This window comes from Hemibagrus wyckioides, linkage group LG17 (genome assembly GCF_019097595.1).
Source record: "Hemibagrus wyckioides isolate EC202008001 linkage group LG17, SWU_Hwy_1.0, whole genome shotgun sequence".
Lineage (NCBI taxonomy): Eukaryota > Metazoa > Chordata > Actinopteri > Siluriformes > Bagridae > Hemibagrus > Hemibagrus wyckioides.
The window spans coordinates 12,153,390-12,218,530 of record NC_080726.1 but is presented as its reverse complement, the minus strand read 5'-3'; the positions used below and the strand labels follow the sequence as shown (position 1 = coordinate 12,218,530).

General features: G+C 38.9%; 3 protein-coding genes and 1 pseudogene across 3 annotated transcripts; all 4 read right to left on the bottom strand.

The window, feature by feature from the left end:
* Positions 1-5,734: 5,734 nt before the first annotated feature.
* Positions 5,735-6,679, bottom strand: LOC131368331 (olfactory receptor 52K2-like). Its single transcript, XM_058414380.1, has one exon. It carries the CDS (start codon positions 6,677-6,679, stop codon positions 5,735-5,737), a length of 945 nt encoding a protein of 314 aa, XP_058270363.1.
* A 5,607-nt stretch (positions 6,680-12,286) lies between these two features.
* LOC131368349 (olfactory receptor 52K2-like) lies at positions 12,287-13,231 on the bottom strand. Its single transcript, XM_058414415.1, has one exon. The coding sequence runs from the start codon at positions 13,229-13,231 to the stop codon at positions 12,287-12,289; it is 945 nt and encodes a 314-aa protein (XP_058270398.1).
* Positions 13,232-28,644: 15,413 nt separating this feature from the next.
* Positions 28,645-29,570, bottom strand: LOC131368370 (olfactory receptor 52K2-like; annotated as a pseudogene).
* A 7,736-nt stretch (positions 29,571-37,306) lies between these two features.
* On the bottom strand, positions 37,307-38,251 carry LOC131368248 (olfactory receptor 52K2-like). The gene has a single exon (XM_058414250.1). The coding sequence runs from the start codon at positions 38,249-38,251 to the stop codon at positions 37,307-37,309; it is 945 nt and encodes a 314-aa protein (XP_058270233.1).
* Between the last annotated feature and the right edge of the window lie 26,890 nt (positions 38,252-65,141).

Genomic DNA, 65,141 nt, shown 5'->3' with positions numbered 1-65,141 from the left:
AGACCATGCTGATGTAAATGGTCTGATGTGAAACTTGGGTGCCTCTCACCTACCGTAAATGTGCCTGGACTTGTGTGGCATTCATCATCCAGTTCTGCAGGGCACTGTTTGCAATGAAGCGGTCATCAACGTGGGATGTGGCCAAAGGACGTCCACTTCTATGCCTTTCTGTGACTCTTCCAGTCTCTCTGTATCTCTGTTGCAACCTGCTGATGACACTCTGTGACACTCTAAGCTCAGTGGCCACTTCCTTCTGAGAACATCCTGTTTGAAGCCTCGCAATGGCAAGGTACTGTTGATCAATTGTTAGGTGTTGTCTTGGTCTCATGATGTCAAAATGTGAACAGCATGATGAAGAGGACTGTTTAAATACTAATTCTAATTGAACCAGAAAATTTATTGGTCGATTCATGGATCAAACACCAGTTGTGAATTTTGCCGTTAAGCACCTTGTTAGAGAACAGCAAGTTATGCAAAAAGTACTGAAACACTGAACAGTTGGACATGTGCATTCAAAAGTGTAGAGAAGGTCAAATTAAGTTCACCTCTAAAGGTTATAGTGCATTTTAGGTGCATCCTGAAATTTCACCCAAAAGCCAAATATCCTTAACTTTTTGTGAGTAGTGTATATGCTGTATGTATGTATATCTGTGCTCCATGTCTTTCATAAATAATATATTATTAAGCTCCGTCATGAAATCTTAAACATGTATGAATTATAGTTTTCTGACAGGGCCTACACTTTTCTCAGTTTCCATTCTAAGAATAATTCATCAAAACAATCAGGTGGTTCATGATGTCCTTCTAATAAGGTCTAGACACCTATCAGGATGTCTTTTTCAGCAGTGAAACTACTCTTTAAATCAATGAAATCAGATGTGTGTAGCAAAAAGTCATTACAAAAATGTTGCACAAACCACTGCTAAATTTCACACAGAAATCACAAAGTCACCTGAGTAAAAAAAAAAAAGAGTTTCAGAGATGATTTCTCTTTCAAGGAAATGCAATCTAATTCAACTCTAATAAGAAAAAGGGCTCATTATTAAAATAACTCTAATACATAATAGTTAAATATCTAAGTAATGAAACGCCAATAATTCCTGAATTATATGTGTTATCTAAAGTTTATATGTTTTAATATAGCCCTCGTTTTTCACCCTAACCTCTCCCACATCTGCAAGAAGCATCAAGCTCTGTGTCAAATGGTTCCTTGGGTTCGGGCAATTCGAGGACCAAAGCACAATTGAGCTAAAGTTTTAGACTCTAATCTCTTTACCAGTCTAAAGGAACGTGGAGCAAATTCTTACCTGGGTCTAATATCTTACCAGCAGCCCACTGGAGATGAAAAATCAAGAAAAACACCATGTAGTCATGGAACTCAGAATTCTCTAGTTTGTTGTACACGTGATTCCCCAACAACAACTGGAGAATTACCACTTATTACTGACTTATTGTCAGACTTATTTCTATGTTCCTCCATAGTTGCCCATTCAGGAGAAGATGGTAGAGGCAATCCCAGAACAAGGTTGATAGTGCTATCATATGGTCTGTGAGCGGCAAGACCTGGGCCTTTCTTTCACTGAAGACCAACAGGAAGTACTAAAAAGGACCCTTGAGAGATCCAGATGAGATTGAGGTCCAAGTGAACATACACCTGGTATGGAGCATTGACCCCTCAAGCATATCCACTCATAATTTGAGTGGACCTGAAGGGCATGAAAGACCTATTTTGCTTCAACACCTAGTTGGGTGATTAAACCATTAAGTGTCATTGAACTGCACAGGTTCAGGGCCATTGGTGTCAAACCATGCCCCCCTGATGTAGTGAGACAGGGGAGGGGATTGGGGTATGTTCTGAGAATCCAAGGCCCAGTGTCTCTCCTATTCCATAAGACAATTGTTGACCCAGGTCATAGAGGGCCTCTATGGTGGATGGTGGGTAGTGAGCTCAGAATTTCAGCCATTTTTGATAGCCTAGTTGTAGCTGGTTGCTGGTTTGCTGTACCACTACTAGAGAATAATGTATAATGAAGTTAGTCTGTGCAGTGCCTGACCTTCTAACTGGGAAAACTGGCTCAGTCTGCTGCTTGAAGTGCCCATTAATGCCTCATTCTCCTCATGTAACACTTCCATCACTTGACTTTAATCTGATAAATGCTGTACGACCCTTCTCTAATGGGTAACCCGAATAAAACTTTAAATGTTTTGCCAAACCTGTGAAAATCTCTTATCTCATGATTAAGTGTTCATCAATGGGAACATATTTTATGTTATTTAATATTTTAACTTGTATTGGTAGAATCATTAAGTAGTGTGTCTTCTCATATTGAACAATATGCATATTGTTCTAAGTGCTACTGTTTTGAATACAAGCCAAAATTCTTGAGACTACTCAAGACTTATTACTGCTAGTAAGGTTTCTGTTTTTTCCCCTAGCAACTTGTGCGTATTTGTTGTTTTTATCTATTTGGAGCCTTGATTATCTAAATATACAGAACAGATTCCTATCTGATATGTGACCGGAGGTCATTTTATGTCAGGGACTGCTTGGACATTTTCCCGTCTGACCACCAGAGGGCCACCTGGCGGACAGGTTTTATATCATGGTTTTGTGCTTGTTTTGTCATGTGCTTTTGTTCTATCTTCACCTCTGGTGGTGTCATCGTGACACTTTATGACTTTATTCTCTTGTCATGCTCTCTAATATATTCAGGAGATTCTTTCCACCATCACTAACATTATGTATACATTAACTATTTTTTATGGTTGTGACATTAATGTAATTATTATATCCTACAAAAATAGGTTGAAGTAGTGTAATGGAAAATTTTAAAGGAAGAAGTTTGGACCATCAGTGTTTCTGACTAGGTGTTTGTGAGAGCTGATAGAGGGTCAGAATTCTCCGGAGACGTGGTGGCAAGACTCAAGGCCTGAACCGTCTAGCCAGTGAGTGACTATGTTTTTCTTGCTTTGCCTGTGTTTGAATTATGTTCATAAAAACTCGGTGTAACAAATGATCAGGGCTCTTCCTCTTTGAGATTTTCTGGAGAGTGTTGGGTTCTATTGCGCAGCAGTACCATAAATTGTAAACTTTCTTATTCTTGCCCATGCCTACCAGTGTGCTATTTCCTCCAGACTTCCACTACAGTAGATTATTGCTATTCCAACAAACAGGATGACACAATTTCCTTGATTTAATTTCACAATTCATTCACAATTTCATTGATTTTCATTAAATTATTAATGAATAAAATTCACAATTATATTATATATTAATTATATTAATAGAATGAGACAATTCAAAGTGTGGATTAAGGAAATGAGTGAAAAAATATCTAGAAAATAGTCTTAATAAATCTCTTATATATAATAAAAAAAAATAGTTTTGGAATAAAGTCAGTAATAAAGTTCATTTTGTAATAATTGAAATTTTTACTTGCCAAGTTCTAATAATAACACTGCTTTACTGCCTTCTGATCTTGCTCAAATTAACAAGTCTAAAAAATGAAGTAAATCTGATCATATTTCATTAGACGGGACATTTATCAGTTGAATAGTATCTCGATTTGGAAGACATTGCTGTTTTGAAACATTGCTTGCTTACAGTTTCATTTGATAGAAGGTAGAAAGTTTGGTGAATTAGATTCTTTTTATTAGGCACCTCTGGTTCCAGACAATCCATCTTAGGAGTTTCCTAATAACTCGAAGAGGTCCATGCTATTTCTTTGAAAAGGGACTGTGATTAATGGCAAAGGATGCAGTTGCTCTTGAGGTGCCTGGAACATTCACCAGCTGTTATTTGTGGCATGTACACACCACCTGTGTATATTGCAACAAATGCCTGGACAATGCAAATGAGCCATTACATGATTTAATGTTTTGTCTTGTCCTAAATGGCCAGAGATTTGATGACGATGAGCTGTGTAAAGTTGCTATTTGGCATGATTTTGGTGTTTCCTTCTTTTAAGCAAAATTAAAGTCAGGTTAGTGTGATTTTTGACTTCAGACATCTTTTGCTTGGCAAACGTGGTTCTAAAAGACATATCACACATCTGATCTAAGAGGAAATCACCACTCTGGCATGAAAAGATTTTGTGGCATTGCGGTGATCATTGTGAATAAATCACTGTTTTTGAACAAACCTTTTAAATGAACTAATTGTTCTCATTCACTTCCAAGAACTGATAAATGTTGATATTTTCTTTCACTTAATGTAAATGTGAAACATCCATATAAAGCACATGACTGCTTTGGCAGATTTTTCTTGCATTTTAAAGACTGCATTATAGTGTGTACTGTGATGGAGCATGTTAATCCAAACCTTGAGATATGTTGATATTATTATTCCTAATAATTAAGCAGTATAGTTGATTAATTGCAATTGATTTTATTTATATTAAATTATATTAATTATATTTTAATCATTGTATTAAAATAAGCCAGACTATTCATATAAATGAATTATTATTAAATTAATTTTATGAATCTGCTTACTTAAAGAAATGTATGGCTATCACCATTAGGTGGCTACACAGGGCTGCTGAAAGCTCAGTACACTTCACAGACCAAACACAAGAATGTGTTGAGGCTGAGACAGAAAAAAAACGCTTTATTTAAAAACAAATTTTAAATGTTAAGCAAGATTGTGGTCACAAAACAAGCAGATAACATGGTGTAAGGCAGAAAATCAAATGACAAAAAAAAGCAAGAATACAGTGCTAGTGATATTTATAAACCTTTATCAACCTGGAACTATAAGTTGGATGTCCAACAACCTAGTTAAAAATATATTGACCAGCTACCAGCTACAGACAATTTCCTTTATTTACAATTGACTTCAGTTTCATGCATTTGGTCAACAACACCATAACCATAGCATGCTATCTAAAGATTGGAAGCTCAAGAAAATTTTACAGAAATACATTAACACAGTACCTCCACAGGAATTTGCCTTCTCTTTCCTGCATGATAAAAGTTTCTGAGTAGATGATAAAATATGCTTAAGTACATTTGATTGGTTAAAGAAGCAATGTCCTTCTTATTGGTCTGGGAAGTTGACCTCTCCTGATGAGTGAATACATGTTATTTTTTCCCCACTCAGGCAGAGCAAAACAGAGGAAAAAGCTCAGTGTTTTGCATTTTAAGAGTCCTGCATGTGAATATCAGCACATCTTCAGATCTCAGGCCCTTCAACAACCAGCAATCAATAATCCACATCTGGATGCAGTAATGGTTTCATTGATAATTCTGCTAAGCAAGAACAGAGGATAGAGCGTTCCCCTTTTGTTGGGACCGCACAAGCTTATCAAAATGCCACAAATATCTGTGCCCAGCAGTCCATGGATCATAATTAGAACACCATTAGCCAGGTGTTGGCATTTGTGAACTTTTTCCAGCATTAGTTGCCCTCTGATGATGCATAAGCAACAGTGTGAAAAGATGCACTGCACATTAGCTTTTGCCCCTACCTGTTGTCCAATGCCATAGAAACTGCAGCACAAGTTCTCAAACTTTTTTCAGTGTTTCAATCAATCCACATACAACAACCACTGCATGAAATTGCATTCACTGTCATTTGTAAGCATTTTCTTTTGTTTAGTTATTTATTCACAATTTAATTTAACCCTTTAAAATTACAACCCACTTCTATAAAAAACAAGACTGATGTTTTATCATAAAGTAACTTGGTTGTTTTAAAGGGTATTTAACACATGATACTAAATACATTATACGATTACCTTGGAAAAACTTTCAAATGGTTCAAGAATTTCAGAAACTGTTCTCTTATTTCTTTGGTTCTTACTCCATAAATAATTGGATTAAAACAGCTTGGAAAAAGCAAGTACATTGTACTCAGGAAGACACGGATGGAGGGAGAGATGTTGTTTCTTATTCTGTATGACATAAAGGCAATTAAAGCAAAAGCCAGACTAACTGTCATGACAATTATATGAGTAATGCAGGTGTTAACAGCCTTTAAACAGGCCTTGCCAGATCTCAGGATAGAAGAAAGTATTATTATATATGATATTGTAATTAAAATAAAATCAGCAGTTATTGTAAGAAAAATAGCCAAAAGCCCTAATGCATTATTAATGGAGATATCTCCACATCCCAGCTGAACTAATGCCATGTGTTCACAAAAACAGTGATCCATCTCATTTGTTGCACAAAAGGTCAATTTTCCAGCCCAAGAAACCATTGTGGTAATAAAAAACAAATTTCGGATAACTGGAAAAATAATGAACTTTAGAAAATTTGCCATTTCCATGTATTTGTGGTAATAGAGAGGTCTACATATAGCAAAAAAACGATCCAGTGCCATCCACAACAGTATAGTAGATTGAAACGTACCAACAAAATAAATGCAAAACATTTGCACCAAACAGCCCTCTAGTGAAATTCCTTTCCAGTTAAATAAGAAGCTGAGCAGCATATGTGGAACACAAAATATCGGCATAGAGAGATCCACAACTGCCATAAGACCAATTAATATACACATAGGAGAGTGAAGAGCCTTCTGAGATGTAATTAAATATATGATTGTGAGATTTGCAGTAGTAGACAATAAAAACATAACAAGATAGGGAATGGTTAGGATGGGCCGCCATTCCCCCAAATCATGAAAACCATTAAGTGTAAAAGCTGTGAATGAAACATTTTGTACAGGAGTCAACATTATCTTAAGACTGCAAATAAAAAATTTTTTATATCAGCCACCACATATGTAAATATATGAACAATCTGGAATTCATAAAAGTTGAAAATTGTCTTATGAATTAATTCTTCAAAATTCTAATTTGTCATCATTACAGTTCTATGAATTTTGTATTAAATTTCTTGTCAGAAATACTTTGCATGCTACACACTGCCTTCAGGGTTCACCAGTATCATAAAATATTCTGTTTTCCAAGTGATAAATAATTACATAATAATTGCAGTGTCTGGCCAAAACTATTAATATATTAATCTAGAATTATAATCTCATGCTATTTAAACAGTGCTATTTGAAAGATAATTGAGTTGTTTATAGAAAGCTTTTGCATGTTAAGTATTGCTAGGTAACAATTCTCTTAATCATTTTCAGAGAAAAATGTTACCTATATATTTAGACAGATCATGTGCTCTAAACTGTGGTAACAAGACAATCTGGCATAGATTCCTTTCTGTAGCACTGATGCATAGATGTGTCTGGTTTTATAATTGCTGATGACGTGTCCTGTTTTGCTTCTGGACACTGCAAAACAACTTTGCCTTGGTCTCTGTACACCAATGTTCTCAGTCCCGTGTGGTTCTATATTTTATTTTGAATCTTGTAAGGAACTATGATGGACAAGCCCTGTTAATCCATTCTTGCCCTTTGATCCATATATATGCTGTATGTATGTATGTCTGTGCTCCATGTCTTTCATAAATAATACATTATTAAGCTCTGGCATGAAATCTTAAACATGTATGAATTATAGTTTTCTGACAAGGCCTACACTTTTCTCAGTTTCCATTCTAAGGATAATTCATCAAAACAATTAGGTGGTTCATGATGTCCTTCTAATAAGGTCTAGACACCTATCAGGATGTCTTTTTCAGCAGTGAAACTACTCTTTAAATCAATGAAATCAGATGTGTGTAGCAAACAGTCATTACAAACATTTTGCACAAACCACTGCTAAATTTCACACAGAAATCACAGTCATCTGAGTAAAAAAAAATAAATAATAGATGAGAGATGACTTCTCTTTCAAGGAAGTGCAATCTAATTCAACTCTAATAAGAAAAAGGGCTCATTATTAAAATAACTCTAATACATAATAGTTAAATATCTAAGTAATGAAACGCCAATAATTCCTGAATTATGTGTGTTATCTAAAGTTTATATGTTTTAATATACCCCCCCTTTTCACCCCAATCTCTCCCATATCTGCAAGAAGCATCAAGCTCTATGTCAAATGGTTCCTTAGGTTCGGGCAGTTCGAGGACCAAAGCACATTTGAGCTGAAGTTTTAGAAGTTTTAGAATCTCTTTACCAGTCTGAGGGATGTGGAGCAAATTCTGATCTTACCTGGGTCCAATATCTTACCAGCAGCCTGTTGGAGATGGAAAAACCAAGAAAAACACCATGTAGTCATGGAACTCAGAATTCTCTAGTTTGTTGTACACGTGATTCCCCAACAACAACTGGAGAATTACCACTTATTACTGACTTATTGTCAGACTTATTTCTATGTTCCTCCATAGTTGCCCATTCAGGAGAAGATGGTAGAGGCAATCCCAGGACATGGTTGATAGTGCTATCATATGGTCTGTGAGGGGCAAGACGTGGGCCTTTCTTTCACTGAAGACCAACAGGAAGTACTAAAAAGGACCCTTGAGAGATCCAGAGGAGATGGAGGTCCAAGCGAACATACACCTGGTATGGAGCATTGACCCCTCAAGCATATCCACTCATATTTTGAGCGGACCTGAAGGGCATGAAAGACCTGTTTTGCTTCAACACCTAGTTGGGTGATCAAACCATTAAGTGTCATTGAACTGCACAGGTTCAGGGCCATTGGTGTCAAACCATGCCCCCCTGATGTAGTGAGACAGCGGAGGGGATTGGGGTATGTTCTGAGAATCCAAGGCCCAGTGTCTCTCCTATTCCATAAGACAATTGTTGACCCAGGTCATAGAGGGCCTCTATGGTGGGTGGTGGGTAGTGAGCTCAGAATTTCAGCCTAGTTGTAGCTGGTTGCTGGTTTGCTGTACCACTTCTAGAGAATAATGTATAATGAAGATAGTCTGTGCAGTGCCTGACCTTCTAACTGGGGAAAACTGGCTCAGTCTGTTGCTTGAAGTGCCCATTAATGCCTCATTCTCCTCATGTGACATTTCCATCACTTGTCTTTAAACTGATAAATGCTGTAGGACCCTTCTCTAATGGGTAACCCAAATAAAACTTTAAATGTTTTGCCAAACCTGTGAAAATCTCTTATCTCATGATTAAGTGGTCATCTCCTGCAATGGGAACATATTTCATTTAACTAACTTGTATTGGTAGAATTATTAACTAGTATGTCTTCTCATACATTGGTTTTATGTAGTTACCTCAGTACCTATGCATATGTTTATGGATGCATAAGTGCTATTGTTTTGAATACAAGCCAAAATTCTTGACACTACTCAAGACTTATTACTACTAGTAAGGTTTCTGTTTTTTCGCCTAGCAACGTGTGCATATTAGGTGTTTTTATCTATTTGGTTTTTACCTATTTTTTATCTAATGTATTCAGGAGATTCTTTCCACTGTCACTAACATTATGTATACATTAAAACTACTTTTTATGATTGTGACATTAATGTAATTATTACATCATAAAAAAATAGGTTGAAGTAGTGTAATGGAAAATTTTAAAGGAAGAAGTTTGGACCATCAGTGTTTCTGACTAGTTGTTTGTGAGAGCTGATAGAGGGTCAGAATGCTCCGGAGATGTGGTGGCAAGACTCAAGGCCTGAACCATCTAGCCAGTGAGTGACAATGTTTTTCTTGCTTTGTCTGTCTTTGAATTATGTTCATAAAAACTCGGTGTAACAAATGATCAGGGCTCTTCCTCTTTGAGATTTTCTGGAGAGTGTTGGGTTCTACTGCACAGCAGTACAATAAATTGTAAACTTTTTTATTCTTGCCCATGCCTACCAGTGTGCTATTTCCTCCAGACTTCCACTACAGTAGATTATTGCTATTCCAACAAACAGGATGACACAATTTCCTTGATTTAATTTCAAAATTCATTCACAATTTCATTGATTTTTATTAAATTATCAATGAATAAAATTAACAGTTATATTCTGTATTTATTATATTAATATAATAAGACAAGTGTGGATTAAGGAAATGAGTGAAAAAATAACTAGAAATAGTCTTAATAAATCTCTTATTTATAATTAAAAAATAGTCTTGGAATAAAGTCAGTAATAAAGTTCATTTTGTAATAATTGAAATTTTTACTTGCCAAGTTCTAATAATAACACTGCTTTACTGCCTTCTGATCTTACTCGAATTAACAAGTCTAAAAAATTAAGTAAATCTGATCAGATTTTATTCGACGGACATTTATCAGTTGAACAGTATCTTGAAATAAAATAAAATAGAATTTGAATTTGATTTGGAAGACATTGCTGTTTTGAAACATTGCTTGTTTACAGTTTCATTTGATAGAAGGTAGAAAGTTTGGTGAATTGGATTATTTTTATTAGGCACCTCTGGTTCCAGACAATCCATCTTAGGAGTATCCTAATAGCTCGAAGAGGTCCATGCTATTTCTTTGAAAAGGGACTGTGATTAATGGCAAAGGATGCAGTTGCTCTTGAGGTGCCTGGACCACTCACCAGCTGTTATTTGTGGCATGTACACACCACCTGTGTATATTTCAACAAATGCCTGGACAATGCAATCGAGCCATTACATGGTTTAGTGTTTTGTCTTGTTTTAAATGGCCAGAGATTTGATGACAATGAGCTGTGTAAAGTTGCTATTTGGCATGATTTTGGTGTTTCCTGCTTTTAAGCAAAATTAAAGTCAGGTAAACGTGGTTCTAAAAGACATATCAGACATCTGATCTAAGAGGAAATCGCTACTCTGGCACGAAAAGATTTTGTGGCATTGCGGTGATCATTGTGAATAAATCAGTGTTTTTGAACAAACCTTTTAATTGAACTAATTGTTCTCATTCACTTCTAAGTACTGATAAATGTTGATATTTTCTTTCACTAAATGTAAATGTGAACATCCATATAAAGCACATGACTGCTTTGGCAGATTTTTCTTGCATTTTAAAGACTGCATTATAGTGTGTACTGTGATGGAGCATGTTAATCCAAACCTTGAGATATGTTGATATTATTATTCTTAATAATTAAGCAGTATAGTTGATTAATTGCAATTGATTTGGTTTAAAAAATAAAAAGAATTTTATTTAGATTTTATTTATATAAAATTATATTAATTATATTAATTATATTTTAATGATTGTATTAAAATGAGCCTGACTATTAATATAAATTATTATTAAATTAATTTTATGAGTCTGCTTACTTAAAGAAATGTATAGTTATCACCAAACACAAGAATGTGTTGAGGCCAGAGAAAGAAGACAGAAAAAAATGCTTTATTTAAAAACAAACTTTAAATGTTAAGCAAGATTGTGGTCATAAAACAAGCAGATAACATGGTGTAAGGCATAAAAATCAAATGACAAAAAAAAGCAAGAATACAGTGCTAGTGATATTTATAAACCTTTATCAAAATGGAACTATAAGTTGGATGTCTAACCTAGTTAAAAATATATTGACCAGCTACAGACAATTTCGTTTATTTAAAATTGACTTCAGTTTTATGCATTTGGTCAACAACACCATAACCATAGCATGCTATCTAAAGATTGGAAGCTCAAGAAAATTTTACAGAAATACATTAACACAGTACCTCCACAGGAATTTGCCTTCTCTTTCTTGCATGATAAAAGTTTCAGAGTAGATGATAAAATATGTTTAAGTACATTTGATTGGTTAAAGAAGCAATGTCCTTCTTATTGGTCTGGGAAGTTGACCTCTCCTGATGAGTGAATACATGTGATTTTTTTCCCCACTCAGGCAGAGCAAAACAGAGGAAAAAGCTCAGTGTTTTGCATTTTAAGAGTCCTGCATGTGAACATCAGCACATCTTCAGATCTCAAGCCCTTCAACAACCAGCAATCAATAATCCACATCTGGATGCAGTAATGGTTTCACTGATACTTTTGCTAAGCAAGAACAGAGGATAGAGCGTTCCCCTTTTGTTGGGAGTGCACAATCTTTAACCATCAAAATGCCACAAATATCTGTGCCCAGCAGTCCATCTTAATTAGAACACCATTAGCCAGGTGTTGGCATTTGTGAACTGTATATTTACAGAAAAGAGCATCTTTTTCCAGCATCAGTCGTCCTCTGATGATGCATAAGCAACAGTGTGAAAAGATGCACTGCACATTAGCTTTTGCCCCTACCTGTTGTCCAGTGCCATAGAAACTGCAGCACAAGTTCTCAAACTTTTTTCAGTGTTTCAATCAATCCACATACAACAACCACTTCATGAAATTACATTTACTGTCATTTGTAAGCATTTTCATTTGTTTAGTTATTTATTCACAATTTAATTTAACCCTTTAAAATTACAACCCACTTCTATAAAAGACAAGACTGATGTTTTATCATAAAGTAACTTGGTTGTTTTAAAGGGTATTTAACATATGATACTATATACATTATATGATTACCTTGGAAAAACTTTCAAATGGTTCAAGAATTTCAGAAACTGTTCTCTTATTTCTTTGGTTCTTACTCCATAAATAATTGGATTAAAACAGCTTGGAAAAAGCAAGTACATTGTACTCAGGAAGACACGGATGGAGGGAGAGAAGTTGTTTCTTATTCTGTATGACATAAAGGCAATTAAAGCAAAAGCCAGACTAACTGTCATGACAATTATATGAGTAATGCAGGTGTTAACAGCCTTTAAACAGGCCTTGCCAGATCTCAGGATAGAAGAAAGTATTATTATATATGATATTGTAATTAAAATAAAATCAGCAGTTATTGTAAGAAAAACACCCAAAAGCCCTAATGCATTATTAATGGAGATATCTCCACATCCCAGCTGAACTAATGCCATGTGTTCACAAAAACAGTGATCTATCTCATTTGTTGCACAAAAGGTCAATTTTCCAGCCCAATAAACCATTGTGGTAATAAAAAACAAATTTCGGATAACTGGAAAAATAATGAACTTTAGAAAATTTGCCATTTCCATGTATTTGTGGTAATAGAGAGGTCTACATATAGCAAAAAAACGATCCAGTGCCATCCACAGCAGTATAGTAGATTGCAACGCACCAACAAAATAAATGCAAAACATTTGCACCAAACAGCCCACTAGTGAAATTCCTTTCCAGTTAAATATGAGGCTGAGCAGCATATGTGGAATACAAAATATCGGCATAAAGAGATCCACAACTGCCGTAAGACCAATTAATATACACATAGGAGAGTGAAGAGCCTTCTGAGATGTAATTAAATATATGATTGTGAGATTTGCAGTAGTAGACAATAAAAACATAACAAGATAGGGAATGGTTAGGATGGGCCGCCATTCCCCCAAATCATGAAAACCATTAAGTGTAAAAGCTGTGAATGAAACATTTTGTACAGGAGTCAACATTATCTTGAGACAAAAACTTTTGCAAATTTAAAAAAAAAAAAATTATATCAGCCACCACATATGTAAATATATGAACAATCTGGAATTCATAATAGTTGATTATTGTCTTATGAATTAATTCTACGAAATTCTAATTTGTCATCATTACAGTTCTATGAATTTTGTACTAAATTTCTTGTCAGAAATACTTTGCATGCTACACACTGCCTTCAGGGTTCACCAGTATCATAAAATATTTTGTTTTCCAAGTGATAAATAATTACATAATAACTGCAGTGTCTGGTCAAAACTATTAATATATTAATCTAGAATTATAATCTCATGCTATTTAAACAGTGCTATTTGAAAGATAATTGAGTTGTTTATAGAACGCTTTTGCATGTTAAGTATTGCTAGGTAACAATTTTCAGAGAAAAATGTTACCTATATATTTAGACAGATCATGTGCTCTAAACTGTGGTAACAAGACAATCTGGCATAGATTCCTTTCTGTAGCACTGATGCATAGATGTGTCTGGTTTTATAATTGCTTATGATGTGTCCTGTTTTGCTTCTGGACACTGCAAAACAACTTTGCCTTGGTCTCTGTACACCAATGTTCTCAGTCCCATGTGGTTCTATATTTTATTTTGAATCTTGTAAGGAACTATGATGGACAAGCCCTGTTAATCCATTCTTGCCCTTTGATCCATATATATGCTGTATGTATGTATGTCTGTGCTCCATGTCTTTCATAAATAATACATTATTAAGCTCTGGCATGAAATCTTAAACATGAGTGAAACGTGTGAATTATAGTTTTCTGACAAGGCCTACACTTTTCTCAGTTTCCATTCTAAGGATAATTCATCAAAACAATCAGGTGGTTCATGATGTCCTTCTAATAATGTTTCGGAACACACACACTGGAGGAGGCAGAGAGTTCGCGACAACAGAACTTTACTAATGCAGATAAGGAAAATCAGGCAGGCAGATAATGAAAATCAGGCAGGCAGAATTAACTCAGGCAGTCATAGAAGCAAGGCATATTATGGAGATAATGGCAGGTACACTATATTGCCAAAAGTATTCGCTCACCTGCCTTGACTTGCATATGAACTTAAGTGACATCCCATTCCTAATCCATAGGGTTCAATATGATGTCGGTCCACCCTTTGCAGCTATAACAGCTTCAATTCTTCTGGGAAGGCTGTCCACAAGGTTTAGGAGTGTGTTTATGGGAATTTTTGACCATTCTTCCAGAAGCGCATTTGTGAGGTCACACACTGATGTAGGACGAGAAGGCCTGGCTCTCAGTCTCTGCTCTAATTCAACCCAAAGGTGTTCTATCGGGTTGAGGAGAGGACTCTGTGCAGGCCAGTCAAGTTCATCCACACCAGACTCTGTCATCCATGTCTTTATGGACCTTGCTTTGTGCACTGGTGCACAGTCATGTTGGAAGAGGAAGGGGCCAGCTCCAAACTGTTCCCACAAAGTTCTGCTCACTGTTCTTGAGCTAATCTGAAGGCCACATGAAGTTTGGAGGTCTGTAGCGATTGACTCTGCAGAAAGTTGGCAACCTCTTCGCACTATGTGCCTCAGCATCTGCTGACCCCGCTCCGTCAGTTTACGTGGCCTACCACTTCGTGCCTGAGTTGCTGTCATTCCCAAACACTTCCACGTTCTTATAATACAGCTGACAGTTGACTGTGGAATATTTAGGAGCGAGGAAATTTCACGACTGGATTTGTTGCACAGGTGGCATCCTATCACAGTTCCACGCTGGAATTCACTGAGCTCCTGAGAGCGACCCATTCTTTCACAAATGTTTGTAAAAACATTCTGCATGCCTAGGTGCTTGATTTTATACACCTGTGGCCATGGAAGTGATTGGAACACCTGATTCTGATTATTTGGATGGGTGAGCGAATACTTTTGGCAATATAGTGTATATCCACAGCAATCAGTCTCAATACTCGCCGCTGCCACTGGCAAGTGAAAGTCTTAAATAGGCGCTGGAGAATTAGGTGCAGGTGGCTCAATTAGTGTTCCGGTGACAGAGAGCGGGGAAGTGTTGTAGTGGCTGGCATGTCCGTGACAGTACCCCCCCCCCTCGGGCGTCTCCAGACGTCCAGGAAAGGCGACGAGGACGACCGATGACCGCGGCCCCTAGGAGCGGGACGATCAGGATGGCGCTGGTGAAACTCGCAGTGACAGGTTGAGAATGTCTGCTTGATCCACCCATGACCTTTCCTCCAGTCCGTACCCTTCCCAGTCAACCAGATACTGCAGATGGCCGCCCCGACGCCTGGAGTTCATGATGTCCCGGACCTGGTAGACGGCATCGTCCACGTCGATCTCTCACTCCCAAACCCTCTCACTCTCTCTGAACCAGTGGTCTACTGATAGTATCTCGGAAGGCTCACGCATTGGAACGGCGTGAGTCCGGTAGCTTCCTGGCGGAGCGAGTTTTGTGCGTACTCGGCCCAAGGGAGGTATTGGCTCCAGTCATGTTGGCGATCGTGGCAGTATGCTCTGAGGTAACGTGTGATTTCCTGAATTTTGCGCTCTGTTTGTCCGTTGGACTGTGGATGGTAACCTGAGGATAGACTCACTGATACTCCCAGCTGTTTGAAGAAGCCGTGCCACACTCTGGTGGTGAACTGGGGTCCTCTATCGGACACGATGTCTTCGGGGATGCCGAAGTGCTGAAAAACGTGATGAAAGAGCATCTCCACTATTTTCAGAGCAGTGGGCAGGCCCCTGAGAGGTATCAGCTTGCACGCTTTGTAGAATCGATCCACCATGACGAGTACGGTGGTGAAGCTGTCAGACGGGGGTAAGTCTGTGGCGAAATCGATTCCCTGGTGGGACCAGGGCCGATGAGGGATCGGAAGTGGCACGAGTTTACCCTTTGGCAGTCGGCGCAGTGTGGAAATCACAGCACAGACTGGGCATCCTTTTACGAACCGCGCGACATCCTGTGACATGATGGGCCACCAATACCTGCCTTGGAGGAGTGAGAGGGTTCGTTGTCTGCCTGGGTGTCCAGAGCCCGGAGTGGAGTGCACAGAGTCCATAAGGTATACACGGAGGGAGGTTGGGACGTATGACTTTCCCTCCAGACCTCCTGGCAGAGCGGGTTCCTGTGTAGTGGCAGCACGAATTTCTTCGTCGATGGCCCATAGAAGAGGGCAGATGAACAAGTCAGGAGGGAGTATGGGCGCGTCCTTTTCTGGTTGAGGCTCGGAGGAATGGATCCGGGACAGTGGATCGGCTTTTTTATTCTTGTGACCAGGACAATACGTGACCGTGATATGAAACCTAGTAAAAAACAGTGTCCATCGCGCTTGCTGTGGGTTCAAGCATTATGCTTCCTTGAGGTATTGGAGATTTTTATGGTCGGTAATTACCTCAAAAGGATGGTTAGCTCCCTCCAACCAGTGTTGCCACTCCTCTAGGGCCAGCTTAATCGCGAGTAGCTTGCCATTACCAATGTCATAATTACGCTCCGCCGGGGATATCTTCCTGGAGAAAAAGGCACATGGGCGGAGTACAGGGGGCTTGCCTCCTTGTTGTGATAGTGCCGCTCCTACTCCGGAGGCTGACGCGTCCACTTCCACCACGAAGGGTCGACTAGGGTCTGGGTGCACCAGGATAGGTGCAGAACAGAAGGCAGCTTTCAGCTTTTTAAAGGCTTCAACAGCGGAGGTCGTCCAGCGGAATGACCTAGGTTCATTACATAACAGGGAGGTAAGAGGCGCGGTGTGCTCACTGAAGTTGGCGATGAACTGATGGTAGAAGTTCGCAAACCCCAGGAAGCGCTGAAGATCCTTAATAGTATGCGGCTGCGGCCAGCTTCTCACCACTTCCACCTTGGATTGATCCATCTGAATGCCCTCTGCGGAGATGACATAGCCCAGGAACTGGATGATGGGTTGGTGGAACTCACACTTTTCGAGTTTTAAGTAGAGACGGTGACGGCGGAGACAGTCGAGCACCTGTTGGACATGGCGGATGTGCTCCGACCGGTTGGACGAATAGATGAGAATATTGTCAATGTATACAATCACAAACCGGTGGAGCATCTCTCAGAAGATCTCATTCATGAAATTCTGAAACACCGTGGTGGCATTGGAGAGACCATACGGCATGACGCGATATTCATAGTGCCCAGAAGGTGTAATAAACGCTGTCTTCCACTCGTCTCTGCGTCGGATGTGTATCAGGTTGTAGGTGCTCCACAGGTCGAGTTTCATGAAAAGGCGAGCTCCACGGAGTTCCTCGAGCGCCGCCAGGACCAGAGGCAGGGGGTAGGCGAACTTTACTGTCTGAGCGTTGAGGTTTCTGTAATCGATGCATGGCCGTAGACCTCCATCTGTTTTGGCTACAAAAAAGAAGCCAGAAGCCGCTGGGGAAGTGGACTGGCGTATAAAGCCTTGGCATAGTGCCTCCTGAACATACTCTTCCATGGCCTTTTGTTCCGGGATGGACAGAGGATAGATATGCCCCTTGGGCATTTTGGCTTCAGGCAGAAGGGTTATGGCGCAGTCCCAGGGCCGATGTGGTGGTACTTTCGTTGCGGCGGCTTTACTGAAAACATCCCGGTAGTCCCAGTATTCAGTAGGAAGGTCCACCATGACTTCCTGTTGAGGGCTCTCGATGCTGGTTGCCCCGAGTATGGCCGTCTCGGAAATGGGTTTTGGGAGTACTCGCAGGCAGGACTGGAAAGAGTGATCGCTCCACTGGTCGATTCTCCCGGTGCTCCACCGGATTTAGGGCTGGTGGAGCGCTAACCAGGGGTGTCCCAGGATGATATCTACCCGGGCCTCTTCCAGTACCAGGAGAGGGAGCGTCTCCTCATGTAGACACCCAATACGAAGGGTTAATCCACTGCACCAGCCTGCAACCTAGCGATTTTCCCTGAATGGTCGTTATTTGGTATCGTGCCAGGCTTCGAAGATGAGGAATGTGGTTGGCGGAGAGAATGTGGGAGGAGATGAAGTTCCCAAATGCGCCCGAGTCGAATAGCACAGTGACCAGGAGGGATTGAGAACCATAAATTAGGGTGGCATCATGATACCGCGGATTGGTTATGATAGAACCGAGTTGGAGGGTGCTCACTGCTGGGCATGGAGGACGGGCTGGGCAGTGAGGAGGGAGTGGTCTGGCTCTCCGCAATACAGGCAGAGCCCACGCTGGAGACGGTGCTAACATTCTCCAGTGGACAGATGGTATTCATCTGTCTGCATTGCTTCCGGCACAGAGGAATCCACGCAGGGTGAGGTATCGGCTCGGTCGCTTTCCTCCACAGTGACCGCAGCGAGATGTTGCGACACGCACTGCGCCTTGAGCATGAAGGACTCCAGATCGGCAGAATCATTGTATATTGCCATCTGTCATCGGATCTCGGGCCGTAGACCCCACCGGTATGCTGCGAGTAGTGCTGTCTTGTTCCAGCCGCTAGAGACTGCTAGCATGCGGAAACGAAGCATATACTCATGGACGGTGCGTCCGGCTTGCCGTAGGGTTAACAGCTCTTCATGCAAAGAAAGGGCAGAAGTGCTCGTGCCGAAGACTGCCATGAAGTGAGCCAAGAAGCCATCCAAGGAGGTGAGTGCTGGGCTCTGGGATGTCCATAGGGCCTCTGCCCAGCGTCGAGCTTCACCAGACAGCAACGACAGGATAAAGGCGATCTTCGCGTGGTCATTAGAGAACTGTTGGGGAACAACATCGAAATCCACCTGACCCTGCATGATGAATCCCGGACATTCCGATACCTCACCCGAGTATGTCCCTGGTTTAGCCACCGGACAAGCCAGGGCAGTAGCCCCAGTAGCGACAGTACCGCTTTCCGCAACGAGGCAGTCAGTTCCGCAATCGGATCTGTTGGTGGAGGCGCGACGCCTTGCATCTGTGGTGGATCCGATGTGGGGGGCGCGCCGGCTTGCGGGGCTTGCATCGCTCAGGTACTGTCACTTTACTATAGGGCAAGTATTCTGTTTCGGGACACGCACACTGGAGGAGGCAGAGAGTTCACAACAACAGAACTTTACTGATGCTGGCAGGCAGATAAGGAAAATCAGGCAGGCAGAATTAACTCAGGCAGTCATAGAACCAAGGCATATTACGGAGATAATGGCAGGTATATGCACAGCAATCAGTCTCAATACTCGCCGCTGCCACTGACGAGTGAAAGTCTTAAATAGGCACTGAAGAATTAAGTGCAGGTGGCGCAATTAATGTTCCGGTGACAGAGAGCAGGGAAGTGTTGTAGTGGTTGGCATGTCCGTGACAAATAAGGTCTAGACACCTATCAGGATGTCTTTTTCAGCAGTGAAACTACTCTTTAAATCAGTGAAATCAGATGTGTGTACAAAAAGTCATTACAAATATTTTGCACAAACCACTGCTAAATTTCACACAGAAATCACAGTCACCTGAGTAAAAAAAAAAAAAAAGACAGTTTCAGAGATGATTTCCCTTTCAAGGAAGTGAATCTAATTCAACTCTAATAAGAAAAAGGGCTCATTATTAAAATAACTCTAATACATAGTAATTGTGTGTTATCTAAAGTTTATATGTTTTAATATAGCCCTCCTTTTTCACCCCAACCTCTTCCACATCTGCAAGAAGCATCAAGCTCTATGTCAAATGGTTCCTTGGGTTCGGGCAATTCAAGGACCAAAGCACAATTGAGCTGAAGTTTTAGACTCTAATCTCTTTACCAGTCTGAGGGACTTGGAGAAAATTCTGATCTTAGCTGGGTCCAATATCTTAACAGCAGCCCGTTGGAGATGAAAAACCAAGAAAAACACCATGTAGTCATGGAACTCAGAATTCTCTAGCTTGTTGTACACGTGATTCCCCAACAACAACTGGAGAATTACCACTTATTACTGACTTATTGTCAGACTTATTTCTGTGTTCCTCCATAGTTGCCCATTCAGGAGAAGATGGTAGAGGCAATCCCAGGACATGGTTGACAGTGCTATCATATGGTCTGTGAGGGGCAAGACCTGGGCCTTTCTTTCACTTAAGACCAACTAGAAGTTGGACTAAAAAGGACCCTTGAGAGATCCAGAGGAGATGGAGTCCAAGCAAACATACACCTGGTATGGAGCATTGACCCCTCAAGCATATCCACTCATATTTTGAGTTGGCCTGAAGGGTATGAAAGACCTGTTTTGCTTCAACACCTAGTTGGGTGATCAAACCATTAAGTTTCATTAAACTGCATAGGTTCAGGGCCATTGGTGCCAAACCATGCCCCCCCTGATGTAGTGAGACAGGGGAGGGGATTGGGGTATGTTCTGAGAATCCAAGGCCCAGTGTCTCTCCTATTCCATAAGACAATTGTTGACCCAGGTCATAGAGGGCCTCTATGGTGGGTGGTGGGTAGTGAGATCAGAATTTCAGCCATTTTTGATAGCCTAGTTGTAGCTGGTTGTTGGTTTGCTATACCACTACTAGAGAATAATGTATAATGATGTTTTGCTAAACCTGTGAAAATCTCTTGTCTCATGATTAAGTGCTCACCTGCTGCAATGGGAACATATTTTATTTAACTAACTTGTATTGGTAGAATCATTAAGTAGTGTGTCTTCTCATACACTATATTGCCAAAAGTATTCGCTCACCTGCCTTGACTCCCATATGAACTTAAGTGACATCCCATTCCTAATCCATAGGGTTCAATATGACGTCGGTCCACCCTTTGCAGCTATAACAGCTTCAACTCTTCTGGGAAGGCTGTCCACAAGGTTTAGGAGTGTGTTTATGGGAATTTTTGACCATTCTTCCAGAAGCGCATTTGTGAGGTCACACACTGATGTTGGACGAGAAGGCCTGGCTCTCAGTATCCGCTCTAATTCATCCCAAAGGTGTTCTATCGGGTTGAGGTCAGGACTCTGTGCAGGCCAGTCAAGTTCATCCACACCAGACTCTGTCATCCATGTCTTTATGGACCTTGCTTTGTGCACTGGTGCACAGTCATGTTGGAAGAGGAAGGGGCCAGCTCCAAACTGTTCCCACAAAGTTGGGAGCATGGAATTGTCCAAAATGTCTTGGTATGCTGAAGCATTCAGAGTTCCTTTCACTGGAAGCTCCTGAAAAACAACCCCACACCATAATCCCCCCTCCACCAAACTTTACACTTGGCACAATGCAGTAAGACAAGTACCGTTCTCCTGGCAACCGCCAAACCCAGACTCGTCCATCAGATTGCCAGATGGAGAAGCGCGATTCGTCACTCCAGAGAACGCGTCTCCACTGCTCTAGAGTCCAGTGGCGGCGTGCTTTACACCACTGCATCCGACGCTTTGCATTGCACTTGGTGATGTATGGCTTGGATGCAGCTGCTTGGCCATGGAAACCCATTCCATGAAGCTCTCTGCGCACTGTTCTTGAGCTAATCTGAAGGCCACATGAAGTTTGGAGGTCTGTAGCGATTGACACTGCAGAAAGTTGGCGACCTCTTCGCACTATGCGCCTCAGCAGCCGCTGACCCCGCTCCGTCAGTTTACGTGGCCTACCACTTCATGGCTGAGTTGCTGTCGTTCCCAAACACTTCCACGTTCTTATAATACAGCTGACAGTTGACTGTGGAATATTTAGGAGCGAGGAAATTTCACGACTGGATTTGTTGCACAGGTGGCATCCTATCACAGTTCCACGCTGGAATTCACTGAGCTCCTGAGAGCGACCCATTCTTTCACAAATGTTTGTAAAAACAGTCTGCATGCCTAGGTGCTTGATTTTATACACCTGTGGCCATGGAAGTGATTGGAACACCTGATTCTGATTATTTGGATGGGTGAGCGAATACTTTTGGCAATAGTGTACATTGGTTTTATGTAGTTACTTCAGTACCTATGCATATGTTTATGTATGCATATTGTTCTAAGTGCTATTGTTTTGAATACAAGCCAAAATTCTTGAGACTACTCAAGACTTATTACTGCTAGTAAGGTTTCTGTTTTTTCCCCTAGCAACTTGTGTGTATTTGTTGTTTTTATCTATTTGGAGCCTTGATTATCTAAACATACAGAACAGGACATCTGATATGTGACCGGTGGTCATTTTATGTCAGGGACTGCTTGGACATTTTTCCATCTGACCACCAGAGGGCCACCTGGCGGACAGGTTTTATGTCATGTTTTTTTGCTTGTTTTGTCATGTGCTTTTGTTCTATCTTCACCTCTGGTGGTGTCATCGTGACACTTTATGACTTTATTCTCTTGTCATGCTCTCTAATATATTCAGGAGATTCTTTCCACCATCACTAACATTATGTATACATTAACTATTTTTTATGATTGTGACATTAAAGTAATTATTATATCATACAAAAATAGGATGAAGTAGTGTAATGGAAAATTTTAAAGGAAGAAGTTTGGACCATCAGTGTTTCTGACTAGGTGTTTGTGAGAGCTGATAGAGGGTCAGAATGCTCCGGAGACGTGGTGGCAAGACTCAAGGCCTGAACCGTCTAGCCAGTGAGTGACAATGTTTTTCTTGCTTTGTCTGTGTTTGAATTATGTTTATAAAAACTCTGATTTTCTGGAGAGTGTTGGGTTCTATTGCGCAGCAGTATAATAAATTATAATATTAATTATATTAATAGAATAAGTGTGGATTAAGGAAATGAGTGAAAAATATATAGAAATAGTCTTAATAAATCTAATGTAGTCATGGGGTCACAATCCAGTGACTTCTGTGCCAGTCCCAAGCCCAGATAAATAGAAAGCATCAGGTTACATCAGGAAGGGCATCCGGAATAAAACATTGCCAAATTTAACCATGCGAATCGTCAGTACTCTGAATTTCATACCGGATCGGTCGAGGCCCGGGTTAACAATGACCGTCATCTGCACTGTTGACCTACAGGGCGCTGGAGGAAATTGGGCTACTGTTGGTCGAAGAAGTAGAGGAGGGAGGAGAGTGTGTAGACAGAAAGAGAGGAGGAAAGGTAAGGGTGTAGGACTGAGAATAGGAACTCTGAATGTTGGTACTATGGCAGGGAAAGGTAGAGAGCTGGATGATATGATGGAGAGAAGGAAGGTGGATATATTGTGTGTACAGGATACCAGGCGGAAGGGTAGCAAGGCTTGTAGGAGCAGGATTATAGGAGCAGGATTCACGCTGTTTTATTATGGTGTGGATAGTAAGAGAAATGGGGTAGGTGTGGTCCTGAAGGAGGAGTTTGTGAGGAATGTTCTGGAGGTGAAGGACAGGGTGAAGAGTCTGAAGTTAGAGGTTGAAGGGGTGATGTTGAATGTTGTTAGTGGTTATGCCCCACAGGTAGGTTGTGAGTTAGAGGAGAGAGAGAGATTCTGGAGTGAATTAGATGAGGTGGCAGAGAGTATTCCCACAGGTGAGAGAGTGGTGATAGGAGCAGATTTTAATGGACATGTTGGTGAGGGGAACACAAGTGATGAGGAGGTGATGGGCAAGTTTGGAGTTAAGGAAAGGAACCTCGAAGGGCAGATGCTAGTGGACTTTGCTAAGAGGATTGACATGGCTGTGGTTAACACTTATTTTCAGAAGAGGGAGGAGCATAGAGTGACTTACAAGAGTGGAGGTAGGAGCACACAGGTAGACTACATCCTATGTAGAAGAGGCAATCTGAAAGAGATTAGTGACTGTAAAGTGGTAGTGGAAGAGAGTGTAGCCAGACAGCATAGGATGGTGGTGTGTAGGATGACTTTGATGGTCTGTAAGCAGAGGTCAAAGATAGAGATAGAGAAGAAAACCAAGTGGTGGAATCTGAAAAAGGAGGAATGTTGTGAGGAATTTAGACAGAAGTTGAGGCAGGCTCTGGGTGGGTAGGTAGTGCTGCCAGATGACTGGGAAACTACAGCAGAAGTGATCAGAGAGACAGGAAGAAAGGTGCTTGGTGTGTCATCTGGAAGGAGGAAAGAAGATAAGGAGACTTGGTGGTGGGATGAGGAAGTTCAGGATAGTATTCAGAGGAAGAGGTTAGCCAAGAAGAAGTGGGACATGGACAGGACTGAAGAGAATAGACAGGAATACAAGGAGTTACAGCGCAGAGTGAAGAGGGAGGTGTCTAAGGCCAAGCGAGTTGTACACTAGGTTAGACACTAGAGATGGAGAGAAGGACTTGTACAGGTTAGCTAGGCAGAAGGATTGAAATAGGAAGGATGTGCAGCAGGTTAGAGTTATTAAGGATAGAGATGGAAAGGTGCTCACAAGTGAGGAGAGTGTACAGAGGAGATGGAAGGAGTACTTTGAAGAGCTGATGAATGAGGAAATGAGAAGGAAAAAAGAGTAGAAGGGGTGAACTCTGTGGAACAGAAAGTAGATAAGATTAGAAAGGATGAAGATGCCTGAGGAATGGAGAAGAAGTGTATTAGTGCCGATCTTTAAGAATAAGGGTGACGTGCAGAGTTGCAGCAACTATAGGGGGATAAAGTTGATGAGCCATACAATGAAGCTATGGGAAAGAGTAGTGGAAGCTAGGTTAAGGAAGGTAGTGGACATTTGTGAGCAGCACTATGGCTTCATGCCCAGAAAGAGCACAACAGATGCAATTTTTGCTCTGAGAATGTTGAAAGAGAAGTATAGGGATGGTCAGAGAGAGTTGTGTTTGTAGACTTGGAGAAAGCGTATGACAGGGTGCCAAGAGAAGAGCTGTGGTACTGTATAAGGAAGTCAGGAGTAGCAGAGAAGTATGTCAGAGTGGTGCAGGACATGTATGAGAGGAGCAGGACAGTGGTGAGGTGTGCTGTAGGGCAGACAGAGGAGTTCAGAGTGGAGGTGGGACTGCATCAGGGATCGGCTCTGAGCCCCTTCCTGTTTGCTATGGTTATGGACCAGTTGTCAGAGGAGGTCAGACAGGAGTCTCCTTGGACAATGATGTTTGCAAATGACATTGTGATCTGTAGTGAGAGTAGGGAGCAGGTGGAGGAAAACTTGGAGAGGTGGAGATTTGCGCTGGAGAGAAGAGTAATGAAAGTCAGTTGTAGTAAGACTGAGTACATGTGTGAGAATGAAAGAGAGGGAAGTGGAACAGTAAGATTACAGGGTGAAGAGGTGAAGAAGGTACAGGAGTTTAAGTACTTGGGGTCAACAGTCCAGAGTAATGGAGAGTGTGGGAAAGAGGTAAAGAAGCGAGTGCAGGCAGGTTAGAATGGGTGGAGAAAGATGTCGGGAGTTCTGTGTATAGAAAAATTTTAGCAAGAATCAAGGGGAAGGTGTACAAGACAGTGGTGAGACCGGCCATGCTGTATGGTTTAGAGGCAGTGTCACTGAGGAAGAGACAGGAGTCAGAGCTGGAGGTAGCAGAGCTGAAGGTGTTGAGGTTCTCTTTGGGAGTGACAAGGTTGGACAGGATTAGGAACGAGTATATCATAGGGACAGCTAATGTTGAACGTTTGGGGGACAAAGTTAGAGAGGCCAGGTTAAGATGGTTTGGACATGTTCAGAGGAGGGAGAGTGAGTATACTGGTAGGAGAATGTTGGACATGGAGTTGCCAGGAAGGAGGCAAAGAGGAAGGCCAAAGAGGAGGTATACAGATGTAGTAAATGAGGATATGAAGCTAGTGGGTGCAAGTGTTGAGGATGCAGAAGATAGGGATAGGTGGAGAGAGATGATTTGCTGTGGTGACCCCTGAAGGGAAAAGCTGAAAGAAGAAGAAGAAGAAGAGTCTTAATAAATCTCTTATTTATAATTAAAAAATAGTTTTGGAATAAAGTCAGTAATAAAGTTCATTTTGTAATAATTGAAATTTTTACTTGCCAAGTTCTAATAATAACACTGCTTTACTGCCTTCTGATCGTACTTGAATTAATAAGTCTAAAAAATTAAGTAAATCTGATCAGATTTTATTAGATGGACATTTATCAGTTGAACAGTATCTTGAAATAAAATAAAATAGAACTTGAATTTGATTTGGAAGACACTGCTGTTTTGAAACATTGCTTGTTTACAGTTTCATTTGATAGACGGTAGAAAGTTTGGTGAATTGGATTCTTTTTATTAGGCACCTCTGGTTCCAGACAATCCATATTAGGAGTATCCTAGTAACTCAAAGAGGTCCATGCTATTTCTTTGAAAAGGGACCGTGATTAATAGCAAAGGATGCAGTTGTTCTGGAGGTGCCTGGAGCATTCACCAGCTGTTATTTGTGACATGTACATACCACCTGTGTATATTGCAACAAATGCCTGGAAAATGCAAATGGGCCATTAATTGGTTTAGTGTTTTGTCTTGTTTTAAATGGCCAGAGATTTGATGACGATGAGCTGTGTAAAGTTGCTATTTGGCATGATTTTGGTGTTTCCTTCTTTTAAGCAATATTAAAGTCAGGTTAGTGTGATTTCTGACTTCAGACATCTTTTGCTTGGCAAACGTGGTTCTAAAAGACATATCACACATCTAAGAGGAAATCACCACTCTGGCATGAAAAGATTTTGTGGCATTGCAGTGATCATTGTGAATAAATCAGTGTTTTTCAACAAACCTTTTAATTGAACTAATTGTTCTCATTCACTTCCAAGAACTGATAAATTTTGATATTTTCTTTCACTTAATGTAAATGTGAACATCCATATAAAGCACATGACTGCTTTGGCAGATTTTTCTTGCATTTTAAAGACTGCATTATAGTGTGTACTGTGATGGAGCATGTTAATCCAAACCTTGAGATATGTTGATATTATTATTCTTAATAATTACGCAGTATAGTTGATTAACTGCAATTGTTTTGTTTTTAAAAATAAAAAGAATTTTATTTAGATTTTATTTATATTAAATTATATTAATTATATTTTAATCATTGTATTAAAATGAGCCTGACTATGAATTAATTATTATTAATTAAGAGTCTGCTTACTTAAAGAAATGTATGGCTATCACCATTACTGTAACGGGCGGATTGTAGCTGAATGACAGGCATGAACAGAAGTAGATAAACCCCCAGAGAGGTACGTTTATTAAGGAACATACAACAAAGGAAGGAGAGGGGAGAGCGGAGTGACGCTCTGGAACAAGGAGTGAAGAGGAAGGGTAGGAGAGGAAGGAGAAGTGAGCGGAGTAACGCTCTGGAGCAAGGAGTAGAGAGGAAGGGAAAGGAGAGGAAGGAGAAGCGAGCAGAGTAACTCTCTGGAGCAAGGAGTAGAAAAGAAGGGAAAGGAGTAGCGGAGAAATGCTAAGGAAAGTGCTAGTGATAGGGAGGGGAAAGTAAAGAGGTCAGAGTCTACGTCCGAGAGTCCTCATGCAAGACCCTACCTCCGTGAGTCTGCATGCAAGCCTCTACGTCTGAGATCAGACCCCGAAGGAGTGAAGGAGAGGAGATTAAGTAGGGCAGCGCGTGCACAGAAAACAAGGAGCAGGTACAATCAATTACAATAAGGAGTGCGAGTGCGCTGACAAGGGGTAGAGTCCAGCGTGCCTGTGACAATTATGTAGCTACACAGGGCTGCTGAAAGCTCAGTACACTTCACAGACCAAACACAAGAATGTGTTGAGGCCGAGACAGAAAAAAATGCTTTATTTAAAAACAAATTTTAAGATTGTGGTCACAAAACAAGCAGATAACATGGTGTAAGGCACAAATATCAAATGACAAAAAAAAGCAAGCATACAGTGCTAGTGATATTTATAAACCTTTATCAAAATGGAACTATAAGTTGGATGTCTAACAACCTAGGTGAAAAATATGTTGACCAGCTACCAACTACAGACAATTTCCTTTATTTACAATTGACTTCAGTTTCATGCATTTGGTCAACAACACCATAACCATAGCATGCTATCTAAAGATTGGAAGCTCAAGAAAATTTTTAAAGAAATACATTAACACAGTACCTCCACAGGAATTTGCCTTCTCTTTCCTGCATGATAAAAGACCAGCAATCAATAATCCACATCTGGATGCAGTAATGGTTTCACTGATACTTTTGCTAAGCAAGAACAGAGGATAGAGCGTTCCCCTTTTGTTGGGAGTGCACAATCTTTAACCATCAAAATGCCACAAATATCTGTGCCCAGCAGTCCATCTTAATTAGAACACCATTAGCCAGGTGTTGGCATTTGTGAACTGTATATTTACAGAAAAGAGCATCTTTTTCCAGCATCAGTCGTCCTCTGATGATGCATAAGCAACAGTGTGAAAAGATGCACTGCACATTAGCTGTTGCCCCTACCTGTTGTCCAGTGCCATAGAAACTGCAGCACAAGTTCTCAAACTTTTTTCAGTGTTTCAATCAATCCACATACAACAACCACTTCATGAAATTGCATTCACTGTCATTTGTAAGCATTTTCATTTGTTTAGTTATTTATTCACAATTTAATTTAACCCTTTAAAATTACAACCCACTTCTATAAAAGACAAGACTGATGTTTTATCATAAAGTAACTTGGTTGTTTTAAAGGGTATTTAACACATGATACTAAATACATTATATGATTACCTTGAAAAAACTTTCAAATGGTTCATGAATTTCAGAAACTGTTCTCTCCCATAAATAATTGGATTAAAACAGCTTGGAAAAAGCAAGTACATTGTACTCAGGAAGACACGGATGGAGCGAGAGATGTTTTTTCTTATTCTGTATGAGATAAAAGCAATTAAAGCAAAAGCCAGACTAACTGTCATGACAATTATATGAGTAATGCAGGTGTTAACAGCCTTTAAACAGGCCTTGCCATATCTCAGGATAGAAGAAAGTATTATTATATATGATATTGTAATTAAAGTAAAATCAGCAGTTATTCCAAAAAAAACACCCAAAAGCCCTAATGCATTATTAATGGAAATATCTCCACATCCCAGCTGAACTAATGCCATGCGTTCACAAAAACAGTGATCCATCTCATTTGTTGCACAAAAGGTCAATCTTCCAGCCCAAGAAACCATTGTGGTAATAAAAAACAAATTTCCGATAACTGGAAAAATAATGAACTTTAGAAAATTTGACATTTCCATGTATTTGTGGTAATAGAGAGGTCTACATATAGCAAAAAAAAACGATCCAGTGCCATCCACAGCAGTATAGTAGATTAAAACCTACCAACAAAATAAATGCAAAACATTTGCAAACAGCCCTCTAGTGAAATTCCTTTCCAGTTAAATATGAAGCTGAGCAGCATATGTGGAACACAAAATATCGGCATAGAGAGATCCACAACTGCCATAAGACCAATTAATATACACATAGGAGAGTGAAGAGCCTTCTGAGATGTAATTAAATATATGATTGTGAGATTTGCAGAAGTAGACAATAAAAACATAACAAGATAGGGAATGGTTAGGATGGGCCGCCATTCTCCCAAATCATGAAAACCATTAAGTGTAAAAGCTGTGAATGAAACATTTTGTACAGGAGTCAACATTATCTTAAGACTGCAAATAAAAAAAAAATTATATCAGCCAACACATATGTAAATATATGAACAATCTGGAATTCATAAAAGTTGAACTTGTAAGATTTACTTAATAAAATCCTCGTAACAATTTGCAGACGCAGATTTTATTTAAATTTTACTGTTTTTTTACTAATATGAAGTACAACTCACCTGTCATTATCAGGTAAAATCTACTTAATATTTAACTTGATGCCCATAAATAAATTGAGTAAAAGTTACCTAATTATTTTTAATTTAGAAGTCAGAGTTATTTAAAGTAATTAAGTAAAGTTAATTTATTGTTTTAACAACAGGAACGTTGGTTTTATCAAATTATTAAGTAAATCTTACTAATTACTAATTACGTGAGATTTTCACTTACTTGATTTTCCATCCATCCATTGTCTATACCCACTTTATTCCTAATTAGGGTCACGGGGGTCTGCTGGAGCCTATCCCAGCGCACATAGGGCAAAAGGCAGGGGTACACCCTGGACAGGTCACCAGTCCATCGCAGGGCTACATATAGACAGACAACCACACACATGGGCAATTTAGAATTACTAATCAACCTAATGTAATGTGGGAGGAAGCCGGAAACCCAGGGTAAACCCACACAGGCACGGGGAGAACATGCAAACTCCACACAGAAATACCCCTGCCTGTTTGAACCTGGGATTCAAACCCAGGACCTTCTTGCTATGAGGCAACAGTGCTAACCACTATGCCAGCATGATTTTATCAGTTTATATTACTCCTGATAATTATGTAAACTTTGCTAATTTATTGTTTATAAATAAACTGTAATTACTTAGTCTATATCTTTCACAAATCACAACTGAAATACATTTAAACAGTTTATTTAGTCAACATTAACAAAAGTGACTTAATATTCACAGTCTTAACATAATCTTAACACAGGGTTTGTTTTTTGTTTTTTTAAAGTGCATTTAGTGAAATTTCACTGGAACTGGAACAACTGCATCATGCCAGGGACTGGAACCCTTTAAACAAAATGTCTTAATAAAATAAATAAATAAATAAATAAATGAATAAATAATACATACAACAAAAAAACATATACATTTAATGCACCATATATAACATTTGTTTGGACAACAGAAGGGATAAAATATAGCAAACAATACATGAAACAACATGTCATCAGAGCCCTACTCGCGCTACACTTTTAAAATGTTTAAAATATACTTAAAATTACTAGGTTTATGTGCAATGACAATAAAAGGTTTAAATTTTATGATACATATATACATATACATACCTATACATAATAATATTTAACCCTTTCCAGTCAGTTCATTTATTACATGAATTAAATGTGTATGTATGTAAAATTTTACTTAGGAAATTCTAGTTCTCATTGAAATTGAAAGGTTAACTTAGTAAATTTTAATACACCAAAAAGTCATTTTTTTCAGGAGTCAACATTATATTGAGACTGCTAATTTCAAATTTTTTTTTAGATCAGCCAACACATATGTAAATATATGAACAATCTGGAATTCATAAAAGTTGAATATTGTCTTATGAATTAATTCTACAAAATTCTAATTTGTCATTGTTACAGTTCTACAAATTTTGTATTAAATTTCTTGTCAGAAATATTTTGTATATTTTGATGTTTCAGTGTGCAGAGGGAAGAGCCAGGAGAATCAGGGTGGCACACAACAGGCGTGGCTTTATCAAAGAACCGACTTGAACAAAAAGGACGCCGAAACTCAGACAACTGCTGCTGCGGGAGAAACTAAGTTAAACAGGCTAAATGACTTTCAAGAAAACACGCAAACTCAAAACAATTTCTAATATTCACCGCTGTCTCTGACGAGTATGGCATTTAAATAGTCCTTTGGCTAATTGCCAGCAGGTGCACCGGCAGCGCTCAGGTGACTGGGGTGTGATGACGTCACTGAGTCCCGCAGATCCGTGACACTACCCCCCCCCACAGGCGTCTCCAGATGTCCGGGACCGATGACGTGGCCGACCGCCGCCTCTGGGAGCAGTCCGGTCCGGTCCGATCAATGTTGATGGAACTCGGAAATGAGTGTGGGGTCGAGGATGTCCTCACGATTTACCGACAACCTCTCCTCCGGGCCGTAGCCTTCCCAGTCGACTAAGTACTGGATTCGGCTGCCCCGTCGCCGTGAGTTGAGGATCTCCTGGACCTGGTAGACTGCGTCATCTGCGTCCACCTCGGGCTACTGTGACTCTGCCGTCTCTGTGGAAGAAGGGAGAATGGGGTTAATGTATGGTTTTAGGAGCGAAGTGTGAAAAGAGGGCGCAATCTGATAGCATGCCGGCAGGTCGAGCTCATAAGTCACTTCATTTATGGCCTGTCGGATGTATCGGGGGCTTAACTTTCTGCAGGGAAGCTTGAGCCGCAGATCACGTGTAGAGAGCCAGACCTTGTCGCCTGCCTGGTATAGCGGTGTCTCCTGCCTGCGGGTATCAGCTTGATGTTTGTGCTGGCACATGCTATGGTGAATGTGCGTGTGTGCTGATTCCCAGACTCTCTCACTCTCTCTGAACTCTGATTTCAGTGGGTTCTCCAGACCACGGGAACAGAGGTGGCTGGTAACCGAGCACGCACTGGAACGGAGTGAGCCCTGTGCTTTCCTGGCGAAGTGAATTCTGCACGTACTCGGCCCAGGGCAGGTATTGGCTCCAGTCATTCTGGTGATCTTGGCAGTAGGTGTGCAGGTAACGTCCAATCTCCTGGACCTTGCGCTCAGTCTGGCCGTTAGTCTGGGGATGATAACCGGAAGAGAGACTTATTGAGACATTTAATTTCTTAAAGAAGCCCCGCCATACCTTGGAGATGAATTGGGGTCCTCTGTCTGATATGATGTCTTCTGGGATGTCATAGTTCCGGAAGACTTGGTGGAAGAGGGGTTCCGCCATTTCCAAGGCGGTAGGTAAACCTCAGAGCGGGATGTTTACACGCTTTCGAGAACCGGTCTACCACTACGAGAATGGTGGTGTAACCCTCGGAGGAGGGCAAGTTGGTGACAAAATCGACCCCCAGATGTGACCAGGGCCGATGGGGGATCGGAAGTGGAACAAGCTTACCCTCAGGTAGCCGGTGAGGCGTGGAAATGACGGCGCAGACCGAGCATCCTTTCACGAATTGCACAACCTCCCGCGCCATGTTAGGCCACCAATACCTGTTCTTAAGGAGTGAGAGGGTTCTCTGTCTGCCCGGGTGTCCTGAGCCCGGAGAGGAGTGCAGCGAATCCAACAGAAGTAAACGATGGGAGGTGGGCACGTAAATCTTCCCCTCCAGGCCTCCTGGTGGAGCGGGTTCTTTCGAGGTGGTGGCACGGATCTCTTCATCGAAGGACCAAAGAATAGGGCAGACAAAGAGCTCTGGTGGTAATATGGGCTCTGGTTCTACCGACCTCTGCTCCGGAGCATGGGCACGTGACAGGGCATCGGCTTTGATATTTTTGTGCCCCGGACGATAGGTGACCGTGAACTGAAATCTCGTGAAGAACAGAGCCCAACGTGCCTGGCGAGGGTTTAACCGCTTGGCTTCCTGGAGGTATTGGAGATTTCTATGATCCGTAATTACCTTGAAAGGATTTCTAGCTCCCTCCAGCCAGTGCCACCATTCCTCTAGGGCCAACTTGATTGCCAGTAATTCACGGTTGCCTATATCGTAATTTTGCTCTGCCGGGGATAATTTCTTCGAAAAGAAAGCGCATGGATGGAGAACAGAAGGCTCACCTCCCCGCTGCGATAGCACTGCTCCGACACCCACGGAGGAGGCGTTTACCTCTACTATAAATGGGCGGTTTGGATCGGGGTGTAGTAGGGTTGGTGCGGAGCAGAAGGTGGCTTTTAGTTTTTGGAAGGCTTCACCGGCTTCGGTGGTCCAGCTAAGTCTTTTGGGATTGTTTCGCAGAAGGGAGGTGTGTTGGCTGTATCCTGCCACGAAACGACCCCAGGAAGCATTGTAGTTCCTTGATTGTTTGCGGCTGTGGCCATTCCCTCACTGCTTTTACCTTAGCTTGATCCATCCGAATGCCTTTGGCGGAGATGACATATCCCAAGAAGTGTATCGAGGGCTGATGGAACTCGCATTTCTCTAGCTTAAGATAAAGGTGATGATGGTGAAGTCGAGCTAGCACCTGCCTAACACGATGGACATGAACGGTTCGGTTGGGAGAGTAAATTAATATATCGTCAATGTACACCACCACGAACTGATGAAGCATGTCCTGGAGAATTTCGTTCATGAAATTCTGGAAAATTGAGGGTGTGTTGGCGAGACCGTAGGGCATGACACGATATTCATAATGTCCGGTGGGTGTGATGAAGGCCATTTTCCACTCATCACCTTGGCGGATTCAGATTAGGTTATATATGCGCTCCGTAGATCAAGCTTGGTAAAAATGCAGGCCCCTCGAAGTTCTTCGAGTGCCACAGGGACCAGAGGCAGGGGGTAAGCGAACTTTACCGTTTGTGCATTTAAGTTTCTGTAATCGATACAGGGTCACAGACCCCATCCTTCTTCGCCACAAAGAAAAAACTGGACGCTGCCGGAGAGGTGGATGGACGTATAAACCCCTGGCGTAACGCTTCCTGAATATACTCCTCTATCGCTTTACGTTCCGGGACAGAGGATAGATGCATCCCTTAGGCATCTTGGCATCGGGAAGAAGTTCTATCATGCAGTCCCATGACTGGTGCAGAGGCAGTTTGGTGGCGGCGGTCTTGCTGAAGACATCATGGAAGTGATGATATTCGTCCGGAATGTCCACTGAGGTAGAATTCTGGGGGCTCTCTATGGTGGTTGATCCCAAAGCTAGTTCCACAGGAGTAACGACTGGAAGGCCACGCAGACAGGACTGGAGACAGTGGTTACTCCACTGGTCGATACTCCCGTCACGCCACCGAATGTTGGGTTGGTGGAGAGCCAGCCAGGGATGTCCCAGAACGATATCCACACGAGCATCCTCCAGCACCAGGAACGACAAGGTCTCCTCATGAAACACCCCGATATGGAGGATGAGCTCGGGAGAGATCCACTTCACCAGTCCATGTCCCAGCGGTTTTCCCTGTATAGTGGTGATTTGAAAGTGCTTTGGGCTCGGCCGTCGGGGAATGTGGCAGGTGGACAGAACATGGGAGGAGATGAAGTTCCCAGATGCCCCAGAGTCAAACAGCGCTTGTACTGTATAAGAGCGAGAGTCAACAATCAGAGTAGCCTCATGGTAATGAGGGTTGAACATTAATGAATGCAAATGGAGCGTACTCACCGGTGGGCATTGGGGCCGGACTGGACAGATAGTGAGTGACCTGCTTCCCCGCAGTATAAGCAGAGTCCACGCTGAAGGCGGCGTTGACGTTCGCCTGTGGAGAGATGGTATTCATCCATCTGCATGGGCTCTGATGCGGAGACATCCTCTTGGGGTGAGGTATCGGAGATGTAGTTTCCCTCAACAGTAACCGCGGTGAGATGTTGTGACACGCTCTGCGCCTTCATCATGAAGGCTTCGAGGCTGGCAGAGTCATCATAAATAGCCATTTGCCTTCAGATCTCAGGCCATAAGCCTCATCGATAAGCCGTGAGCAGCACCGCATCATTCCAACCACTAGAGGCCACGAGTGTGCAGAATCGTAGCGTGTACTCACGGACTGTTTTCCTTCCTTGCCGCAGGGCAAACAGCTCGTCGTGGACTGCCTTGAAATGCGCCTTGAAGCTATCCAGGGAGGCGAGGGTGAGGCTCTCGGATGTCCACAATGCCTCCGCCCAGTGTCGAGCCTCCCTGGACAGCAAGGATAGCATGAAAGCAATCTTCCTGCTGTCATTGGGGAACTGCTGAGGGACAACCTCGAAATAAAATTGACACTGCATCAAGAATCCAGCACATTCCGATACCTCACCCGAGTATAACGCTGGTTTGGGCACGGGACAGACCGGAGGAGTCACAGCAGCCAGTATAGTTTCCCGTAGCTGCCAGTTCCGTGATCGGATTGGGTGCAGGAGGTGGTCCGGCTGGGTGTTGCTGCGGACCCGGTGGAGAAGGTGTGCCGGCATGCGGGCCTGACATACTCCTGGTAAGGCCGACTACTTTCTCTTCTTATGGGGTGAGTATTCTGTTTCAGTGTGCAGAGGGAAGAGCTAGGAGAATCAGGGTGGCACACAACAGGCGTGGCTTTATTAAAGAACCGACTTGAACAAAAAGGACGCCGAAACTCAGAAAACTGCTGCTGCAGGAGAAACGGGCAGGCTAAATGACTTTCGAGAAAACACGCAAACTCAAAACAATCTCTAATACTCGCCACTGTCTCTGACGAGTATGGCATTTAAATAGTCCTTTGGCTAATTGCCAGCAGGTGCACCGGGGGCGCTCAGGTGACTGGGGTGTGATGACATCACTGAGTCCCGCAGATCCGTGACACAAGAAGCATCAAGCTCTATGTCAAATGGTTCCTTGGGTTCAGGCAATTCGAGGACCAAAGAACAATTGAGCTGAAGTTTTAGACTCTAATCTCTTTACCAGTCTGAGGGACATGGAGCAAATTCTTACCTAGGTCCAATATCTTACCAGCAGCCCATTGGAGATGAAAAGCCAAGAAAAACACCATGTAGTCATGGAACTCAGAATTCTCTAGTTTGTTGTACATGTGATTCCCCAACAACAACTGGAGAATTACCACTTATTACTGACTTATTGTCAGACTTATTACTTTGTTCCTCCATAGTTGCCCATTCAGGAGAAGATGGTAGAGGCAATCCCAGGACAAGGTTGATAGTGCTATCATATGGTTTGTGAGGGGCAAGACCTGGGCCTTTCTTTCACTTAAGACCGACAGGAAGTACTAAAAAGGACCCTTGAGAGATCCAGAGCAGATGGAGGTCCAAGTGAACATAGACCTGGTATGGAGCATTGACCCCTCAAGCATATCCACTCATATTTTAAGTGGACCTGAAGGGCATGAAAGACCTGTTTTGCTTCAACACCTAGTTGGGTGATCAAAGAAAGGTTAAAGAAGCAATGTCCTTCTTATTGGTCTGGGAAGTTGACCTCTCCTGATGAGTGAGTACAAGTGATTTTTTCCCCACTCAGGCAGAGCAAAACAGAGGAAAAAGCTCAGTGTTTTGCATTTTAAGAGTCCTGCATGTGAATATCAGCACATCTTCAGATCTCAGGCCCTTCAACAACCAGCAATCAATAATCTGCATTTGGATGCAGTAATGGTTTCACTGATACTTCTGCTAAGCAAGAACAGGGGATAGAGCATTCCCCTTTTGTTGGGACTGCACAAGCTTATCAAAATGCCACAAATATCTGTGCCCAACAGTCCATGGATCATTAGAACACCATTAGCCAGGTGTTGGCATTTGTGAACTTTTTCCAGCATTAGTTGCCCTCTGATGATGCATAAGCAACAGTGTGAAAAGATGCACTGCACATTAGCTTTTGCCCCTACCTGTTGTCCAGTGCCATAGAAACTGCAGCACAAGTTCTCAAACTTTTTTCAGTGTTTCAATCAATCCACATACAACAACCACTTCATGAAATTGCATTCACTGTTATTTTTAAGCATTTTCATTTGTTTAGTTATTTATTCACAATTTAATTTAACCCTTTAAAATTACAACCCACTTCTATAAAAGACAAGACTGATGTTTTATCATAAAGTAACTTGGTTGTTTTAAAGGGTATTTAACACATGATACTATATACATTATACGATTATCTTGGAAAAACTTTCAAATGGTTCAAGAATTTCAGAAACTGTTCTCTTATTTCTTTGGTTCTTACTCCATAAATAATTGGATTAAAACAGCTTGGAAAAAGCAAGTACATTGTACTCAGGAAGACACGGATGGAGGGAGAGATGTTGTTTCTTATTCTGTATGACATAAAGGCAATTAAAGCAAAAGCCAGACTAACTGTCATGACAATTATATGTGTAATGCAGGTGTTAACAGCCTTTAAACAGGCCTTGCCAGATCTCAGGATAGAAGAAAGTATTATTATATATGATATTGTAATTAAAATAAAATCAACAGTTACTGTAAGAAAAACACCCAAAAGCCCTAATGCATTATTAATGGAGATATCTCCACATCCCAGCTGAACTAATGCCATGTGTTCACAAAAACAGTGATCCATCTCATTTGTTGCACAAAAGGTCAATTTTCCAGCCCAAGAAACCATTGTGGTAATAAAAAACAAATTTCGGATAACTGGAAAAATAATGAACTTTAGAAAATTTGCCATTTCCATGTATTTGTGGTAATAGAGAGGTCTACATATAGCAAAAAAACGATCCAGTGCCATCCACAGCAGTATAGTAGATCGCAACGCACCAACAAAATAAACGCAAAACATTTGCACCAAACAGCCCTCTAGTGAAATTCCTTTCCAGTTAAATATGAGGCTGAGCAGCATATGTGGAACACAAAATATCGGCATAGAGAGATCCACAACTGCCGTAAGACCAATTAATATACACATAGGAGAGTGAAGAGCCTTCTGAGATGTAATTAAATATATGATTGTGAGATTTGCAGTAGTAGACAATAAAAACATAACAAGATAGGGAATGGTTAGGATGGGCCGCCATTCCCCCAAATCATGAAAACCATTAAGTGTAAAAGCTGTGAATGAAACATTTTGTACAGGAGTCAACATTATCTTAAGACTGCAAATAAAAAAATTTTTATATCAGCCACCACATATGTAAATATATGAACAATCTGGAATTCATAAAAGTTGAAAATTGTCTTATGAATTAATTCTACGAAATTCTAATTTGTCATCATTACAGTTCTATGAATTTTGTATTAAATTTCTTGTCAGAAATACTTTGCATGCTACACACTGCCTTCAGGGTTCACCAGTATCATAAAATATTTTGTTTTCCAAGTGATAAATAATTACATAATAATTGCAGTGTCTGGTCAAAACTAATAATATATTAATCTAAAATTATAATTTCATGCTATTTAAACAGTGCTATTTGAAAGATAATTGAGTTGTTTATAGAAAGCTTTTGCATGTTAAGTATTGCTAGGTAACAATTCTCTTAATCATTTTCAGAGAAAAATGTTACCTATATATTTAGACATATAATGTGCTCTAAACTGTGGTAACAAGACAATCTGGCATAGATTCCTTTCTGTAGCACTGATGCATAGATGTGTCTGGTTTTATAATTGCTTATGACGTGTCCTGTTTTGCTTCTGGACACTGCAAAACAACTTTGCCTTGGTCTCTGTACTCCAATGTTCTCAGTCCCATGTGGTTCTATATTATATTTTGAACCTTGTAAGGAGCTATGATGGACAAGCCCTGTTAATCCATTCTTGCCCTTTGATCCATATATATGCTGTATGTATGTATATCTGTGCTCCATGTCTTTCATAAATAATACATTATTAAGCTCTGGCATGAAATCTTAACATGTGTGAATTAAAGTTTTCTGACAAGGCCTACACTTTTCTCAATTTCCATTCTAAGGATAATTCATCAAAACAATCAGGTGGTTCATGATGTTCTTCTTATAAGGTCTAGACACCTATCAGGATGTCTTTTTCAGCAGTGAAACTACTCTTTAAATCAATGAAATCAGATGTGTGTAGTAAACAGTCATTACAAAAATTTTGCACAAACCACTGCTAAATTTCACACAGAAATCACAAAGTCATCTGAGTAAAACAAAATAAATGATAGTTTCAGAGATGATTTCTTTTTCAAGGAAGTGCAATCTAATTCAACTCTAATAAGAAAAAGGGCTCATTATTAAAATAACTCTAATACATAATAGTTAAATATCTAAGTAATGAAATGTCAATAATTCCTAAATTATACGTGTTATCTAAAGTTTGTATGTTTTAATATAGCCCTCGTTTTTCACCCCAATCTCTCCCATATCTGCAAGAATCATCAAGCTCTATGTCAAATGGTTCCTTGGGTTCAGGCAATTCGAGGACCAAAGCACAATTGAGCTGAAGTTTTAGACTCTAATCTCTTTACCAGTCTGAGGGATGTGGAGCAAATTCTGATCTTACCTGGGTCCAATATCTTACCAGCAGCCCGCTGGAGATGAAAAATCAAGAAAAACACCATGTAGTCATGGAACTCAGAACACGTGTTGTACACGTGTTTCCCGAACAACAACTGGAGAATTACCACTTATTACTGACTTATTGTCAGACTTATTTCTATGTTCCTCCATAGTTGCCCATGTAGGAGAAGGTGGTAGAGGCAATCCCAGGACATGGTTGATAGTGCTATCATATGGTCTGTGAGGGGCAAGACCTGGGCCTTTCTTTCACTGAAGACCAACAGGAAGTACTGAAAAGGACCCTTGAGAGATCCAGAGGAGATGGAGGTCCAAGCGAACATACACCTGGTATGGAGCATTGACCCCTCAAGCATATCCACTCATATTTTGAGTGGACCTGAAGGGCATGAAAGACCTGTTTTGCTTCAACACCTAGTTGGGTGATCAAACCATTAAGTGTCATTGAACTGCATAGGTTCCTGACCTTCTAACTGGGAAACTTGGCTCAGTCTGCTGCTTGAAGTGCCCATTAATGCCTCATTATCCTCATGTGACACTTCCATCACTTCCATAACCACATGTTGGTTGGATTTCATACCGGTCAGATTTCAGTTCCACATGAAAATGGCCCAAATCAGGATTGTAAATGTCAGAATAAATATCATTTTTTTAATCACACAGTCTTGCAAGCTACAATTGTATTAGTTTTGTAGAAAAGCATTGGATTTGGGCCACTTTTGCATCCTGTGAATGTACCCTGGGTTATTTATTGGTGTACATGTAGTCAGTGATGTGAGTGTAATCAGAAGTCTGGTGAATGAATTATGTGGCTGATTTTTGGCCATTTTTGTTTGTCGCAGTATATTGTGGGAAATGGGGTTCAGATTAAAATATATTATATATTCAGAATATACTAAAGACTATATTTGAAAACGAACTACTTTAAACATGAATCAGACATTTTTAATTAACTTTTACTATGTTAAATGTAAATCTTTATATGTTTATGCCTGCAATAATTTGTCCCACAATGTCATGTCACCCAATATTCTACAGCACTTGGCCTGTCATGTAGAAATATTTATGTCTTTTATGTCTTTACTTCAGGTCACCATAAAAATATTGCATGTAATCCATGGACATATAATCATTAAATTTAAAAGAGCCAAATTTAATGATATAGTTTCCTAATTTTATCCCTGTTATTGTTTACAAATAAGTAGATAAAGATAATTGGCCAACACTGACTGCTCTAAGTAGACGCTGGCATAATTGGTCCCTTGGTAATTTGAGCTGCGGCCCCTAGTCCACTCTGATTCTGTTCTGTGCCACTTGAGGGCAATTTGTTATGTTTGCTTGAAAGTATTGAAAGCAGACCTGGTCCGGTTGATTAAGCAACAAATGTTCAGAAGGATAATAGGCATTAATAATCAGTAGAATGTCACAAAATAATAAATGAATATAGTAATATCCAGTAACTTCTGAACATTTGTTTTTCAGGTAGCGTATTTTAGGAAATTAATGCAGGTAAAACAAATTCAGACTGTTTACTATTTTTACTGCAGGAAAACAGATCTGTCCACCCAGACCCTAAATATGACTTTTATTGATACAACTGAAAACAGTGACAGGCCTATTGGTCTGTGACTGCTGTGTTTTGTAAGGTTAAAGCTTGGCAAAGGAAATAATAATAATAATAATAATAATAATAATAATAATATACAGTTGTTGATCTCTCTTAAATAGAAATGCCATAAACCAGTTGAGTGTGCCAAATAAACAAAGGCTTGGTACTTCAGACTGATAAAAACTGCACATTACAGTGACTGTGGTTTCTGAAAGTAGGTTCTGAAACACTGTGAATGTGAGTGTGTACATGTATGATTGACACTATGATTGAATTCATGTGATTGGTAATCCAGTTACTGCAATCCAGTGACTATAACAGTCTTCATCCTAAACATCTGGTGGCTGAATGCAGTGCACTCTAGGTATCAGTTTGGTTTCAGCTTAAAAGTGCAGCTAAATGGACCAGTATCAAGGTTGTTTAGAGTCTGGATCCTTATCCTGCATGGACACAAACACACATACATTAAACACAGCCCCTTTTTAATGATATATTTATACAGTACATTTAACTACACTTTTAGCCATGTATGCTACTGCATATAACAAAATGAGATGGAGTCTGAGTACAATTTCTCTATTAGACTGCGTTCTATCCATGTCCATATTTTAATAAAGACACAAAATATGACCACAAAAAGCATTTTACCTCATTTCTATTAAATGCATAGTTCAGCCATGAAACTCTTCTTGCTGTGCTGATTTGTTCTCCAAATGCCCTTGTTGTGGCCTATTGCCATGCTTGCTCATCTACATAGCTCTTTTTTTTACCTTGACATCTGGGCTAGGCCCCAGCGTGAAGGAAGAGAATTTGCTTCTTACCCTCCTCTGGCCATCCTATCCTTGCCATATTTACATTTACATTTATGGCATTTGGCAGATGCCCTTATCCAGAAAGATGTAAAAAAATAAAGTGCTTTGAAGTCTCTGTCAATGAATGAATACATCGATAAAACTACCTGCTTAGATCTGCTGGGGAAAGTCTATCTGCAAAGGCCAAACTTACCTACATTCCATCTCCATCAATTACATCAATAAATGCTTAAACTTTACTTCGAGAGTTGTCATGGCAGGTCTAACATTATGTAAATAATATTAAGAAAGTGCAACAAAAAGATAATGAACAGAGCATTAGCCAAAAACTACTGTATCAAACATTCAGACAGTGCTTTACATTATTTCTTTGCAGTACGGGCACTTCCAATCTGGAAATATGGACAGACTGATGTATTTGACTAATAATATGTGTAATGTAAGAAAGATCAATAGGGAGTAATGTAGCTAATATTTTGTAAAAAATACTCTGTCTATTCTGAGAGCACGCTATAAAAGTAGCAATCCTATCATCTATGCATACCTGTATGTGGTTTCAGGTAACAGATTCTGAATAATATACTTGATTACAGAGCTGGTAGCCAACTATCTTTCTCTTATATCAGTCAGGTAAGATGTAATCTCTGCCCCATGATCACAGTGTGCCTCCCAAATATGATTTCAAAATAGAAGTGTTAATAGTTTAACAAAATGGAAAGTGCATGAACAGAAGAGAAATCTAAATTAAATCAATTTTTGGTGTGATCACCCTTTGCCTGCAAAACAGCATCAGTTGTTCTAGGTACAATTGCACACAGTTTTTGAAGGAACTCGGCAGGTAGGTTGTTCCAAACATCTTGGAGAACTAACCACAGATCTTCTGTATGTAGGCTGCCTCAAATCCTTCTGTCTCTTCATGTAATCCTGGACAGACTTGATGATGTTGAGATCAGGGCTCTGTGGGGTTTGATAGTTTGATAGTTCTTAATGGAATTGGCTGTATGTTTGGGGTCATTGTCCAGCTGCAGAATAAATTATGGTATTGCATGATAGATAAGTATCTGCCTGTATTTCTCAGCATTAAGGACACCATTAATCCTGAACAAATCTCCAACTCCATTTGCAGAAATGCAGCCCCAAACTTACAAGAAACCTCCACCATGCTTCACTGTTGCCTGCAGACACTCATTATTGTACCGCTCTCCAGCCCTTCAATTAACAAACTGCCTTTTGCTACAGCCAAATATTTCAATATTTCACATTTGACTCATCAGTCCAGAGCACTTGCTGCCATTTTTCTGCACCCCAGTACCACAGTATGTTTTTGTGCATAGCTGAGTCACTTAGCCTTGCTTCCACTTAAGAGGCATGGATTTTTGGCCCCAATTCTTCTTCCATGAAGACCATTTCTGGCCAGACTCCTCCAGACAGTAGATGGGTGTACCTGGGTCTCACTGGTTTCTGCCAGTTCTTTGATGATGGCACTGCCGGACAACTTTCACTGTCTAAGGGAAGTAAGCATGGTGGATGTGTGTTTTATCTGCTGCATTAATTTCCTTGGCCGATCACTGTGTCTACGGACCTCAACATTGCCCGTTTCTTTGTGCTTCTTCTAAATAGCTTAATCAGCACATCGTGAAACCCCAGTCTGATTTGAAATCTTTGGCTGGGAGTGACCTTGCTGATGCAATATAGCTAACTGGCTTATTGCAGTGTTCAGTCTTGCCATGGTGCATGACCTGTGACATGAAACTGTCTTCCACAGCCTCAGCTTAGTAGCAGAGTTTAGCTGTTCCTCACCCAGTGTTAGGCTGGGTTCTGTTACACTGTTTATCAGAACCTCCCTTAGCAACATGAGGTTCCTTCCCTGTGAGTATCTGCCAGTCAGCCCGCAATTTTAATGCAAGACAATGCCCCCTGTAACACTGTAAAATGAGTAATGCAGTTCCTTGAAGCTAAGCACATTGAAATAATGAAATCGCTAGCCCAGAGTACTGATATAAACCTCTTGGCAACAAAGTTATTGCTAAGAAACCTACTACAGTTATCAAACTACGGAATAAACTAGAAGAAGAATGGATCAAATCACACCAGAGCAGTGTAAGAAATGAGTGATGAAGTCATTCAAAGCAAGGCCACTTTTAAGATAAAGGAGTTTAAGGATTACACATTAGTAGTGCATTACTACCGCCCAAACATCCACATCCCCCTTCTAACTCAATCACCCCCCGACATTAGTTAAGAGTTTGTTAAACTGCTTATACCACAGTGAATATTAAACAATAACAATGTTTCATTTATTAAACATTACTGGTAAATAAGCATCTTCTTGAAAAAATAACATCAACCATTATAAGAGTGGTTCTTGAACAACAATCCATTTTTAAACTTACTCATTTTTAGTCTCGGATTATAACCACATTTTCCCTATGTATGAGCTGTTACTATAGGAACAATTATTATTAGCATTAATATTGAACTATCAAACAGTACAGATGGAACTAGACATGCTACTAAAATAGTGGTATAAAACATACTAATATCTTACTAAATTTAAAGGTTATGATAAGTTTATGTTTGCTTTTATATAATCAATATAAGTCCATTTATTTTTGTTCAACACTCATGTGTCTCAAGTATACACTATAAGCATTTCTTATTTGTGCGAAACCAAAAAGATTCAGTTACAGTGTAGAAATACACCTTCAGTTGAAACCTTGGTGTTTCCTCTCACAAGCAAATACATTCTAGTCAGCAGTCTGTTTTTGACATAATGCCTAATAAACTGATAACAGTTGAATCTCAAGGTGCAATTTTACTTTTAATTGATGAGTTTACTGATGAGACCTAGGAACTAATGCAGTGTGAGGAAGAAACTTGCAAGTTCTTCTAAGTTCAAGGTAGCATCAACTCTGAATATGGAACAAAAGATAACCGAGAAATGCTGTGCTCAGATAGACATGAGGATTTGTATAACCCGTTTGCATATTCTTTCTGCACTTATTACTAATTAACCACAATAATGTGCACATTTTTATATTTACTGAATTTATGCATTGTAAGAAAAATTCAAAAAGGTAGGTACTGTTGTTGCTAGAACTTTATTGTAAAAAACAAATATATGGTAGTATTGTTTATTGCAATGCAGACTGTAGCCTATATTTTGTGGTGAGACAGCAGTAATGTACAAAAATAAAAATAAAATAATGGTAGTATCATAGCCTGAGGGCCTTTATTTCCTGAAAAAGCAACAGTGAACTTTCCACATTAATAGATTAACAACAAACTGTGTTTGCTTTAATAGTCCTACTGTCCTACTCTGTCATTACTATACATTAAAGATCTTGCTGCGTATTTTATGGTAAATGTCTGGCAACTGTGGTAAAAAAAAAAAAAAAGATATCACAGTATTGCTGTACTCTATCACCATTTTTCTATAACTGAAACCATTTTACTGCAAAATATTGAAAAAACCTATAAAAGTATTTTCTGTAAATGAACAACAATTAAAACAGTTAAAAACAACCATATATAATATAATTGTGTAGGCAAGGGTGTGGTAAGGGCCATGAGAGAGAAAAGGAGGAACAGCACAGTGCTGTCTGTGTGTGTGTGTGTGTGTGTGTGTGTCCGCCTAGTGAGATAAAATTACAGAAAAGGAAAGGAAAATAAAAAATAATAAGCCCCCTTTAGAGTTGTCTCAAGTCTGCCTCCCATTTCCTTAATTCATTGTATAACCCAGAAGAGTGTCTCAGTAATCAAACCACATGTTACTTAGACTTATTGTAAACAATTTTCCTTTTTTAGCTGTACCACAACACATTGTGTGTGTGTGTGTGTGTGTGTTAAACATTAGCAGTTAAGTGTGTGATATGGTTAAGACTCGAACTACCCTATTCGTACTTGTGATGCATTCTTTGAGAAGCTGTAATTTATAGCTGTTGTAGCTCTTAGTCATGGCACTGCTTATGTAAGCATGATTAATTCTCTGTCAGGTTTGTTGAAATGACATCTCTGAAGAGTGACCAGCCATGACTTATTGGTCTGATTTTATCATGGTTGCTGCTGTGGTGCAGAATAAACAAGCAGCACAAACCTCACGACTGAGTTCCATTACACATTTCATCATTTTTCAAGGATGTGTGATGTCAAAGAAAATAACCAAACCAGAGACTGCTCCCCAAAATAGTATATAACCTTTATTCATATGAAAAACAGTAAATATACTGAAACATACCATTTATATCTTCGAAATGTAAAATGTAGACCTAAAGAAGACATTTTTTCTGCATGTCGTTAACAAGTGTAATTACGTGCTCTTGCATAATCTGTTGAAAGGAACAAACATAAATATTAAAAGGAAGTATAGTATCTGCTGAAGCTTAGTCATGTTTAAAGATGCTATCATGTCCTTCTGAAAGGAACATGTACCATGGTACCAGGCATAAATTCTGAGCATTTACAGACTATGGCCACTTGATGGTGGTGTTCTAAAAGCAGTGCATACAACCAAACCTGCCATTACACCTTATTACTCAAAAGTTCGTAATCAAAAGTCACTGTTTTATGAGGATTTATGAGGCCAGAATATCTGTTAAGTGTACCATGTAGGTTTTTGCTCTTTACCAATTCCAAGACATCTAGGAGAACCTGTATAAAATACCACCACAGACAACTAGTTTCCATCACATCCATATGTGCATTTGAAGATCCTATTCCAGCTTTAATATCCCTTTCACTTTTGGGAAGGCTTTCCATTAGATTTTGGAGCATGGATATTTGGTTTTGCCCAGCCACTAGAGCATTAGTGAGTTTGGACACTGATGTCGAGTAACACGGCCTGGAGGCACAGCTGGCATTCCAATTAATCCCAGAGGTGTTTAGTAGGATTGAGATCAGGTCTGTGTGCAAGCCATTTGAGTTCTTCCACAACAAATTTGGTAATCTTCATGAACCTCGAATTGCGCACAGGTTTGGGCCACTTATATACTTTCAGTGAAGAGAAACTGTAATGTTACAGCATGTAACATTAATGTTATCTAGTCTACCCTAAAAGAAGAAATGTATCCTTTCTGTGAGTTCTGAAATGAAATGTTTTTCATTTGAAATCAGCGTAAAAAGCAACATGCATGGCTACTTACACTTGCTGCATAACTGTATACTTATAGCTTGATTCATTGAGAATAGCTTTCTCAATGAATCAAGGTACCTATGGTAATAATTAGCACCCCACCAGCATTGTTTATGCAAATGTGAATCTGATAGTATGAGCTGATGGATGACACTTGCTAATGATGATGTCAAGTAGTAGTAATAAATCAAAATGACTGGAGTCACAGTTTAATCAGATATGTATTGACACTCATCTTAGCAGCCTCATTGGTTCATCACAATCAAACTTGTACGATAATTCGGAATTGATTTATTTGATGAAGCATTTTTCGATTATACCATAACTCCAGTCACCATACTCATCTTACAACTATTATTTTTCAGGATGGCTGAAGGAACAAGTGAAGGAGCTAAATGATAATGGTGAAAAGAGTGGCCAGAGTTATTACTCGTCATACACTGACAGCATCTAGTTACAGCATAGCAGAATAGCTCCCAGCTAACCTGAAGCACACAGAAACACCTCAGACAAAAGCACAGGACTGCTTTGCTTTGTGTGTTAAAGGAAAATGCATGCTCCACAGCCACTTTGCTGATGCAGTGGACTTCAGTAGTTTGACAGGAGAATCCTACTGGGTTTTGAGGTGGAAGAGTGAGGAAACGTTAAAGAACGAACCTTGCATTTATATGCATGTGAATGACCAGATTTACTGTCAGACTGGTGACAGTCTGGCTCAAGTGACTCAGAGTTCCTTACACACTCACACACATGCATAAATAAATTCAATGTGAACAATAACAATATATCTACTGTATGCAATCACAATTTAACTTTTCTTCCTCTCATCCCAGAGGGTTTCTGTGTATGTGATATATTTTATCTAAATTATGTAGACAAAAAAGTACACAGACCTTTAAAGATGAGACAGGTTCTTGGACAAAGGTATTTTTGGATAAATTAGTCACTTTCATTCATTCATCTTTAATGAACACTGTGGTGGGAATACACCCTAGATGTGATAGGAGTCTATCACAGGGTACCATTCATGCATATTCACAATTGGAAGCAATTAAGCATGGCCTAAGCAAAACTCCACAAAGATAGTAATTTGAAGGACAATGTAGCTGTGCAGGGGTAGCATTATAGTACTGACCATTCTTGTTGCATTAAAGAAGCTATAATTTTACAATAGGATATCATCCAGACATACTCATTTTTGCCTGGGTGGGGACCAAATAACAAGGTACAAGGTACCTAAGAACTACTGCAAACTGTTGGTGTACTCTGAATTAAAAAGACAATTCTAATGGTGTTAGTTGTTTGTTAAATGCATGCCTAGCTGAGGATCAGTATATTATTTTAACACAGGCTCATAAATATTAATTTAATTAGTTTTCACGTTTTATATTTATATTACTAACTAACTAACTGTTATTATCCTAGAATTATAATCCTATAATAAAAGGGTGGTCTGCCAGGTCTAATTCTTTTAGCAAGGTTCTTAGACATATGTAAAGATATGGGGATAAAACTGAGAAAAAAAAAACAGCAGCAAATTACGCAGTGTATTTCCAATATGTTTGAGTCTTCCAATCTGTTACAGCAGTAAAAACTCCTGGACAGAGTTTGCAACATTGTCTTTTTTTCCGATCCGGAAAGTTTTACTCATGCATTGTTTGTCATCTTACCATCATATATGTTGGTGACACTAGTTAAGTGTACACTTAAATAATCTGGATTTGTTCCATGACTCCAGGTGTCCTTCCTATTGCATCAGTTCTTTGCCTGCGGTATGAGGTGAGGTTTGTGAGGTGTTAGTACCAGAGCAGTCAGCCGTGGGATTAAGGTTCTGGTTGGCCTGGGTCCAGTAATTGGACTGTTGCAACTGAGCCCAGTGATGGCCAGGGTTGAGCAGCCTGTCAATCAAACCAGTTGGCCTGTAGTTTTGGTATTTGAGCAGATTGGCGGGGAATGTAAAGAGTAGGATTGGGACGTAGGCTGAAAGTGGAACAGATAAGGGAGAAGACACCTCACGATTCACTGTGAAATGAGTTTTAAATTAGTCAAAAATAATGATGCCTATTCTGATGAGTTGTCAAGACAACATGCCCAAGAGAAATAACCTTAGCAAATTGCATCTGTTGTCTGTGAAGAACAGATTACCAGAAATGGAAGCTTTCATGATTACATCTACATTGTACAACAGATGCTTAAAAAAACTTATGGATGGAAAACCAGAAACTGGGCTGACCTTCAGCCTATCAGGGTAGGACTAAAATATAAAATATGTTTCTGAAAACAAACTGAAAGATTTCTGAAAGATTTGCAGATTTGCTGTCGAGGGTAGAAAAGTACAAGGAAATTGCATGCTGCTGCAGCAAAGTTTCTGTCTTGTTTCTCTCCACAGTTTGTGAACTGAGGACAATCGATTGCATGCTCTGCCTTAAATCAGACACTGTGAGGACACAAAACAGTACAACTAAGATAGGTTTGCCCTCAGAGAGTTTCATGGTGTACAAGAAAGCAGGGACAGAAGAATGTTTCCCATCTAAAAGTCTCCTGTGATTGTCAACATCCAGAAGAGGAATTACAAAGTAGGAGTGGATTTCAGTGAAGTAACATTTCTGTGGATTACAAAAAAACTATTAAGCCAATGCTTTGAAACTATATTACTCTACTATCTTCTTCAATGCAAAAAAAAAAACCCTTCTGGGTGCTCTAGATTCTTTAGGCAAGAAGGGATTTGGGTCTATGAAGGTAGCAGCACATGATTTACATAGTTTCATGCTCTGTGAGATAGTCAATATGTAATTAGTAACTACCAGTTAGAAAATTATAATTACTTACTGTCATACAGAAAAGAAATAGACGGTTGGACCCACACAGGGTTTTACTGAACAAAATAAAAAATGAATGTGCTTTATCAGAACTTTATCAGTTTATCATGCTTTATCAGCGCTTTATTAATTTAGCAGCCTCCAATTCCCCTCCTACACTAGTCCAAGCTACTACCAGCTGTTCCTAATTCCTCTAATGAGACTGTCCATATATACCACCACTATCATTTCATCCTACAGTCTTGCCATTGTGTTGTTTCCCTCTGCATTTCTAAACCTTATTTCTTTGTATGCTGCTTCATTAAGACTTCCCTTGGGTGTGTAGATCAAACTTTTTCCCCAATGACAATGCCCCTGTGTACAAAGTGTGGCCCATACAGACATGGCTTGCCAAAATTGGTGTGGAAGAACTCTAGTGGCCTGCACAGAGACCTGACCTCAACCCAACTGAACACCTTTGGGATGAACTGGAACACCAACTGCACCCTAGGCCCCTCCCACCTCAATAATGCTCTTTTGGCCGAATGGGCACAAAATACACTCCAAAAACTAGTGGAAAGCTTTCCCAATGGAGGTAATTATAACAGCAATGGGGGACTAAATCTGGAAAGGGATGTTCATTAAGCAAATACTGGTCAGGTGTCCACTTGATTTAATCCAGTATTGTGTTGCTCGTTGGATTGACTACTATAATATTTTGCCAATTACAATTATATAATAAATAGAAGAGACTACTCTTTGAATATTTTTCCTTTTTTTGTTTATTAAACAACAGTTATTTGGTGCAATATTATACTAGGTACTGTATATATTGTATGTATAAAATTGTTATATGGCATTAGTTGTTATGGATACTAGAATGGAAGAAGAACGGTAGTGACAGAAATAAAGTGTCTGTGTGGGACCACCCCATTTCCTGTCAGCAGCAGTAAACTAATGGAATTCTTTCATCTTTTCAATTAAGCTAATTGCCAGTCCTTTGATAAAGGGTGTCTAGTAACATTGTTATGAAGGATTACAGTGTGTGGCAGAGATGAATTGAGTGTTTTCCAGTAAAGAAGGCTGACCTCTATTTATAATATGACAGCTAGCCAAAAATCCTCTTTTACATCTCAGGTAAAAAAAAAACAAAAAAAAAACTTTGAGGACATTTAAGAACAAAAGAGGGATGGCAGGAAATGATAAACATCTGCCTTTTTCCCCCTTCCAAATTTCTAATCACATTCAGTTTGGTTGATGAAGGTTATTTAAAAGACATGCTGGAACTTGTATTCTCAGAAGTTCCATACATTTTCTCAATTTTCTCTCACTTTAATATTTCTGTTTTTTTAACATAATATATTTTTTGTACTCCCCTGTAGCTTCTTCAGGGTGGATATAATCCATTTATGTTTGAAGTGAGCATAATCCCCAACCCATCCGCTTGTGTCCTCTGTGTCACCCTTGTCTGTCATAAAAGGATAAGTAAAAGAGCCTCAGTCCAAGAGGAAAAAGGCTACATGCAGCAATGATTAACATATAATGTCCGCTACTAATGTTACACATCTCTCTCAATTTCAAGGCAATGCTCTTTTGATTGAGGCACATATCACCACAGACATGCAAGAGGAAAGCAGTAGATGAATGTGAAATGAAATGGTGTTACTGATTTAGTGAGCTGTGAGAAAAGCTAATGTAATTTCTCCATTCAGTGCTTTTGTATCATGGGAAATCAAGGCCTCCTGACTCAATGCATACTTTAGCAGAGAATGATGCTGTTGTGCTCTGAAGCCAAGACAAGAGACCCACAACTTTGTCTCATACCTAAAATAATTTCAGCACAAAGCTGATAGGCTAGGCTGATGTTTATTGTTGTTCTTGTGGTGTGATTAGAATTTGAATACTATTGGATTGCAGTAGTAGACATCAAAGATCATCTTTAAGGATCTAATGGTTATTGAACTACAGGCACGATGTTGAGAATACAACAACACAACTTTTTTATGCAATCAAATTAATGCAGCAACCCAAGCAACTTGTTAATATCTGTAGTGCATCTCAATCAGATTACTGCCTCCTGTTGTCTGGCCCTTAGTTTTGTAGGCTTAGTTTCTATGAAAAGCTCTTCTATATCATTCCATGCAGTGGCCTATTTCTGATGTGTCTTGCTTGTTTTTGATCTGCGATTAAGACATTTTCTTAAGTCTTTAAAGCAGAATGTACAATGAATAATGCTCACTTCTACTCCTTTTGCATCTATTTTATCCCTTCCGGTTACTGTATCTGATGATCATATGTTTAATAATATTACTAGCTATGTGCAGTAAGTTGTGTGAATAATTTAGTACTCTTTTCGGCTTGGAGGTGATGTAGGTTTGCATTAATATGAATATGCTTATTCATTTAATGAATTTGACAATGTTGAATAAATATATATTCTAACATTAATCTTTGGAAGAAAAATTAATGGAATCCTGTGGTGGTCCGTATATTTTTCTTGTCCAGGTTCACTGTTATTCTAAAAACAGATATTTCAGAAGTGAGTAACACGGTGGTGGATGTAGTCATGGATTCAGAAACATATTATACAAGAAAACTAGTCAGAACCCTAAAACGCATGTAAAGTCTTATACAATAAAGTCTTATTATTCCATTGTTTGTTACATACGTAGGTTGATACTGGAAAATTAAGCCAACCCCAGAATAAGTTGTTAAGTCAGATCGCACTGAATGTATTATACACCTAAATGTAACTCTCAGTAAGAGGTGGGGTGTGGAAAGAGTGTGAATGAACAGCTTTTGTGAAAACTAGGTGAGAATTGGATAAGAAAAAACACTTAGATCACATCAGTGTTAGTGTTAAAAGTCATTTTATAGGCCACAAACTGTAACCCTTCTGCACCAGAAATAGTTGGATGCAAATATTTGACATGAAATCTCTATACATTGTAGGCAAGATGTATAAAAACATGTATACACAGTAATCCATGCCAAATCCACCATCACCATATGCAAGCAGAAAGCACTCCCACAGGCTTTATTGACTCAGTGAAGTAAAGTCATCCCTCAACACTCACTGCATTTGCTCAAGCCAAACAGGTGCAGTGTCATTAGAAAGTGTGTATGGGTAGAAAATTACTTTTGTTATATCTGATTGTGTTGACATAACTGCCTAAAATGTAACTTGGTAGCCATATAGCCATATACTATATGATTAAATGAACAGCCAATCTATTAATATAATACATTCAATATAGACAAGCAGTATCATACAAAATTAATACAACATCCAAATTATATTCAATAATAAAAATAAAAGTTTAGTATTTAAATAAAAATATAGTAAAATAAAACTTTAGTATTAATTTTGGTCATTATTTACTCTGGCCTTATTAATAACAGTATTAGAAAGCTGTGCCCATGGTATTTGTGGCATTTGAATCAAATAAAGATTACTTTCCTGCCTAAGTTGAATTTAACCAACCCAAATGTAACCCTGGTCTGGTACAAAAGCAGATTTCAAATGTTTTCACTGCCTATGCATTTAGACAGTTTCTCAAAATACACAATGAGCTAATACTACTGAAGTGTATAGATAATGCTATTTTGGTTGTTCTAATAAGATTCAGGATGATGGAACAGTAGATTACTGTCTTGTTTTTGGCCTTAAAAATAAAAATTCATCCAGACACCAGTGACTGGACGAAAATATAAATTGTCCTCCAAATGTGTATGCTGATACTAATAGACAGCAAAACATTTGATAAAATGTTTTGCTACCCCCCCCCCCCCCCACTAAAAAGCAACAAAAGAACCTTTTTGTACTAATGAGAAACTAAATAAGAAACTTTTCCAGTAGGATAGTTAATAAACAAACTTAATTTACGTTTTAAAACATAAGACTTGTCAGTGTTTGCATTAAAAACCAATGGTAATATTTACAATTCTTTTATTGTTATTATATTTTTCTGTATTGTGGGCTTGTCATCATTGTGAGCTTTGTGTAATGTCGTTGTAATTAGTTAAAACCTCTCTTTATTATTTCGTTTTTTAGTAATTAACTTCACTATGGCTTCTTGCCATTATGCTGTATCTTAAAAACTTGTATTTTCTCTAATGACAAATCTTCCCACCAAGCACTTATCTGCTAATAATACCTCAACCTAGAAAATGACTGCCACCTGAGGACTTCTCAGTGGCCTTGATACACTGCAATAACAGCCTGCTCACACACACTGTGCCAGGTATAATGCAGGTCATACCTGAGATGCATCCATAAGAGGAAAATCTGTGCAAAGTAGAAGTTCATTACCAGTAACTGTAGTGGGACTTAGCCTTAAAGAAAGAAAACCAATATACAGGAGCAAAGGTTGGCATATATATGTTATGAGGTCGACAAGAATGAAAAAGAGGGCTCAGAAAATATATCACTGTGATCCCAAGAAAGGATTTTACTATTTAGGTGTTATGAGAGAAAAAAAAGTAATAATAATTTGTTGTAAGAAGAAGGAAGAAGCAGTTGTCCTGCACATACAAACTCGCATAGAAGGTATACATGCAATATATACTGATTAGTCTTACCCAGGTACATGGATAGAATTTAATTTCCTCAGTATACTCAATAGAACATCATACAAAATTGAGAAACATTGTACTCTCACTGAGTTCTTTAATATTTAGGTCTTACTTTGCTGTGAAGCAGGAATCAGCTACATGGCTTATTCGCATGTGAATTGAGGAAGGTAGCTTCTTCACTTATAAATATTTGATGAAACAAGAATTGCTGTTCTCTGTAGGATTCTGTCTCTCTACTGTCAAAGTTGCTACCTTTCATGAAATGTAAATATTTCCAGTCCTATGGGGTAGTCCTATATTAAGTAGCCTAAATATCCAAAGTGTGATTATTTTTAGGCAAAACCATCGTCAGAGACTCAACAGTAAGCACAAAGCAGGTCTCTCACATCCTGAATTGGTATATTTCCAAGGATAAATCTCACACCTACTGCTGTGTTAGCAATCTGTCTCACACCTAAAGGCAGTAAGAGAATTGCAGCAAGGTTATACTGCATAATACTTGGGGTCATAGCTGATCGAATGCCTTTGTCTCCAGGGAAATGATAACCCTCTGGAACTGGTTAGCGCTTAATTAATTTCACTGCCACAGTGCCTGTAAATGAATTGGACAGTTTTGTCAGACAGAGGGCACAGCTCAGCGGCACAGTGCCAGAAAACATTGAAACCTGACTACTCTGCCTCAGCTGTGCTGCATATCATTGTTTTAACATTTTCACTATAGCAGTTACCTTGGCTTGTGTCCAATTCCCATGATATTCTATATAATGGTGGCTTCATGAGTGGACTTTCTTATGTGAACATTCATGAAATTAACTGAATGCCTAACCATTAGTGTTTTGCAAAAATACCATTAGATTTTCTACAAAAGAAATTTCTTACTATGCAGTAATATTTTATGCAGCTGCACAAAATACTTAATTGTAAGTTGATCAGTCACAAAATATGAATAGAGTTTTTAATATACAGTGGGAGATCACTGCTGGACACGTACCTGGACACAGGCAAGGGAAAAATGCTGTGTGCATGTCCAGAAAGCAGTGAGGGACATGTCAGACTAGATTAAGTTTGCAAGGTCTGTGAGCAGCAGTCTTTATTAGATTTCCGAGCACCATAATGGACTATGCCTTTGTAAGACGAGTTTTACTTACAGCAAAACGTTGTATTCTGTTGAGTAAGAAAGGAAGCACCAGGGCTGTCTGAGAAGAGCTGAATCATTTTAATGTGCATTTAAGTGTATTTGGTAAAAACTGCAATCTCTCCATAACACTAATTATCTATTACTACCAAATTACATGGCCTCACACTGCAGTGTATATACCACTGGGACAATATATTTGTGAATATAATCATTGCATTTAGTGGATATTGTGAGTTATTACAATTTAAAGTTACCCTATTGTTAACACTGCATTACAGAATATCATGGAGGTGAAAATATGAAATAGAATCTTTTACTTTCAGTATGCAACATAATGACTTAGACTCTGAGTTGCTCTTGAGGAAACATTAAGTTCTTAAGAGTTTCCGGTTCAAAGTAGAAGTTTCATCCTTAAGTAGACCTTTTTAAGTTTTATAAAATAAGTAAACATTTATACATGTATTTGTGAAGACAACAATTGACATGTTACAAACATTTACTATTTTCTGTAAATGGAAACTTAAAGAAATGAAGTAATGAATAAAGAAAATGATGTGATTATTATGTACAGCTCTTAAATGACTCTAGTCTTAAATCACACATTATACATAAAAAAATAAACACACTGCTTACATCTTCTGCATACAAGCAAATAAATTAATGTAATATCTAATATTTTGCAAATAAAACCTAAGAAACATTTTTTTCTGATATGGACACTTTCTAAAAATGATTGAACAAGAATTAAAATATGATGTGCACATACAGGCTTTATTATTATTACTACAGCAAAAGGCCTTTTGTAATGATGTACTAATTTGACCTTTATACTGTTTCAAATTTGATAATCAGCATTAATCTGCCTTAAATCTGATACTTTTGAGAAAATCCAGCTCTGATAAACACATTAGCTAGCCAGTTAATCTTTTCTTTTTATACTGCTGAAGTCTGTCATAAAACATCAATCTTACCACTATTTCATATGTTCATTTTAAGCTTTTCTAAGTCATTCCTTTTATAACTCCAGATTACCTTTCATGGACCTCATTGGTTTGTCTGTGACTGAAAGCCCAGCCTCTAGAAAACATTAACAGTTTTGAAGAGATGATAATATAAATTGCTTTTAGGATTATATTCTGCTCATGTCTTCCCTTTATTTGTTCACCTGAATTTCTGACAGCAATCACCAAGATGATGTTATGTCAAGAGTGTTGTCATTTGCCTTTCTTTTAACAGGACATCCAGTTAAGTCCCCACAAGACAAAAGGATAGAAATGTCTTTTCACAATGCAACCTATTACCTCTGCTGCACTATATTTAAAGGAATTAAATTAGGCTTCAAGAGAGTGACAGAGTGGCCTAATTAAGTGTCCTAGTTAATGTAGAAAATGACTTTTCCAGATTTTACTCATTTTAAGTTTATAGGAACACTTTAAGGTGAACACCCTCTAGGTTTCCTTGATTATTATCTCTGACACATTTTCTAATTGCTAATTATAAATTATTTTAATTGATTAACCCTACTACAATCTACTATTCAAGCTGCATCGCATGTGGGAGCAATTGCTGAACTCAGTGCGGCTGGATGACTGGGACATTTGAAAATCTAAATTGACTAGAGAAATTGATTTTTGTGCTAATTTACTGTGAGGGGCAGCATCCCGACTCTTAATCCCCTCCAGGACCTCATGGCTATCAGTGACACTGATGCGCTGCCATCTAAGAAATCAAGAAGCCTCTGAGGCATTTTACAGAGTACCTGGATTCACCTATTAAGCAGCGGGACATGAGGATGTGACACAAAGCACGGCGCTGGCCTGCGGGGTCTCTGACTAATACAAGCAGGAAGGTGGAAGCCAGAGCCCAGAAGCCAATATTTCTTCTCTGTGTAGTCACCATCCATGTGACAGGCAGACAGCTAAGCAGCGTAATTAAAAGGCCAAGCCCACAGTCCTTAAGCAGGTGAATGGTGGTGAGACTATGCTTCAGTGCAGTATGAAATGTTAAACAAGCCTGGTTTTACAATTTATTTGCTGTCAGCCAAGTATTTCCCTCAGGCCTAAGATTGTAATGCATTATCTTCTAGATGGTTTATTATGTAATACTGAACAGTTCACAAGTTCAAGAACAGTTAATGTGGCATAATAACCAGTGGATATTTTTTATGAAACAGATTTGTTTTTATCTTGCCTTCATAATTTAAGGTACAATTTCATTGGACATTCCCAAGACTAAAATGTTAAAATTATAATTGGTATCATTCACCCCTTTAATCTAGCCCCTTGTAGGTTTGAACTTTAAGGAGCAACACCAGTGCAGTTATGACTGAAGCATGAAGCATTTTTTTGTAAGATTCAGAACAAGCACTGGAATTTTAAAAGTAAGCTCTCCTCTAGCTCCTGGTTATGTCCTTGGAACAAAACGCATTAATCAAGACAATTTTCTCTTTCCCTGGCACTTCTGCAAGTCGGTGAAACAGTGAAACTGAGAAATCAATAAATTGTGTTGCTCTCTTCTTATCAGCAAAGTGAATTGCTATATTGAGCTTTTAACAACAGGGTGTGCGAAAGCGGAAACTACTCTCAGAAATAAGTCGTTCTTTGATGCAGACTTTCAGCATTACAGACTGATTTGTCATACCAAAAGAAATATAAGCTTTGAAAAATATTTGTTTAGTTTGCCATGTTATAGAGTACTTAAATATAATTGTTAAATTTCACTAAATCACAGCTACTTACACAGTAATCTAAAAGTTTCGTTTCAAGTGTTTCTTGTGTTCTGTAAAGGATTTTTGTGAAGATAGTTGTCACACTTGCAAATTCATAATAATGTACATGACTCAGTACACGTGATAAGTTTCAGAGTGGTTAGGATTAGGAGCAATCATAGCTTTCATAGTCGTCTTCCCTTACGACTTCTTTTATATGAAATACAATGGATCCAGTCAAATTACTTGTGATTTTTCAAATCATACCCATTTTTGCCCATGACACAAGCGGAAAACTAATTTAAATAATCACACTGCAATAAATGACATGTCATCCCATATTTCCTGGTTGTATTTCAAGCTTTAAATTCCCTGGTTTTATGTCAGATTTTTTTTTGCTAATTACATTTCTAGAATGAATCAAATTATCTGCCAATAGAATAAAAAATGTCAAGTCATTTCTGCAGTAGGATATAAACATTCTGTATAACTAAAATCATGCTTGCAATGCTGATTTCCAGCAACCATTTTTATTAGAATAAACACATTTAGAATAAATATTCTAATTAAAAAAAAAAAAATTAGCAATAAATCAGGTAATAAAACCAAGATCATACTTACTGTTTTAACATTCTTTAATAGTATTTTCTATTTATAATAGAAAAAATGTCACTCGTTTAGTTTCTGGAATGAATTTTGAATTACCTCAGCACTACTTTATGTTGCTGACAACTTGACTTGATTGATTTTAACAAGTAGGATTTCAGTTGTTTAATGACGCATTTGTCTGGAAGGGATTACTGCTCTGTACCCACACAAAACACTCTTTCATTTGGCCCTCCTACTCTCCGCCAGTTCCTCTTGAGATGCCTCAAGCCCCAAGTGCAACAGTAGCTGGGGGATGGAGATGTAGAAGAGGCAAAACATAATAGGAACTGTGTATAAAAAAGTGGTCTGTGATTTTTACTCCCACCACTTAGGGTTTTTAGTGTGCTAAAGCAGAGGCGTACATGTTAACAGATTAAAAGTGGGAGGTAGGGAAAAATACATATTTATCTTCCCACACAAAGACACTCAGATAGTGCACGAGGAAGATGGAGAGTAAAATCGAGTGAGCAGGAGTGGCATTTGCAACAAGGCAGAAAGTGGCCAACAGTGTGGATATTTACTTATTTATCACTTTGTCACAAATCTGATTAAAAGATGTTAAAAATAAATAAAGCTAGGGCTATTAGCCTAACCTGGAGTCTTAGTAGCTAATACTCACCTTTGATAAGGCGTGTTTTTCTACAATTATTTATTTATAATGATCCTACAGTCTTGGTATACCAATTCCACAAATAATTGCTTTAATACTTATTTTGTAAGTTTGTAAGTTTGCACCATAAACACTACATAAAATTGTTGTACAAGTCTTTGTGCTGCAAATTCATGTTCAGTCTCTAGTCTAGTCTAGTCTTTAGTTGTGAACAATCATAGAGATTTAAATAGTTAAATGTGGGTGTTTTATTGCACATAAATAAAGCAATGCAATATTATTTCTGGGGAAATTATATTGTTCAGGGTACATGTTAAATGAATGTGCACTATATGCATCAAATTAACTCTTAATTGTAGATAGATAGATAGATAGATAGATAGATAGATAGATAGATAGATAGATAGATAGATAGATAGATAGATAGATAGATAGATAGATAGATAGATATCTTATTTTATAAATATATAACATTTTTAGGAATAATACACTTACCATCCAAACCAACCAGTGTATTTTAATGGGTCTTATAAAACTTGGTTGGAAGAGTTCGGTATGCGGAGGCACAAGAAGGTGTCCAAGTGATTCTCACCACCTCTGTTGGTCATCCAAGTTTCATAGTACTATAGTTATGTGTGCAACTACTGACATGTTTGGCTTTTTGTCATCACAGATTTACCAAGATAGAACTTTGTGGTAGCTCTCTATATTTTTTTTTCTGACTAATAGTCTTATAACAGGAAATAAAACCTCTTTTTAGACACAAGTTGTTAATGATATTTGTAATTTGTGATGGAGTTATTCACTGAAAAGTATTTGATGTAAATTGACAGGTGAAATTCAATCAAAAATCATTAATTTGTATTTAAATACATTGTATTTTAGCACTTTTATCATTTAAACAGTAGTTAGATGGATGTATATTTGCATGGGTATTTTGCATTAACAAGAATCTTTCTAGCTTATTCATTGCCCTTCACAAGCTTAGGGATACAGTAAGTGCCTAGGTGAAAATGTATGTATAAGAATGTAAGGCTGACTCTGCACTGGGGATGAGTTATAAGCATTGAATTACAGCAGCAATGAAGCAATTTTTTTTAAATTCATATCCATCTTGTCATCTTAGTATCTGGTACAGTCATAATAACATTCAGTATGATAAAGCATTATGGCCTGGGATAAAAAATACAACTGTACTTCATATATAAGAATAAAATGCTAGTTGTGTATCAGTTTAGCATAGTGACCTGTTTGTATATTTGCCATTGTACCATTTGAAGCACCACAATCCTGCTTGCTGGGGAATTAGGTATCCACAATTTAATATATCTGTCATGTTGGCAGATCATGTCTAGCAGCAGAGACATAATCACATTGTAATTATTAGAGCCTGGTGATCCCTGTTGTGGCATAATAGTTTAAATCTGCCAAGAGAGTAGTTCAGAAAACAGTGTGATTCCATCAGGAGGTCTATATGAGCACTTTTACTACCCCACAATTACTAAAGATAGGAAATAATGACAAGCAGTGGAATAAATTAACTATTAAAAGCAAAAGGAAAGTTATGTTCCCCTCTGTTCCATAGCATACCTGTCTATTGTTGAGAACACTGCACATCTATGCAGGATGTTTCCATTGTATTAAGTCCATTGTACAGGCAAAAAAAAAAAATGGTTGAAATAAGAGCCATGTTTAAATTTCTATATCTTCTGAGCTATTTTCTTCCAGTGAGGTCACCATCTCATGACCACTAATTTTCTTCATCTTTACACAGCCATGGAGGGCAGGGTGAGCATGGTGACCATAGCAACAAGCTTGTTAAATATAACTCAACACATGTGAGCATGGTGGCTTCACATTTTGTTAATTTAGCAAGCTGTTTTTGTGCTTATTCTATTTTTGTTTATGTGATTGTGACATCCTAGTTATATGAGCTGACATGTAATCACACATAAGAGAAAGCCCTCTGTTCTTATCCATTCAAGGAATCCGCAAACAAGACAGAGATTGCAGCATGATATCTTGGCAGCCCAGCACTGGACTACCATTTGATTACATTTCATTTGTAGAAGGATATGCCTATATTACCATTTCATATTCTCAGTATTCTTAGCCATTTGCTCAACTTTTTCAATCAGCATAAGGACAACTGAAAGCTCACTATGGTAATTTTCCAGGGAGCAGCCTATGGTAATTAGATTGTACTCCAAGCCAAAAAGAGAATCACTAGACATGGATTTAGAAAGAACTGTCTTTCCTGTGTGGCTGGAGAGCATACTGGAACTGCAAAATTATATTTACCCAATGACATTTAGTTAAGTAAAAACTAGAAGAATTTTTCTGAGCAATTAATCTAGTAATTAAATATCAACATGTTAAGTATCAATATGTTAAATACGATTACAGCTGTAACAAAGAGGATGTTACGTGTGCTTAAGTTATACACCCACAGTCCACTTTATTAAGCGCACATGTACACCTGCACATTCATGCAGTTATCTAAACTGCCAATTGTTGTGTTCTGTGTAACTGTTGGATAGAGGGCACTAATGAGTACAGTAAGATGATTGGCGATGGGGGAGGGGGGTATATACGAAGATATAGTCATGGTTAAGGGAGTCCAAGTTTAAAAAACAAAAACAAAAAAAAAACGGAGTACATTTTACATGTCAGTGTGATTCTGCTTCGTCATTACAATTATTTTTGACTATTGCTAACGTCCCTCCCTCAAACATCAATCATGTGGCTGCAGCACAATGCAAAAAAAATCATGCAGATACAGGTGAGGAGCATCAGTGAATGTTCACATCAAACATCAGAATGGGAAAGAGTGTGATCTCAGAGACTGTGATAATGGCATGGTTGATGATGCCAGATTATTTCAGAAACTGCTGATCTCCTGGGTATTTCACACACAGCAGTCACTAAAATTAGCCTAGAATTGTGTGAAAAACAAAAAAAATATGAGTGTGCGAACATGCTGTGGGTGGAAATGGCCAGATATATTAACTCAAACAATTACTCTTTACAACTGTGGTCAGCAGAAAAGCATCTCAGCATGCACAAAAAATAAAATCAAACTTTATGGTGGATGTGTTACAATTAAGCGCCAAGAGGCTATCATGGGTACAGACTCACCCAAACTGGACAGTTGATGATTGAGGAAAAAAAAAATACCATCTGATTATTCTGTCTACAACTGTCCAGTTTGGGTGCCCATGACAATCCTCAGACTTGTTCTTAACTGACAAGAGTGGAGCCTGATGTGTCTTTTGCTGTTGTATAAAATATTTAAATCAGCCCTTCTGCTACCATGATCAAAGTCATAGAGATCACACTTTATCTTTACTCTGATGTTTGATATGAACAATAACTTAAGCTCTTGACTTGTATCTGCATGATTTTTTGTATTGTGCCGCTGCTACATTAGATAGAATAGACATTAGCTGATGTGCAGGTGTACAGGTGTTCCTCAGTGACTGTATTTCCATCACCAATATTTCTACATGACTAGTGATTACATTATACTATCTTAAATATGACTTTCATCCATTTCTCCTCAAATATTGCAAGCATTGACATTATCATTTTCATGGCCAGCGTTAAAAGGACTCCCAAATCTCTTGTGGTTAAATGTCAAGTCAGTTTTTTTTCTACAGCACATTTAGAAGACAACGAGTGTCAACCCAAGTGCTGCACAGTAAAATTTAATCAGTATAAGATTAAGACAGAATAGAAAAAAATGAAAACACCACAATTAGGAAATCAAATAGATGAAATAAAATAAGACAATAGGGAGAAAGCTTAAGGCAAAGGCCATCAATATCAAAACAAATACAAACAGATAGCAAGATGATGGAGAACTTACAAGGACTCAAATGCATTGAGGCATAAATGTTTTCAAATTGATTTAAATATGGCTGTTGTCAAGGATGACTTTATAAACTGTACCTACAATTGTAAACTATTCTGAAGCAGCAACAAAAAAGGGCATGGTCACCAGTAAGTTCCACTGAGAGCATGAAATAGTTTATTTTTATTTTTTGTTAATTGAAAGATCTGGTGCTGGAAAGGCAAAGAAATGTAGCTTAGTGCAGTACCACCAAACAGCTCAGAATAATGTGCAGTTAATTCAGCATAAAGCTCCTGTTGGACTGTTTAAGCCTGATAGCTCGCACATACACAAGCTTTTGTAAATCCACCCACACACATTTTAAAGCACACCTCCTTGTCAGACCACATTGTTTTGTGTAGGAAATCCTCTGTCAAGAGTTGTTAAAATAAACTTACAACTTAATTTCAGTCCTGTCAATTAGACTTTCTTTAGGAGGAAAACATCAGCCAGTTCGAATTAAATTTAAATGACCATATTACTTTCATCATAAATGGCACAACACCAAAAACAGTGCTCACTTATTTTTCTGGGATGAAGAGAATATAAATAATGTATCACAAGTACCACTATTAAATGTAAATAGTTGTAGAGGAAAGGAGCATTTGAGTCGTTAATATTTCAGACCTTCAGCTAAGAGAATGATGAATACTGTATATGAATATGTTGAATGTACGGCTACATGTCATTTTGGGGTCACATGACTTCTTCACACATGGCTTCCTCTACATAGGAAAGTGTGACTTCAGTCAGTAAATATGAAGTCGTTCTAACCAGCGCCAAAAATCTGTGATGTTTCTATGATAAGGAGCTAAATGAAACTTAACTGATAGCTAACGGCTGACTTATCTTTCACTACATTTTTAATAACATATTTTCTTCTTTTATATTTTATTAACAGATCCCATGTTAGTAATCTGAAGAAATTTGCACCTTCCTAAATATGTTAAGTATGTACTTGTTTCAGATATGACATATCTCTGCTTAGCATAAGTTTCTTGCTGGTGTTGTCCATGATTAATATAACCTTTAGTATCTTATACCTCAATGATCTAAAAAATATAGTTGCACTTTTATTATTCTCACAACTTTCAAACATGTGTGCTTCTCTTCTTTACCCAAGATATTGTATTCATATAGCCTGATAAATATAGCTATACTTCACACTGAGGTGAAATAGAATAAATCTATTTCTCTGCTACTAGATAGTGATACCTCAGCAAATTGAGACATAAAGGAGCGTACAGCAGGGATGCCTGTGCATGCTTAATTATTATAATCAATTTTCTGGAGATTACTTAAAGTGATTTGAGACATGGAGTAATTTATCTTTATATTCCCCTTTACATGGAGGGATGGTGATGCAATAGTAAACTTGCGCAGTTTGTTAATATTCAATAACAAATTTATGTTTCATATATGAATTATGACCTAGTAAGGCAGCATAACACAACCAAATATGAAATGATCAACTGTCCCATACACTGTGTGCAATAATTGACTCTGACCCATATACTTCACTGTAAAAAAATTAGTAATAGTAAAAAAAAAAAAAAAAAAAAAATTGTGATTATTTA

What these genes read in the sequence shown, in the direction of transcription:
- LOC131368248 (XM_058414250.1), bottom strand. Translation starts at nt 38,251, where the DNA reads ATGTTGACTCCTGTACAAAATGTTTCATTCACAGCTTTTACACTTAAT.
- LOC131368349 (XM_058414415.1), bottom strand. Translation starts at nt 13,231, where the DNA reads ATGTTGACTCCTGTACAAAATGTTTCATTCACAGCTTTTACACTTAAT.
- LOC131368331 (XM_058414380.1), bottom strand. Translation starts at nt 6,679, where the DNA reads ATGTTGACTCCTGTACAAAATGTTTCATTCACAGCTTTTACACTTAAT.